Here is a 72,089-nt window from a genome sequence, read left to right as displayed (position 1 = left end):
AGAGTTAGCCAATAAGAGGCTGGAACTAATGGGCCAAGGAGTGTTTAAATGAATACAATTTGTGTGTTGTTGTTTTGGGTGTAAAGCTAGCCATGCGGGAGCCAGTGCCAGACGAAAAGCTGGCCTGATCGCCTTCTCACTACATAAATACTGCTTAAATTTGGTTTTATCATAGAATGTCTTACTTTCTCCATCTATTATGATTGAAAGTTTTGCCGTGTATAATAGTTTGGGCTGGCATCTGTGGTCTCTTAGAGTCAAGCACCTGTCCAGGCCCTTTTGGCTTTTAGAGTCTCCATAGAGAAGTCAGAAATTAGTCTTTTGTTTGTTTGCTTGATTTTGTTTTTTCAAGACAGGGTTCCTCTGTGTAGCATTGGAGCCTTTCCTGGAACTCACTCTGTAGACCAGGCTGGCCTCGAACTCACAGAGATCCACCTGCCTCTGCCTCCCAAGTGCTAGGATTAAAGGCATGTGCCACCACTGCCCATCTAGGAGTTATTCTAATAGGCCTAATTTTATGTGATACTTGGTCTTTTTCCTTTTCAGCTTTTGATATTAGTGTTTTGGTTATTATGTGCCAAGGGAACTTTCTTTTCTGACTCAGTCTATTTAGTGTTCTGTATGCTTCTTCTACCTTGATAGGCATCTGTTTCTTTAGGTTAGGAATTTTTTCTTCTATGATTTTTGTTGAAAATATTTTCTGTGCCTTTGACCTAGGTTTCTTCTTCTTCCTCTATTCCTATTATTGCTTATGTTTGGTCTTTTCACAGAGTCCTAGATTTCCTGCATGTTTTGTGCCAGAAGTTGTTTAGATTTAACATTTTCTTTGACCCAGGTATCCATGTCTTCTATTCATGTCTTCAATGCCTGAGTTTTCCCTTCCCTCTCTAGTGTTCTGTTGGTGAGGCTTGTCTCCGAGGTTTCTGCTAGAGTCCCTAAATGTTTCATTTCTACACTTCTCCACATATCCCTCACTTTGGGTTTTCTTTATTATTCCATTTCCACTTTCAGGACTTGAGCTGTTTTATTCCTTTCCTTGCACTGTTTGCTTGTATTTTCATAGATTTCTTTAAGTGATTTATTCATTTTCCTTTTTAGGACCTCTATCATAAAAGCTATTTTAAAGCCTTTGGCTTGTGCTTCATCCGTGTTTCTATTCTCAATGCTTGCTGTGGTAGAGTTGCTGGGCTCTAGAGGAGACATTGTCCTGGATGTTATTTATTATGTGTTTACACTGGCATCTAGGCATCTGGGACTGGGAAGGTTGCAATTCTAGGTGCTGATATCTGCTCTTGTCTTTGTGGGATGGATGTTTTGTTCCTTGATTTCTGTTGGCCTCTTAGGTTCTTTTGGAGGACAACAAGGAGAGTGGAGATCTAAATCTGGCCTACCTACTTAGCTTCCTACTTGCTTCTCTGGAAGGCTTGACTAGTAGGTTCCCAGGGAATGCCTGCTGGAGCTGGGAAATGGGATAAAGCAATGAGTGGAGAAGAAAGAAGTTTGGAAGGGAAGATCTGTGTGATCCACTGGAGATGGGGATGGGGAGGGCAGAGCAGGTAGGCTCTACAGAGCTGGGGATGAGACTGGGGGAATGGATTTGGAGGAGAGAAGGGAGAGGTGAAGATCAGCAGTTACCCCACCTGATGGAGGAGTGTCTATGTGTTACTTTCATTATTAATAAAGATACTGCCTTTGCCCTTTAAGAGACAGAAAATTAGGTAGGCGGAGCAGACAGAACAGAATTGTGGGAAAAAGGAAGTAGAGTTGGGGAGACGCTTCAGGCAGTCGCCATGCTTCTCCTATCCGTGATGGACACAGGTTAAGATCTCTCCTGGTAAGCCACACCTCGTGGTGCTACAAGGATTACTAAATATGGGTTAAAGGAAGATGTGAGAATTAACCAATAAGAGGCTACAGATAATGGGCCATGCAGTGTTTAAAAGAATACAGTTTCCGTGTAATTATTTTGGGTAAAGCTAGCCGGGTGGCGGGACACAACCCCGCCGCTCCTTCTACACCCACCTGCTTCCCTGGCTTGGGTGGCTACTGCATTCCCAGGGAGTGCCTGCTGGAGCTCCTTAGTGATTGATTGATTGATTGATTGATTGATTGATTCTTTGAAAATCCCATACATTTATATACTGAGTTGGGGACTATAATGAGTTTCATTGTGCCTCTCCCTCCTCTTCCCCTTGGTTTGTTAAGACCAAAATTCAAGCAGCCCAAGCTGGTCTTGAACTTACTGTGTAACTGAAGCTGGCTTCAAGCTTCTGATCCTCCTGCCTTTGGCTCCCAAGCACTGGGATTATAGGTGTGTATCACAATGCCCAACATCCTGTTTCTGATTTCACCTCTTCATGGAAAATGTAAACCTTTGCCTTATGGTTTGTATATCTGATCGCATTTAAGAAATGGATCTCCAAATTGCTTTTCTCATTAAAAATTTGCTTAAACAAAAGCAGCAACATCTTAATTGAAACTAGGCATCTGAATCTGTGATGGCTAATTCTTGTCAGTTAGACACAAATCTAACCTTTGCTGGAAAGAGGACCTCTCAGTTGAGGATTTCCTCTATCTGATCAGCCTGTGGAATATTTTCTGAGTTTCGAACTGATGTAAGAGGCCAGCATGCTTTGGTTGGTACCATCCCTCGACAGGAGAGCATAGGCTTTAAAAAAGGTACCTAAGCAACTTTGGGAAACATGCCAGTAAGCAACACTCCTCTGTTGGCTTCTGCTTCATGCTTCTGCCTGAGGTTCTTGTCCCAGCTTCCCTCAGTGATAACTGTCACTTACACGGTCTTTGTCATAGTAACAGAAAAGCAGACTAGGATAGGCTTACACATTTGTTTTTCATTTTTTTAGAACTTGTTTACATGAAAGCAAAATTTCTATTGAGATTAAGAACCCAAAATGGAGGTGAGGCTATCTGTAAGCATAAAAGTCTATTAGTGATCTGGGGCAAAAATGTAATAATGCAGCAGAAAAAAAAGGGACTGTGATGAATCACTATCACCAAAGCAACTTGGGGAGCAAAGGGTTTATTAGGCTTATGTTTGCATATTGCTGTTCATCACTGAAGGAAATCAAGACAGGGACTCAAACAAGGCAGGAACCTGGAGACAGAAACTGATGCAGAGGCCATGGAGAGGTGCTGCTTACTGTCTTGATCATCATGACTTGCTCAGGACCACCAGCCTAGGGGTGGCATCACCCACCATAAGCTGGACCTTCCTACATCAATCACTAATTAAGAAAATGTCCTACAGGCTTGCCCATAGCCCAATATTATGAAGCATTTTCTTGATTGAGGCTCCCTCCTCTCACATGACTTTAGTTTGTATCAAATTGACATAAAACCATTCAGCATGAGACCCAATATTTTATGCAAAAGATTGAAACCTTCACCTGTGCCTTCTGCCCAGTGCCCAGGGTGCACACTGAGGTTCCAGTGCCTGTCAGCCCTGGTGTCAATACATGTCTGAAGCTCCTCTTCTACCCTGGCTAGAAACAGGGTATTTTATATTTTTGCTTTTGTATTTTATTCTCGAGGTTTTAGTCATTTATTAAAGAACCCATCTAACCTCAACAAGAGTGTCTGTGAGAGAGGAGAGGCCCCTCTGAATTTCTCCCTTCTCGACTTCATATTTACACTTTCAAAGAAGATGTCTCAGGAAATCAATGACCAACCCAGAAAGAACGTGCGTTTGCCAGGCCTGGTGACACATGCGTTAATCACCGCACTTGAGAGTCAGAGGCAAGTGGAATTCTGTGAGTTCAAGGCTAACCTGGTCTACAGAGCTAGTTCCAGGCCAGCCAGGGCTGTTACACAGAGAAACCCTGTGTCAAAAAAACAAAAAGGAAAAAAATGTGCATTTCTATCACTGTATGGTTCCCGTCTTAAGGAATCCCTTGCTTATTAAATAAGTTCTTTTAGCTTGTCTGACACCCCAAACGTTCTTGATAGAGCTGCCTTGGGAAGCTTCCTTTATTGCCCTACATCAGCCTGGAAGAACAAATCAAAACATACTCAAATCCCTTCTAAAGGAAATGCGCCTTTCAAAGGTTTACAAGCCATGTAGAACGTTTGTAACAGAGCCAACGAATGGCTATAAACCACACCCACCCTCACACAGCACCCTTGAGGATTCCTTCAGCTTTTCTTTCCCTGGCTCCAGCAGAGGGTCAGGCAGGTAGACAGGTTCAACAATTTCCCACAGAGGGAAACTCTTGAATTCTACTCTTCTCCAAGACACCCCTATTCTCTCCTGTCTTAGTTGCAAACTATAGTTCCAGCTTAGGCTCCTGATCTGGGACCAATGCCTCTCCATCAGCATAGCAGCCTACATGGTCCTAAAGATAGGGGATATTTGAACATAGTACCATATAAGTTTGGTATGGCCAGAAGTGGTGGCACATGCCTGTAGTTATGGCATTCTGGAAGCCTAAGAAATGATGATTGCTGTGAGCTCAAAGCCAGCATGGGATAGCACAGCATAACCTTGTTGAGAAACAGATATGAAACAGAGAGAGAAAAAGAGGGAAGGAGGGATGAAGGGAAGGAGGAAGAAAGAAAGAAAGAAAGAAAGAAAGAAAGAAAGAAAGAAAGAAAGAAAGAAAGAAAGAAAGAAAAAGAAAGAAAGAAAGAAAGAAAGAAAGGAGGGTGGGAGGAAGGGAGGGAGGGAGGGAGGGAGAGAGACAGGGAGACAAAGAGAAAGAAGGGAGTGAGACTGGTTTGTTTGGGCTGGGGTTATAATTGAGTGATAGAGCATTTGTTTAAAATGTTTGAGACCCCGTGTTCTGTCTCCCCTCATCTACACACACACTCACATGCACATCCCCTCTCTTTCTCATTCTTCCTCTGCCCTTCAAGTCTGTGCATATATAAGATATGGCTGAAGACTGGAAAAGGAATGAAAATGACCTTCTATGATGTATAAGAAACATGGACTCTTAGGTGATAAAATATAGCATCAGCTTAAACCAGAGTTGTTTTCAGTGGGAGGGGTTTTTTGGGTTTTTTTTTTTTTTTTGATTGCATAAAAGAGAAACTGAAAGTAACAAGGAACAGAGAGCTGGGCATGAGAGCAAGTGTCTGTAATCCCAACACTTGAAAGACAGAAGCAAGAGGAGCTCAAATTCAAATAGGAAGACCTTGTCCAAAATAAATAAATACTATATTTAAAAGGTAGAAAGAATGGAGAACTCATAACTCCTGCAGTGATTTGCATTGTTTAATTAGTCCGTTCACTTCAGTCTTTATCCAGATAAGTCACTACAACAAATAAAGGCAAAATTCTAACCATACAGCACATTAATTGTTGAATGTGTATTAAGTACCAACAGCATGCCAGATGCTTAGAATACATGAGTGAAGAAAACAAAGACTACTTGTAATGCCTGGACATTTCCATACCACAAACACAGGACAGGAGCAAACAGCCAGCTACGTCAGGATGTGACCAGCATCCAGCTTTCTCAGGTTCCACCCGGCCCCCCCAAAGATGATGCCCACAAATAAGCAGGAAGCAGTCTTGAGAATCTGCCACCCCAATTCCTTTAACCTGTGGTGCCTAACCTCTTGCCTTTTTATTATAAAAAAGGAGATGGGAATGTAATGGTTTGTCCTGTCCCTTTAAGAGACAAGCCATGCCCACTCCCTCCCCCAAGCAAGCTGATCTTCAGCTTCCAGCCTGAGTCCCTACCCTTTCCATCTCTCTCAAAGAGGCAGCTTCTGTCTCTCCCTTCTCCCCATAGCCCCTCTCTGTCTCTGTCTCTCTCTCTCTGCCTTTCTCTGCTCTTCTCCTTTTCCTCTTCCCTTCCATAACCCACTAAGTAAACATCCAACTTCACTCTGCATGGTGTGCCTGTCCCTCTAGGTCTTTCACCGGCCACGTGGCTTCCTACCTGGACCCGGCTGCCTGCCTATGCTGGGGGACCTGTGGCGTAGTCTCATGGCCTGTTGCCCGCTGCAGCCACTTAGGGATCTGCAGTGTTTTATTTAAACCATAACACTACTGGCCTCTGAGGGTGAATTTTAGTGGAGGAGACAGCCTTACCCAAAGTGGAATAAGTAAGCCATCTAGTTATGCTGTGGGGAAAACAGACACAGCAGGGAGGACTCAGGAGGGGCTGTGGCAGTGGTATGTGTGCTTTCAAATAGGACTCACTGAGAAAGCAACATCTGAGCAGATACTTCAATGACAAGACCATTAGCTAAGCCTGTTTCTTGGGCAAAGACAGTCCAAGCAGAGATCAAAGGCCTGAGAACTGCCTATACCTGGTATTGTTGAGAAAGGATCATGAGGTTAGGTGGAAGGAGTGAGACCATGTAAGGATTCCGGTATTTCTATCTGAGCAAAGTGGGAAGCCATTGAGGAATGGAAGGTGAGGAGTGGCACGAGGTGACAAACGTTAGTAGGTGCCCTTTCAGGGGCAGCATTGAGAAAATACTGCTGGTGCACACAGTTCATCCCAACACTTGAGAAGCAGAGGCAGGTGAGTCTTTGGGGTGATTTGGGGGCTAGTCTGGTCTATACAGTGAGTTCTGGGAAGGCCAGAGCTACACGGTGAGCCTCTTTCTCATAACAACTTACCCACAAAAGGGAAGTACTGCCTGGAGCAAGTCTAGAAAGGAGTAAAAGAGGTTACTAAAGCCATTCTGTCCAAATACCGTTGGGGCTTTAACCAGGGTGGCACTACAGGGGTGGAAAGAAGAAGTCGGATTCCAGATGTGTTTGTGGGTAAGAAAAGAAGAACCAAGGGGGACTTTAAGATTCGGGGCTTTCACATAACTGAGGAGATCAGAGAAGCGGTTGCCCATGGTTACTGGAAAATCCTCACTCAAGAAGCAGCATGAATGCTGATACGGGCTCTCTGAGTGTGGTGGAGCTCTTCTTGGCTGTTGTGGGCTTAACTCTAGGAACCAGGGTGCCAGGCAAGCACAGTCACCAAAGTACCCTGAACCGGTGGCTTCCAAGTTCCTTGTCTCATGCCCAAGAAGAATAAAGAAAGGCAGACAAAGAATGAGCAAAATTGAGGAAGATGTTAGAAAGAAGCAAGAAAGAAGGCCAAGCTCCACGAGCAAGGCAGCGCCAACCACCCTGCTCAGCTGTCTTTTCCAGGTTTTATGGTGGGAGCAAAGTAGAGATTGGGGTAATCTATATTAGGATTGCTCAGTGTTCCAGGCCCAGCCCGTAAGGAGTCCATAAACCTCAGCATTCTCTCAGCACTACCAGAGAGTTACTCACCCATTCAAGGAAGAGGTCACAAGTGCAAAGTGGCTAGCATGTGATCCTCCTTGGGCCCTGCCCTTAACTGCTTAAGGGGAGCTAGCTCCTGTCTCAACTCCATAGAGAAGAGTTTATGAGATTGTATAAATGAACAGAAAATCCCTTTAAATCTCACTGCATGCCCTACGTGTGTATGTGTATACATCTGTTTTGGTTTGTTTTGTTTTTATCCTTTTGTTGTTGTTGCTTTTGAAACAGGGTCTCCCATAGGCCAGGTTGGCTTTTGAAAAGCTTACTACTTAGGAGCAGATGACATTTGAACTTCTGAATCTTCTGATTTCCTGACCTAAATGATGCTGAGATTATCTTTTTCTTGTTTTTTTTTTTGTTATTGTTGTTGTTTTGTTTTTTGTTTTTATTTTTGTTTGTGAGATAGGGTTTTGCTGTGTAACAGCCCTGGCTGTCCTGGAACTTGCTTTGTAGACCAGGCTGGCCTTGAACTCATAGAGATCCTCCCGCCTCTACCTCCCAAGTGCTGGGATTAAAGGTATGTGCCACCACCACCAACCGGTGAGATTACCTTTTTAAAGAAAGCTTTAGCTCACACCTGTAAACACAGAATTTGGGATGCTGAAGCAGGAGGAACACCAGGAATTTGATGTTAGCTTGGTTTACAAATCAGCTTGGGTTACAGAATAAGACCTTGTCAAAAATCTGAAAGTGTGTGTGAGGGGTGGGGACAAGATGAAATGCTCAGTGGGTGAAAGTGTTTGTCACCCTTTGTTCTACCTAACAACCCTTTCTTTCCATCTCCAGAACTCACAGAAAGGTGGAGGAAGTGAGCCAACTCCACAAAGTCATCCTCTAACTTCCTCATGGACACTCTGATGCCACACATCCATAAATACACAGCAGCAATAAATTTAAGAAGAAGATAAAGGAGGAAGGAAAACTTGCACAGTGATTTTCAAGAGTTAAGACATCCCTGCTGCCTCGAGGCAGGCCATTGCCCACCACTAACAGGAGTTCACTGTGAGGAAAGCAGCCATAAAACCAAGCCAAAAAGGGCGCAGGCTGTGACTGCCTGGATGCCTGGACCCACAGTGTTTTCTTTCCTATTTTCCCCTCTCAATGCTGGGGATGGAAATCGGGGTGTCTGGTCCTTCAGGAAGTGCTCAGTCCCAGCCCTAGGATCTGAAGCAGTTCTGCTCTTGTATTACTAAAGCGTTCACAGAAGAACACGCCTGTCCTTTTAAATGTCTGGCTCTCCCTGGCTGCGAATGCTCCAGTTTCCATCCCTACCCCCCACCCACAGCAAGCATGCTTTATCTTTTAAGAACTAGGTTCCATGCAAGATTGCATTTAAAAACAAAAAGAGTTTTAGGGGAAGGGGAAAAGAGACTCATCCAAAGAAAATCAAACAAAACGACTTCCATTTGGAGCCCAGATCCCCATTGACCTCAGGGCTGTTTATGTTGTAGTATTTTCAGGGGTTCACAATGGCTCTCCTCTTAGCCAGCTATGGGCACGTTCATAAACGTTGTCCCAGCCAGGGTGGTGACACATGTCCTTAATCCCAATGCTTGGGGGAGGCAGAGGCAGGCAGAGCTCTGTGAGTCTGAGGCCAATCTGTTCTACGGAGTGAGTTCCAGGACAGCCAAGGCTACACAAAGAAACCCTGTCTCAAAAATAAATAGAGAGATAGATAGATAGATAGATAGATAGATAGATAGATAGATAGATAGATAGATAGAAGATAGATAGATAGATAGATAGATAGATAGATAATAAACTTTCTCCCAGTCACCATTCATTACTGTAAAATCAACTTTTAGCAAATAGCCCAATAAAGTCAGTTTAGCCAGAACGCTTTGTCTTTGACAGAGTCTGATTACCATTAGCACCTGATTGGCTTTCTCACCTGCCATTGTCCCTTAGGCTATCTGATACCTTGCCTGTCTTCAGCAAGAATGCAGTTGGGTCGGTATTGCCTGAGTCCTCCCTTATCCCCGAGGTTTTCTTTTGGGAATCTTCCATCTTCTGCCCTCCACTGCCCTATGTATTGCCACTGGTTCAGGCTGAGCCCATCCTCTCTGCTGCAAAGTGTCACTGCAGGGGACCTTATCACCTCCTGTGACTGACAGCCCGAATAAAGTCTGCCTCACCATGCTGCAGTAAAATGCAGTACTTGGAGCTGGCCAAGTGGCTCTGCTGGTAAAGGCACTTGTCTCTGAGACTGACAACCAGAGTTCAAGCCTCCCTGGAATCCATACAGTGGAAGGAAAATTACTCCTACAAATTGACCTCCACATGTGCCTTGTAGCATGCATACCCCCTCCCCTAGGAGATGTGTGTGGGGGGGGGGGTGTTGGTTTTTTGAGACAGGGTACTCGTGCGTGCGTGCGTGCGTGCGTGTGTGTGTGTGTGTGTGTGTGTATGTGTACATATATGTGTGCTTGTGGAGGCTAGAGGCTTTAGATACCTCTGGAGTTACAGTCGCAGCCACTTGTGAGCTACCTGGTACGGATTCTGGGAATAGAATTTGGGTCCTCTGCAAGAGCAGCAAATGCTCTTAACCACTGAGCCATCTGAACAGACATTTTAATGAAGTATTTTCCCCAATGATTTGATGTCAGCCAAAACTTCTAGACGTCATTGTACCCTTGCTCTGAAGTCTCGGGCTTTCTTCACATCTGTTTGCCTCTTCGTCTACCCCTCCCCCAGGAGGGTGTGTGTGTGTGTGTGTGTGTGTGTGTGTGTGTGTGTGTGTGTGTGTGTGTCTGTCTGTCTGTCTGTCTGTCTAACTAATATTTAAACTTTGGGGCATTTAAGAAAGCTTCATGTATAGCATACAAACTTTGTGTCTTGGCCAGTCCATTTGGCAAGAACCAACTACAGAGGGTTTGTAAAAATTGCCATGAGGGAATTATGTAAAGGTGGCTAGGGTAACAGGCTCCCCTAAATTTAGCATCTTTAATGAACATCTCCACATTACACCCTTCCCACCCTTTGTGTAAAATCTCATTTCATATTTGAGATTATTTTTTCCTACGTTAGAACTTTCACATAGGTCCTCTCTCAGAGGAGAGACTGCCCACCCAACTTCCCCTGAGTCTTTAAACAAGTCCATTCATTTATCCACAACTACCTTAAGGCAGTGCTCAGCCAACTTGTATTGCAAAGGTCTAGGTAGCCATTTTGGTCTGTAGTTTTTTTTTGTTGCAGTGACCCAGCTATGACCTTGTACTATGTAGGTAGCCTTAGACAACATGCAAATACATAGACATGTTGATGATCATTAAAGCAGTGGTTCCCAACCTTCCTAATGCTGTGACTGACCCTTTAATATAGTTCCTCATGTTATGGTGATACCCATAAAATTATCTACTCTATGGTTGTAATTTCGATAGTGTTATGAATCATAACGGAAATATCTGACATGCAGAATATCTGCCAGGCAACCCCTGTGAGAGGGTCATTCAACCCCCCAGAGGAGTTGAAACCCAAAGGTTGAGAACCACTGTGTTGAAGTTTCTTCATTTGTAGGCCAAGGAGATGCTCCATGCATCCAGGCACTTGCTGCCAAGCCTAATTTCATGCTGGGGACTCAGGTCACAGAAGAGAGCTGACTCTTGCATTGACAAGTTGTTCCCTCACTTCTATACTTGTGCTGTGGCACATGCCTCCCCACCCCCACCCCAAAGCAAATTTTAAACAGATGTAAAAGCATTTGTAATTTAATTTGCAGGAAATGGGCTGGGTGTAACTATTAGGGCATCTGTGAGTACTTAGATATACAGCGGATTGATGAGAACTCCTGCTGGAGCAGGAGACCTGGACCGGTCAGGTACAGACTTGTGCACCAGCAGACCGGGAAGAAATGGAAGACCGATGCTGTCATCTGGGGCAGCTTCCTTAGGTCACATGGAAGCAAATAAGTGAGCAAAGAAACTGTCTGCGAGAGGGAAGCAAGCTCATAAAGAAGTGCCAAGACCAACCTGATAAGTAGAGAGAAGAGAGAAAGGCAAGTTCCTGCAACTCGGGCTGAGCTTCCCAGGGCTGGCGCTCACATAATCCCTGCCTATTTTTGTGTTAGATATCTCTTACGGAGCCAATTGGCTTGCTTTCTGTTTCTTGTCATCCGATAACTTGAGCAACCTTTTCTATGCAACTTTGCAAATGACTCCGCGGTCAGTAGCCTTGTGTCCACACCACTGGGACACAAGGTGATCACGCTAGGTGTGGCTCCTTTCTTGCTTCTGTTTCATAGCCCCCATCCCACCCCACTTTGCCCCCATTTGTTTCCAGTGGTTCTTTCTTTTTCTCTTTTTGATTCTTTAAGAAGCATATTTGGACATTTGCTTAAAAGATAATTTTGTATATGCTTAAGCAATGAAAGTTAGGAGAAAAAGAGATGTTGGAAGAAAGCAAGACAGGGCTCAAGAGATGGCTCAGAGATTAAGAGCACTGACTGCTCTCCCAGGGCACCTAAAGGTGGCTCACAGCTGTCTGTAACTCCAGTTCCAGAGTTCCAATGCCCATTTCTATTCTCTGTGGGCCCAGGTATTCACACAGTGTGCAGACATATACAAATGCAAAACACCCACTTGCATAAAATTAAAAAATAAAAAAATTAGTAAAGTAATACATATCCAAGCATCGGCATGGGCTCCTTAGAGGGCAGAGGCCTCCGGTGTCTGTCTCTGTCTCTGAATGTGCTTCATTTTACATTATTCCAGCTACTACAGATTTGCTTTCCTGTCCTCTTGTCTTTCTATTCAGAATTTTTTTTAAATGCAAGACTTGCTATGTTGTAGACCAGGCAGGTCTCAATATCTCTCTCTCTCTCTCTCTCTCTCTCTCTCTCTCTCTATCATTTTTGTTTTTGTTTTTCAAGATAGGGTTCTCTGTGTAACTGTCCTGGAACTCTCTGTACACCAGCTGGCTTTGAACTCATAGAAATCCACCCACCTCTGCCTCCTGGAGTACTAGGATTAAAGGCCTGCACCACCACCACCCTGGCTGGGCTGGTCTCAAACTCTTTTTCTTTTTTCAGATTATAGAAACTTTATTTTTCTTCCCTTTTCCCCCTTTGTTCAGGTGTCTGCAGCGGAGCTCAGGACCACTCAGTGGTGGTTCTAACCTACTCAGTGGCTGCGCTGTGGGAGCTGCTGGCTGGCTGGGCACTCCAGTCTTCTTAGAAAACTGCTGGATGGGTCCCAAGGGCATCTGCACACCCTCAGACCTGTTGGCCACCTCTGGCTGAGCAGCAGTGAATTCAGGAACTGACGCAGTTCATTTGCTCCAAAATTCCTACTTGGTCACAGCCTTCTCAGCAGCAGCCTGCTCCTGCTCCCCAGTCTCCCCTGGGTCTCTGTAGAACCTCCCATGGGTGCTCCATGCATGTAGAGTACTTCCCGGGTCAGCATCCGCCACATCAGACCCACTGAGTGGAGGGTCTACAGGATTGCACCAGTTTAGAGCTTTGTTTTTGATACTATTGCATGAGTTCATTTTTTCCCTATCATGTGTGCGTGTGTTATGTGTGTATATGTAGTGTGTGAGTGTTTGTATGTATGTAGTATATGTGGTACGTATGGTATATGTATGTAATGTGTGTATATGTGGCATGTGTGGGTATGTATGGTATATGTATATGTAATGTGTGGTATGTATGTGATATGTGTATATGTACTGTGTGTTTGTGGGTGTGTAGTGTGTGTGTGAGTGGTATGTGTATATGAAATGTGTGTGTGTGCGTGCATGCATGTGTGTGTGTGAGTGATGTGTCTGTGGTGTGATATGTGTACCCATGACAAAGGGACCAGATCAGGTTTCTTCTTCTATATGTTGTCTTAAAGCCTTGAGATAGGCCCCTCACTGGCCCTGAAGCTTGGTTGGTGGCCAGCATATCCCAGCCGTATTCCTGTCTCTACTGCACACAATGTTGGGACAACAGGTCTACACACAGCTTCCCACTCTCATCTCAGCCTGGCTTCTTTGGTTTTGTTTGTTTTTTGAGACAAGGTTTCTCTCTGTACTCCTGGCTGTCCTAGAACAGGCTGACCTTGAACTCAGAGATCTGCCTGTCTCTGCCTCCCTCTGGGGTTAAAGGCTATGTGCCATCACCCCTGGCTATCAGACTGGCTTCTTCATGTGGTTTCTGGAAATCGAACTCATGTGCTGCGGAATAACCTTCTGTACACTATGAATATGTATTACTCCCATTGGTTAATAAAAAGCTGATAGATTGGAAGCCAGGCAGAAAGTTAGGTGGGAAAGCTAAATGGAGAATGATGGGAAGAAGGAGGGTGGAGTCAGAGAGATGCCAGTCAACCACAGAGGGAGCAGGATGTGCTGGAGAATGGGTAAAGCCATGAGCCACGTGGCAGAATGTAGATTAATAGAAATGGGTTAATTTAAGTTGCAAGAGCTAGTTAGTTGTTGGGATCTGGGACCAACCAGGACCTAAATTATTTCATGTGCCAGAGTGGAGGCATGGGAATGAAAACAGAACTCACATGACTTTATCGGGAGGGAGTTTTCAGGGGTCCCTCATGAAGTCCTTAATTCCCATCCTGAAAATCAACACGCTTATTCTCCAAACAGCTTTTATATCAAAATGTAAACAGAGGGGGAAGCTCATTAGTTTTCTGTTTCCTAGGTAGCGGGAAGAATGACTTAGGCCAAGTCCACAATTATCTGTGCCCATTTTGTCACATCTTCCTATCTATGCCTGCTCTGTCGTGTAGACTGAAAAACACCTCTTCCCCAGGCAACCTCCTAAAGTACAATAGAAGGGGCAGAACAACATTAGCATATCCTGACCACTTGCTTTGGAAGGTTCAGATTGTCTCACTATCACTACCAAAGGCCAAGTGACCACCTCCTGTGTGGAAGGTGCAAATTGTACCTTGCCAATTTGCTCAGAATTTTGACTCCCATAATGATTCCGTGTAGGAATATCGCCTGTATAATCCCGCCTCTGCAGTTAGTAATAAGCCTGAGCTATTGACTAAGCATTTATAAGAAATATATGCTTCAGTATGGTAATTTGGAAGCAGCTGCTGGGACAGGAAAATTCCACCTGCATTCATGTCCTCAAACTTGCACGACAAGCACTTTAGAGACTGATCTTTCTCTGCAGCCCTCATTTCCCTGGGCTGCCATTACTCCTCAAATAATGGCCTGTAATTCCTGGAGTTGTTTGCTCTCTCCAGCTTAATATTTTTGTTGCAGTGTTTTAGTTCCTATTTCTCAACAGGTGGGTTGCTCCAAATTACTATTACTATTGGGGTTTAGAAAATTATATTTGATATAAGCAGTTGATTTCAAGATGCACACAGCAAAAAAACCTACAGTGGTGGCACATACCTTTAATCCCAGCACTTCTGAGACAGACGCAAATGGATCTCTGAGTTGGAGGCCAGTCTGGTCTACAGAGCAAGTTTCAGAAGAGCCAGCAATACACAGAGAAATTCTGTCTTGAAAAATCCATCAATCAATTAATCAATCAATAAGGTGGTAGTAGGAGTAGTATGTAGAAGTGGAAGCTGGGCATGGTGGTATATACTTGTAATCCTAGTACTTTGGAGGTGGAGGCAGAAGGATCAAGAGTTCAAACTCATCCTTGGCTACTAGAGAATTCAGCTATACAAGAGCATGACAAACAAAAAGACAGGAAATGAAAAAAAAAGTACACTAACTTTTTAAAGTGGCATACCAGTATTTCAGAATACTGTCCAGTCTTGACATCATATACTTTGAGGAGTCAATGCTTTTATAAAAGTATTATTACTTACTATCTCTGAACCATAAGTTTCTCTAAGAAATTAGACCACAATTATGAAAAAGTCACAGTTATGGTCCTTGTTACTAAAAGTCATAAAGTCTACATCTTTTATCAAAAAACTTTATAATCACTTATTCTTGATGACGATGACTTTTGTGGAATCCATGTAGTAATGTGTTGATAAACACACCTTAGACATAAATACCTATATTTTTGTTTCTCCTACTCTTCAGCCTAAATGTGAGGGTACATTTACTATTTCCTTAAAATATTGTGAGAGTGTGAATGACTGCACATGTACTGCATATACATCTGGTGCCCTTGGAGGTCAGAAGAGGACATCGGCTTTCTTAGAATTGGAGTTACAGATGGTTGTGAGCTAGCATGTGGGTGCTGGGAACTGAAACCAGGACCTCTTCAAGATCAGCGAGTGCTCTTAACCACTAAGCCATCTCTTTTCATTTTATTTTATTGTGTTTTCCTTTCTTTCTTCCTTCCTTCTTTCCTTTCTTCTTCCCCTCCCTCCCTCCCTTCCTCCCTCCCTCTCTCCCTCCCTCCCTCCCTTCCTTTCTCTTTCTTTTTGAGATAGGATCTTTCTGTGTAGCCTGGACCTCACTATGTAAACCAGGCTTGTCTTAAACTCATCGGATAGAGATTTGCCTGCCTCTGGTCCCAAGTACTGGGATTACAGATATGCACCAGCATGCTTGGTGACCCTATTAATTTTGAGACATGGTTCAACTCTGTAGTCTAGGCTAGCATGGAACTTGTTATGTAGACAAGCTGGCCTGGACCGTGGAGCCATCCTCCCAGCTCTGCCTGTCAGAGTGCTTGGATTGTAAGTGCTTGCCACCATGCTTGCCTATTCTTAGACAATATATTTTCTAATGTGTTTATTTTCCAGTAAAGCCTATTACTTCTTTGTTTTAGTTTTTCAAGACAGGGTTTCTCTATGTAGCTTTGGTGCCTGTCCTGGAACTAGCTTTTGTAGACCAGGCTGGCCTCAGACTCACAGAGAGCCACCTACCTCTGCCTCCCAAGTGCTGGGATTAAAGGCATTTGCTACCACTGCCCAGTTATGGATAAGCTTCTTTAAAGTTGTTGTGTAGCAATTTCCTCCAAGATAAAACATTTCATTTTGGAGGGAAACTCATTGAGACGAATGATGTTTTAAAGGAAATTGAAACATGCCATCCTGGGAGAGAGGATGAGAATGCAGAGGGGGACCAGGTTGAGGGTGGGATGGGCCTTGTTAAGGCAGGGAAGTAGACAACCAAAGGCTTTAGGAAGTCCATGAAACTGATCAGATGAACTAGGCTCCTCCCAGTCCAAGCATTTATAAGCAGTAAGGACTTCCAGGAGGCATTGTCAGACCAAACAAGGGGCTTAGAACTGGCTTACACCAGACTACTTGCTTGGAAGTAGCAGAGACCCACTGAACTGCCTAGAAGGGGCTATCTCCAACCCATTGAGCTGCCCGTAGGGTGTGCATGCTCCCCCCATTTCCAGCTCTCATGAGTTGTGAGCTTTCATATGGAATGGGCTTTGGGTGATGTTGTTCTTTGAGTCACTTCTGTTCCTGCAAGTAGCTTCCCCCACACCCACATTCCTGTAAGTAAACCCTATATAACATACTGGTTCAACGAGTTGCACTTTGATGGTCTGTATTTGTCCTCTATCTGGGTGAGTAGATATTTGTTCATGTCTCCCCAGGCATAGGGTCACAGAACAGAAGTATTGTAGACTACCCTCTGCCATGGTGACTTCTGGACCAGAGCGGCAGTTGAGGGCTGTGTCAGGGTTCATGGTCCTACTGCAGCTGGGGTCTGTGTTGATGTTCAAAGTCCTTCCATGGCTGGTGTTTATGCTGAAGTCTTGTATTGCCACCAAATGTCTCACAGAAACCCAGGGTTGGGACTGCAACCTGAGACCTTATTAGTGTCAGGGGCCATGCTGCCACCAAAACCATTCCAATCAGAGTGACCAATGCTTCCAGGATATCATCCAGGTCCAAGTTGCTGCCGAGGGCCATTTCTGGGTCTGTGGTCCAGCTGCAACTGGGGTCTGTATTAATGTCTGTGACCCATTCACCTCAGGGGGCCATAGGACCGTATGTAATGAAATCAGAGGGCCATCCTGAGCCGGCCCTGCCCTTCACTGGCCCAGGGAAAGCTGGCCCTGCCTCTTGTTGGACACTGCAGCAAAAGGGCTGACCCCTCACCACAGGCAAGGGGAATATGATGGCTGGGCATAAGGGAGCTAGCTTCATCCCTGTACCAACCAGTTCCCAAATCAAGACATAGAGACTTATTAGTTATGAATGCCAGCCCTATCTTAGCGCTTATTCTAATGTTTCTCTTTATTTATGTTTTACTTTGGGGGCTTTTTACCTTTCTTTATGTCTTACTCTATTTCTGGGCTGGTGTCTCCCTGGCTGCTCCAGGTGTCTCCCTCTTTTCCTCCCTCCTTCTTTCCTTTCTTTTTCCTCTCATTCTTCTTGAGCCTGGATTTCTCCTATTTATCCTCTCTGCCTGCCAACCCTGCCATCCCTCTTCTGCCTAGCTATTAACAGCTCAGCTTTTTATCAGACCAATTAGGTGCCTTAGGCAGGCAAGGTGAAACTACAACACATCTTTACATAATTAAACACATGGAGCAGAATCAAATGTAACACACCTTTGCACAGTTAAAAGTAATACTCCACCGCATGAACAAATGCAACACACATCTTTACATAGTTAAATATTCCACAACACATCCCCTCGTCCGAGGTGGGTGGCTCCAATGGCCCAGCCTTCCTAGCTCAGCTACCATGCAGGCCCACAGCCAGACCTTGGATGGCTCATCCTAACATCTACCCTGAGACCTGCTGGAGCTGTCCTGGTCCTATGTAACAATACCCACAGGATCTCCATGGCTCAGGGTGGCACTGAGGATAGTCCAGAGGAGTGCTGGTAAGGATCCAGTGATGATGGTGTACCAGAAACCAGAGGCCTTGTGACTCAGCATAGTAAAACTGATGGATAAAAGGGTGTTGTACTACATGATAACACCACTCCCAATGCCACCAGGATGAATGAAGAGGTGTTGGAGCTGCAGGAGAGAAGATGTTTTGTTTGTTTTGTTCTTGTTTATGTTTGCTTGCTTTATTTTGGGTTGATTTTTTTTAAATTTTCTTTTCTGGGGGCACTGCAGTGGTGTGGTGATGACATGGGGGACTGGGAGGTGAGCAGAATTAGGGTGCATAAAATGAAATTCCCAAAGAACCAATGAAAAATTATGTTTAAAAATGCACAGAAAAAAAAAAGAAGTATTCTGGAGAAAGAATAAAGCTCCACAAAAAGTCTTGAAGCCCAGGGCTCTTTATTCATAAACAGTTAAGAGTTTCAGGCTGCTTATTGTGGTAAACTCAAGGGGAACGCTGTTCCCTCTGGATCATCATTACCTTTAATCAGAGCTTTTCCTTGGTGGATGTTCAAAGTCCTCTAAATTAGCCTCTCCATACTCGAGGCTCCTCGGACTTTGAGCTGAATGTAACAGATTGTAACAGTCTTGAGCTTCATAGACTGGGGCTGTATAGATGCCAGCCTCCCAGGGTGGTACCGGTCACTGCCGAGGACCAGCAGAGAGGGTTTCATGGGTGATGACACAGAAGATTCATTACTTGACCTTGGACAAGGTATATACATTTTGGGGGTTTATTTATTTTATGGTAGACTGGTTCCTGAGGTGATTTGTCTCTGAACTATCTTCCAGCTTTCAAATTCTGTGATTCAGGAAGTGTTTAGCTATTTGAGTTTAAAATAGGCACAGCAATGAAAGAAAGAGAGAACTAAAATTCATTCTACATATCAAATACCATATTAGTTCATATCTGTCAGGAACAGATAACCACAATGGAGATACTGAAACTGTGGCTTTGTTTTGTTTTGTTTTTTGAGAGGGTTTCTTTATGGCTGTCCTGGACCTCACTCTGTAGACCAGGCTGGCCTCGAATTCACTGAGATCCACCTGCCCCTGCCTCCCAAGTGCTGGGATCAAAGGTGTGCGCCATCGCCTTCCCTTCCTTCTTCCCTGTGCTTTCTCTCTTCTACATCTTCTTGCAGGAACTTCTTTCAGTTTGTCCACATGAAGGGGCAACAGGATGGCTATGAGAGGAGATTAGCAGTGAATTTAGCTCCAGCTAAAGTACACCTTACATTTCCTTGGAGTTTCTTACTGTGAAAATACCTGGGGCTCTCCAGGGCATTGTAAGGGAAGAACAAGGAACTGGTGGAAGACTCTAATCGCGGGAATGGCGTTTCATCTGTGGAATGAAGGAATCAAAACCCTTGTTTTTGTTCTATATCAGGATGCCTATACTTCTGTTTCTCTGTCAATCCCACAGCCAGGTAGCCTGCTTCAGAGTGAGCTCACTTTATATGCAAAGCCTGAGACATACTGGCTGTTTAGACAACATCAGGAACCAAAGGAAGTTCTTTTGTGCATACACAAGCAGATGATGTCTGTTTCTGATACCTTTTCTCATTACTCACACATCTGTGTGAAATGAGTATCAGTAGTATAATTTTTAAAGAAGTGGATATAGAAATTGAAAGATTTAATTTCCAGGTTCACAAAAACAACAGTGAACTGAAGTCATAGTTTTGCTTCTTCTTCTTACGAAGGCATATATTTGATTTTTTTAAAAATCCTAGTTCTGTGTGTAGATGGCCTTAAACACTCGACTCTCCCACGTCCACCTTCCAGATTCGGGGATTACAGGTGTGAGGTAGGATACCGAGTTTTCTCTTTGAGGCAGAAGCTCCATGTGAAGCCCAGGCTGACCTCGAAATCACGACAATCCTCCTGCCTCATCCTACTCAGTATTAGGATATAAAAGTGCACCACCCGCCGTTTGATAGGCTACTTTTCTAGGCTTCAGTTTCCTTTTCTGTCAGTGGAATTCCTTCAAAGTATAGAGTTGGCAGATTCGCCAAAACCCCAAAACTACCACGAATGATATTCCAAAGGGAATGTCCTTAATATTAAAAATTTTTCTACCTTTGTCTGAAATGCAGATCTAACTGAGCTCTCCAGTTTTATCTAGCAGCACTGTACCCGTAAAGGCAATACATGTAAAATCCTCATTACTATCCAAAGCAATTAGTGAGGACTCTAAATGTTGTTTGCTTTTTGTTTATTTGCGACAGTCCCATAATGAATGTTACTTTAGTAAAAATTTTGATCTGATTACAAACTCCACGTGTCCCCCCTAAAACAAACAAAAAAACCCGCGCTACAAGTTTCCACTGCGTTTCAGTCAGAGGCGCTTAGCACTATCTCCAATACAGCTTTCTGATCTCTCCAACACTCTGAAAGCCTGACCAATAGTGACAAGTCTTAGGGGAATGGAACGAACCCAGGGCTGTGCCAGCCTTCGCAGCAGCCCTGCACACGCGTCGAGGGAGGACACCCTCGCTCGTCCCGCGCCAGCCCGACCACTCAGCAGCCGCGCCGCGCCTCTGACGCCCTCCCATAGGTCCTTCCGGGGACAGGCGAGGGCTTTTCATTTTCCCGCCGAGCCGCTACGGCCCCAGCGTCCCCACCGGGCCTTCCGAGCCCGCCCCGCCCTTCCGGACGCTACCTTCCCCCCCCCCCCACCCGCCTTGAGGGCAGCCCGGAGGGGGCGGCCGCCGCCCAGCTAGCAGGCGGGCGGGGAGCCTGGGCGGGCTGCGGGAGGCGGGACGGAAGGAGGGGCGGGGCTAAGCGCCTTGGCGCCGCGTTGCCATGGCAGCGGGGCGGGGAGGAGGGGAGGAAGCGGGGAGGGGGGGTGGGATGTGGTGCTGCGGCGGCCGCCACCGCAGCTGCCGCTGCCTGCTCGCGGCTGGGTGTCCCGGAGGCGGCTGCTGGGAGCCGCGGGAGCAGCTGCGGTGCTCTGCCATATTGTGTCTGGCCCGGCCCGACCCCCGCCTCCCTTTCCGCGGAGGCTTGAGCTGACGGTGAGTTCCCGGGGCCGAGCAGCGCGGGCGCGGAGGCAGCGCGTGCGGCCGGCAGCGCAGGGCGTGGGGCGCGGAGGCGGCTGTCCCGTGACGCGCCGGGACATTTTTTTTTTTTTTTGTCCCGTGAAGAATTGGCGCCCGGCTCGGGGGTGTTCCCGGCGCGCGGCTCGGGCGGAGCGTGGGTTCCCGGGGGTGTGGAACTGAGGCGAGCACGGCCCCGTGAGGAGTTAAGAGTTTCTCCCGAGGTAATGACCGTCCGGAGGGGGCGTCGCGCGGCCCAAGCCACAGTGGGCAAGCCCAGAGGACGGCTGGGGCGCGCTTGGCTGAAGCCTGCTACCGGGGAGTTGCTCCAAGCACCCGGGGAAGCCGCGCCACGTCGCAGATCGGAGCGGGACGCGCGCGGCGTGGAGTCCGGGTCCGGCCCGGGCGGGATGGCTGGGCCCGGCGGAGAAGTGCCCAGGAGGAGCGGCGCGCGACCCGCATAAACTTGGGGCGCGGGGGCCCGGATGTGGGGTGGCCGACCCCGGCTCTGCTCCTTGCGGCTCCTCGGGCAGGCGCCCCCGGGGGTAGCTGGCCGGGTGGGTTGGGACTTGGACTGTTGGAGCGTTGCAATATGGACACTTCCTGTTCGCCATCTCCTCTGGGGCCGGGGCTACTTCTGCCCTTGGGTTCTCGGTCCCGACGGGAGAGGTCCGCGGTGCTCGACGGCCTTGAGCTTGGGAGCTGGCCGGTGAGCTGCGGCCGGTGGCCTGGAGCCCGGCATCCGGAGGGAGTAGGGGGGAGGTAGTCCATGTGCGAGGTGCTCGCTCTTCACTCCAAACTCCGCCCCCGGCTACCCTCTTGCATAAAAAAAAAAAAAAGCCTCTTCCCACCGCACCTCAGGCGAATTGGGGTGCTGTTTCGTAGGGAAACCGCACTCTTGCACTTCGTTTCTGCTTGAAAACCTTCCTTTTCATCTTATAGGTGGTACAGGGTGGGGTGGGGAGTCCTAAGTACAGATAAATGACAAGACATTTTTTTTTCCTACTCGCAGCAACTCCAATGTGAGCGGTTAATTATTTCCAGGTTAGTTGGTGCTCTTTCTCCTGTCTTCTGCTTGTGACAGCCACGTGGCTGGCTGAGTGCTGTAGAGTGCTCTAGCGGCCAGAGGGCTTGAGGCTTCTCCGGTAGCAGGGGCTTTGTAATGGTTTAGTCTTGGGTTCTCCGCTTCAGACTTCCCTTGGTGCGCTCTGATACCAAAGCCAAACCGACCGAGTCTAGGTGTTGCACCTGAATCGTCCAGTGGTTTGACTTTGCGTTTCTGGTAAAGTGTCTATGTGCAGTTCTGCCGTTCTCTGCAGCTTTGATGATTCATAAATTTCAGCAGTGTTAGTTATCATCTCGGTGATAGGAGTAGAACGGCGTCTTTACTTGACTCTCGAGTTTGAATTTCAAAATAATCAGTGAGAGATTCTAGTGAATGTAAAATGATAACATTCTGGTGGTGTTTTGAGTTTATAAAAATAGTTTATTTTCTTTTTAAATAGATTAGCAATGAAAATACCTTTTTAGGGATAAATACCAGTCTTTGCAGTCAAATTTGGGATGTTATTTAATATGAAAAGAATTCATCTTAAGTGGAAAATTACTTTTTAGAATATATAAAGGTGAAAGGGAAAATGAAGTTATAAAAATAAACTTTTGGAGAGTAACTTTTTAGAATGTACATTCCTAGATACCAATACATCATATTTTGATTGCTTTGACAATTTTTTTGTTTCTGTAACATGTTTCTATTATACTTAGTTTTACTTGATTGCTGAGCCATAGGAAGGAAACACCTTAGATTTGTAAAGAATTGTGGAGAGAAATCATTCCAACTTCGTATACTGGAATTTTGATTATTCTGTAATGATTGTGCAGTGTGAAGTTAATGAAGGTAGGGCTTGCTACTGTAGAGAAGAAAATGGAATTGAAAATGAGTGTGTGCTGACCCCTGACAGCAGTGCTTGTTGAGAAAGCAGAGTAAATGAACTGAAGAGGTAAAGCCGAAGACCAAAACCGTGTGTTACAAGTTAGAACTTAGGTCATTTGTGATGAGATCTAATACTCAAACTGGAAGTCCTCCCACTTCCCTCCCTCCCCCCCTTCTCTCTCAGTGTGTGTGTGTGTGTTTTGAAAAGGCTCCCCATGTGGTCCTGACTGATTTTGAAATTAGAGGGAGGGACCCTCCTGCCTCACCGTCTTTTGTTGTTTTGAACCAAGGTCTCAGTATGTAGCTCTGGCTGGCCTGGAACTTGCTGTGTAGATCAGGCTGGCCTTCCTCTGCCGGGAGATCCACCTGCTTCTGAATCTTGAATGCTGGGATTAATAGTATGCACCACTATGGATGGCCACATGTGGTTTTGTCGTGATTGCGTGATTGTTTGAGACAGGGTGTGTAGATAAGGACAGCTTTAAACACCTGATCTGCCTGCCTGCCTCCTAGGATCTGATGTTACGGGTGTACACCAACACTTAGCTTGTGTGCGTTTTGTTGTGGTGTATTTCAGCAATTCAAAAGAATGATTATTTTTAAAATAATATTTTTATTCTTTAAGAATTTCATACAGTGAAACTCCCTAGAACCAATCCCACCTCTATACCCATGCAAATTCATATACTCTTTTTTTTTAAAACCCAAGAATGGTTTGGGGGTTTGTTTGTTTTGGTTTTTTGGGTCAGGGCTTCTCACTGACTCATAGAGATTCTTCTGCCTCTGCTTCCAGTGTGCTGGAATTAAAGACTTGCATTACCACGGCTGCAAGAATGGTATTTTTTTAAATGTCCATTTTGTTATTGTTGCTTTTAGATTGTGTAATTTAACAATTGGGTTTTATGTAAATGCAAAGGTCTTCGAAAAACAGCTTTGAGAGTTCAGGGCTTTACTGATTTAGAAAAGAAAAAGATACCTAGATCTGATCTTTTTCTTGGGTTGCGAGGAAAGCTCACAGCTGAGACAGTCTGGAGCTAACTCTAAGAGGGTAGGGGCTGCGAGGCCATGGAGGGAGACTGTCTTGCTGCCTCCATAACCCTCCCACAGATGATGTCACCCAAATGGCCACACCCTCTTATTAAAACTCAACCATGAATATGAGTTTTTTCTTAACTTTCACACTTTGATTCCAGTCTTTTTCCACCCTAATGTTCCACTGTCGTGTAGAAACTTAGTTACTTACACCTCAGCGTGGTCCTACAGCTTACTTTATATCTATGTTGACAATACCTGATTATTGGTTGGCAATATACCTGGACATTCAAACTTTAGGCCTGACTAAAATGCTGATTGCGCTGTGAGCCTTGGAATCATAGACTTCTAGACCCATCTTTACTTTCCACTGTAATTTCTTTTCCTTCTGTAAGAGCATATAGCTACAGCATTCTCTACTGCCTCTTGACTTAACAAAATAAAAACATAGATATTGAGTAACCATGTGTCAGCATATCTTATAGGAGGAGTGAATAATATTGGACAAGAGGAATTCCTTCATGTATTAATTACTATCTCTTAGCTTTTGTCACCCTGATTAGATTATAGGCTTTGACCACTCATTAGAGCCTCATTTTAGATCTATACTTTCTACCTAGGCTGAATAAAGAAAAGTAGGATTTGTGTACGAGGTGTGAAGATTAAGAGATCTGTCTTTAAAGGTGTGAAAGGAACCACTTCTGAATTTACATATTGTCTCATTTCCTCTAGAAAAGGGGGGGGGGATGATGGAATCCTCTTTTGAGGAAGATTGATTTGACTGCAGTGTGTGCAGAGCTCAGAGGAAGTGGGAGGAACTGGGAAGAGCATTACTGAAGGAAAAAGTAACTGAAGTTAAAGAGGATGGTTACTGACAGAAAGCTGAATGTAGGGCCGTGGGAGAAGTCAGGGTGGACATGGCCCGTAAGAGCGGCCCAGCAGGTGCGGGTGCGGGCTGAGTCCGTGGCGGCAGCTGGTGGTGTGAATTTTTATAAGAGTAGTGGCTGAAGTGCTGAGGACTAAGAGTCCTGCTTGGGAAGCTAGAGCCATGGCTTTGCTTTGGTCACATGGGGCCTGTAATGAACACAGTGTCAGTGCCTACGGCTCCACTACAGCAGAATTACTGTCACTTCCTTGTCACCAAACAGACAGAAGAACATTTATCCTCATTTAATTTTTATTTAAACACACTGTAAGAATTTAAGTTTTGCATGTACAGGAAACACGCAAAAAACCTCACCCAGTTTGTCCAGTTGTTGGCGTCTTTCTTACTCTGGTACAGTGTCACAATTAAGGAAACAGGTTTCCTCTACATTACTATTAAATATGTCATTCAGAGTTCTCTAATTTTTCTCTAGGGTCCCTTTTTATGCCATAACTACAGTTTTTTCAGACTTTGATGACATGACAGCTTTAAGACCTAATCAGAAATTTATAGGCATCCCTCAGTTGAGATTTACCTGATGTCCTTCTCATGATGAGACCTGGCTTATAGGTTTAGGGAGGAAGGTAAAAGGTGAAGTGTCTTAGAGTATATTAAGAGTACCGTAGAACAGATAACCTTCATCACTGATTATGATCTATGTTTGTCAGATTTTAGTGTGTGTGTGTGTGTGTGTGTGTGTATACAATCTTATCCACTTCTCCATACCATAGCAGATCTACTTTGGAAAAGCAAAGTATTAAGTATAGTTCATGCTCACAGGCCTTGACCCAATTTTGATTGATTTTTCAAAAATTTCCTTCAACCTAATTTTCTTTTACATTAAAATAAAATTAAACCTGGACCAGTGCTTTTGAGCCTCTACTGAATTTAGGTGGTAAGCCTGGGGTTTCAAGCAAGAAAGACATTGTTTTACCCCAGGAGTATGTCTGATTCAATCATAAAGTAGGATTTACTGTCTTACTCTGTGTTCTTATTTCATTAAGATTTATAAATACAAAGTTACCGAAGCCATAAAAGTCTAAATAACGCTCTGTAAATGGCTGTTTGTAAGCTACTGTCATACAGGTTTAGTATGTGTGCCATAAAAATAGCTGTCCTGTTGCTGTCAGCAGTTTCATTCTTCTGAGTTACACTGAGAAGTTAGCAGAATAGTTTTAACTGTTGTTAGCTATCTTTAAAGTTTTGTTCTGGGGTGTGTGTGTGTGTGTGTGTGTGTGTGTGTGTGTGTGTGTTGAAAAGGCTCTCACTATGTGATCCTGGTTGACTTTGAAATTGGAGTGACCCTCTTGCCTCTGCCCTTTGGAGACATAGTCTCGTATGTAGCTGTAGCTGGCCTGGAACTTGCTATGTAGATCAGGCTAGCCTGCAACTCCTAGAGATCCTATTGTGTACTGAGGCTGCCCTTGAGCTCCTGATCCTCCTGCCTTCACATGCTGCTGAGTGTTGCGATTACAGGTGTGTGCTACCATGCCAAATTAGAGTTTTCAGGTGTTAAAGAAGGTAAGAATTTTCTTGCCTTTTAAAATTTTTTTTATTTTGTGTGTGTGCACACGTTCCTGAGGCGGCCAGAAGAGGGTGTCAGATCACCTGGACCTGGAGTTACAAGAGTAACTCTCTGCAAGAGTAGCAGACACTTTTAACCACTGAACCATCTCTCCAGCATGTCTTGCTTTCCTGATAGTTTGTTTCTGATCCTGTGCATTTGGTTCTTTTGGCCCCCAGAAGCCTGTTTGGTTTGTTTAAGAAATGATTCTAAATTGATGTGTGAAAATACGTGTCTGGGAAGACACATCGGGAAAAGAACGGGCACATGCACAGAGGCCAGAGAACAGTTTGGGGGAATTGGTTTTCATTGGTTTTCAAACTCAAGTCCTTGGGACATGGCAGGTGCTTACACTCAATGAACCATCTTGCTGGCCCTCTTTTTCATAAGGCAAGATTAGTTGTCGATCCAGACTGGCCCAAATTCACTGCTTAGCCCTGTTGAGTCTCCTGCTTCAGTCTTCTGAATGTTCAGACCACATACCCAGCTTTGAAATTCTTCCTAAATTGTATAAATACTCTTTAATTTGTGGATTCGCTGTGTAGAATGTAATACTAGGTTTTTACAGTGATACGGTGCTGCTAATAGAGGTTCCCCCACACACACATACACCCTGAGATAGGGTTTCTCTGTGTAGCTCCAACTGGCCTGGAACTCAGAGATCCATTTGCCTCTGGGATTAAAGGTGTATGTTACCATGGGTGGCTAATATAGTTATTTTGAACTTTGTATATGACCTTAGAAGTAAGGAACTTAGGAAACTAATAAAAACATATCATTGTGGTTTATCTACAAAGAAAGAGTGCAAATAAAAGTGGGAAGACATTTCTTTTAAATTAAGATTTTACTTCACTGTGGCTTTGTTTCATCCTTAAATGTTCACTTGAATGAACTCCCAACCCGGACCTGCACGCACATAAATTAGCGTGTGGGATCTGGATTTACAGGTGGCTATGAGCCGCCTGACATGGGAACTGAACGCATGTTGCCTGGAAGAGCAATATGAGCTTTTAACTGCTGAGCCATCTCTCTCCAATCTAAATGCTCCTTTCTTTTATGCTTACTGAACATGTATTAATAATTATAGCAATAATTTCTACCCCTTATTAATTGTCTACTGGTCTTGGCAATAGTATTTTGCTGCTAGACACATACATGAGTATATAATTCCCAGCAGCAGCTCTGCAGAGTTGTATTTTTGCATATATAAGAAACAAATAATGAGAAATTATATAAATGTAGTGCTGGGTATTTGAACACAGATCTATCATAATAAAAATCCATGTTTTCTTTGTATTACAGTCTGAAGTCTTTTTAAGAAAATGGCTTATTTGTCAGAATGAAATGTTTGCATATTGATCTGTTCCAAGCAGGAGCCGTAAGGAATGCTTGATAGAGAGACTTATTTGCATGCCTCTGCTGGCAGGAATACCGCTGCTTTCTTGTTCCTGTGAGCTAAATAGTGGGTGCTGCTCCCTGGGACTCGGGAGGTTCAGCTCTCTGTCAGGCTGTATAGGTGAGTTGGTGGCTGGTGGGCTTGCTTGACTCCACATCTCTCTGTTCGGTTACCTAGCATGACATTCTGTTATAATTATTTTTTTAAATATTTGCTCACTAAATGTTACAGTTTTGCTAGAGCATAAAATGAATACATTGTATCCTGCCTACACTGATTTATAGCCTAATGTCTGTCTTCCTTCTTCCCTTCCCAATTCTGTATTTTTTGAGGCAGGGTGCCATGTAGCTCAGGCTGGCCTTGACTAACTGCAGGGAAAGGCTGACCTTAAAACTTACGTTTTTTCAGTGTACACCTTTAATCTCAGCACTTGGGAGGCAGAGACAGGTGGATCTCTGTGAGTTTGAGGCCAGCCTGGTCTGCAGAGCTAGTTACCAGGACAGCCAAGACTGTTACCCTGTCTCAAAACAAAAAATGTACAACACCAACAAAAACTTGTTTTTCGGGTATTAGTATTATAGGTATTCATGGTTTCCCCTATAAGTACATGCTAGAATCAATGTAAAGAATTGTATCCAGCATTTTGCAATAGTGTTACTTTCAGTGTAGTAACTGAGGAAAACTAGTTGCCTTTATTTTAGACAGTCAGGTCTCATCGTCCTGTATGTCTTATACAGCAGTCCATCTGTACTCATTTATTGCCTACTTGGCCATGGGAGTCTCTTCAGTTACCTTCCTAACACTGTTCTTTGTGAAGTGCTTTGAAAGTGGACTTTGGGTCTTTCAAAGATGGTTTCTGCCGGTACTGAGGAGGATGGATTGGAGGAATGTGAGCAGAGCCTGGTCAGAATGCTAGTGCCATAGAGAAGGTGAGCTGCCATTCTTCTGAGGCTGTAGTGCTTTTCCTTTCTCAGGGCACTAATTAAAATGTTCTGTTCTGGTGATCTCTGTGTCCCTTCAACTAAATTGAAGTACCTTGTCATGATACTCACTTGGTAATGCTTGCTGAATTATGTTGGCTTTTGAGTCTCTCCTGATTATGTCTCAAAAATAAATGTTCTTGGCTGTCTTAATCAAAAAGATATGTTTTACATATCATAAAAAGTTCACTTTGGCCTACAAATAAAGGTCAGGTACTTCTAAAATGAGTTATATTTGAGGAGCAACAAGTAGCTACTGTCCATCACATTGCCAAACATGATTAAATATTATGGGACAGTCAGTCTCTTAGTTTGCCTTCTCATTTTATTAAACTATTTTAGAGATTATTCCAAAAAATGTTATCTGTATTGTAGAGTGAAATGTAGATACAGAAACCTTTTGAAGCAAATATATAACTTATGAGTTACTGTGAATCCAGCCCCTACATAACCTTCTCAGTAGGGACTTGAATTTGCCAGCAAGAAGCCCCTCAAAACTTTTAATCACAGTGTCCTTACTTTCTCAGGTGGCTGGGGGTAGCTTGCCTAGTATGCACAAGGAGACCCTAGATCCCATCTCTAGCACACACTGACTTTGGGGTTTTGCTTGAGACAGAATCTGGCTAAGTTACATAGTTTCAAGTTAGACTTAGACTCCTGCTTTGGCCTCTCTGGTTGCTGGGATTACATGTCTGTCTTTAAAAGAAAAAAAAAATCAGGTTTGTGTTTATCTGTGCAGTATGTATCCCTAGCCAGCACTTAGCCGTGTCTTCTGAGACTCCCCTTTCATCTTCCTCATTTCCCACCCCATCTTGTTCATTAACTCTTTCGTCTTGTGTGTCTCCTAAGGTTGCATGTAACATATTCATTTCTTGTAATTTCTTAACATGAGCTTTCATTTTTGGATCTTTTCACCTCTTCCCTTTTATTTAGTATTCTTGAACTCTTGTCCCTTCATTTTTAAGCTCTTTCATTTCTACTTATGCTGTTTTTCTTTTATGGCTTGTATGGTTTTTTTGTTTTTAAACTCATTTTGAAATCTTTGGTTTGTTTTATGAGTATTGCCTGAAAAAGCCAGGAGAGAACATTGGATCCCCTGGGACTAGAGTTACAGGTGGTTGTGAACCAGTTGTGGGTACTGGAACTTGAACCCTGTCTTCTGCAAGAGCAGCTCTTGCCAGTAAACACTGAGCCCCCTCTCCAAGCCTTTGTGTTTTGAGACAGGGTTTCACTCTTGCCCTCCCTGGCCCAGAACTTGAGCCGACCTTCTACTGCCTTCCTAGTGCTGGACTTAAAGAGGTGCTGTAGCAAGCAAGCCAGCTTTCTGAGTATTTTATTTTCAAATATGCTTTATTATCTAAAAGGTTGTAATTTTACTTGTTCTCGATTATAACTTTATTTAGGATTATATCAGTATTTTAGCCATACGAACTTTCTCTAAATTTCAAGGAGATGACTGATAGGTTGGACTTCATGGAGTTTTTCCTGCTTATTTATTTATCTATCACTAAAGTTTATGTGGATAGGCTTCTAAAAGTTCCAAGCACTCTACAAAATTTATTTGGAGGCAGGGTCTCACTGTATAGCCCTGGTTGTCCTGAAACTCCCTATGTAGACAGGCTGAACTCAAATTCACGGAGATTTGCCTGCCTCTGCCTCCCATGTGCTGGAAATCCAGCCTTCTCCCTCTTCCCTTTTTTAAATATACAGTGTCAGTTTTCCTGCCTCAGGCTTAGTGCTGATATTGCAGGTGTGCCACCATGTGTAGCTTATTCCTTTCATTACTCTCTGGACTATTTCTTTGCTTGACCTCTTCTCTCCAGTTTTATTTCCATTCCATATATATACTAAGTGTGGGCTCTGTCCTGGAAGAGAGCGCCAAGACTCCATTTTAAGAGTTTAGACAGACTAGAGCAACCATGGGCATGTGTCACTTGACCTCTTCTTACTGGAGCCTGCTTAGCACTGACAAATTGTTCCCCTGGGACTTCCCAGGGAATGCCTATTGGTTGGTGTGTTTCTGTTTGCAGCTCCACCAGTCACTGGGTTTTTTCTCTTGCCCTCTCTTATTTAGACACGTTTAAATAAAGGCTATGCCCATTCTTTCAGTCCTTTGTTTTTCGGATTTTGTTGTGTTCGGTGAGTTAATGAGTTTGGGGATCTGCGGTCTAGTTGCTTGTTTTGGTGGTGGTGCTTGGGTTGAAACTAGGGCCTTGCTCATGGTGGGCAAACATTCTAATCCGGGGCTGCACTCCGGGCCTTAGCTGCTGGCTTTGTGTGATGATTGTGAAGAATCAGAAATTGACTGCACTGGAGCTGCTGCCCTGCGTAATTCTCTCTAGCATTATTTTAACTTTAAATGAGCACACCTTTTTGTCCTAAAGCCTAGTGACTTCTTTTTCCCTAAAATTATTATCATTTAATCTTTTTACAGTAATTTATATAAAAAAGCTCCACATTAATTTTTTTTCCTGTTTCTTCTTAATTAAGATAGCATTTGAGAATCTAGTAAAGGTTCTTTGGAGAGGTGACCCTAGGATTATTTCTTGTTTCAGATATTTTCTTGACTGCCCTAGTTTGGTTTTGGTTGTTTGTTTTTGTTTTTCTTTCTTCCTCCCTCCCTCCCTCCTTCTTTTCCCCCCTCTCTCCCTCCCTCCCTCCCTCCCTCCCTCCCTCCCTCCCTCCCTCCCTCCCTCCCTCCCCCGAAACCAGGTTTATCTATGTAGTCCTGGCCACCCTGTAGATACAACTACACCTCTGTCTCTCGAGTCCTGGATCAAAGCCACCACTGCTTGGCTGACCTAGTTCTTAACACTATTTAGTAGCTAACCCTCATGGTATAGAGCTAGGCACATTCTAAAGGTATAGAGATAATTGGATATAAATAGCTCAATATTGATGGGTTAGTGTTTGGGGGAACTTGTTGGATTTTATGTATTCAGAGATTATTTGACTCAGATGTGCTTGCACATAGTCCTAGATATCTGAGATACTGAGGCAGGAAGATCACTGAATTCCAACAGTTGAAGGCTAGCCAGAGCAGCATATTGAGACCATATCTTAAAATAGCTAGGGGCTGAGAGATGACTCAGTGATTAATAGCACCTACTGCTCTTGCAAAGGACCAATGTTTGATTCCCAGCGCCCACCTCAGGTGGCCCACAACTCCCTGTAATTCTAGCATCCAGGGTTCTGATGCTTCTGGCCTCCATGGACACCAGCACATGCACAAAACTCATACACAGACACATAATTTTTATTTGTTATTTTTTTTTTTGTTTTTCGAGACAGGGTTTCTCTCTGTGTTGCTTTGGAGCTTGTCCTGGAACTAGCTCTTGTAGACCAGGCCCGTCTCGAACTCACAGAGATCCGCCTGCCTCTGCCTCACAAATGCTGGGATTAAAGGCGTGCGCCACTACCACCCGGCCATAGACACATAATTTAAAATGAGATAAATCTTTAAGAATAGATAGGAGATAGTTTGAAAATATGAATTGAGTGATAAGAAAGTTAATGGAGATTCTTTTGCTCATTTATTTCAAGACAGGGTTTCCCTGTGTAGCCCAGGCCATCCTGGAACTTGCTTTGTAGACCAGGCTGGCTTTGACTCATCTGCCTCAGCCTCCCTCATATTGGGATTAAAGGTTATGAGTTGCCACTGCCTGACATGAGAATTCTAATTTTTTTTAAAAAATCAATTTGCCAGGCAGTGGTAGCCCACATCTTTAATCCCAGAATTCTGAACTCAGGCAGAAGCAGATGGTGAGAGTTTGAGAACAGCCTGATATACAAAAAGAGTTCCAGGACAGCCAGAGCTGTTACACAGAGAAAACTTGTCTTGAAAAACCAGCAACAGCAAAAAAAAACAAAAAAAAACTTTTATTTGTATGGTTGTGAGTGTGCACATGTTTGTACCTACAGAGGCCAGAAGAGGGGGTGCAGATCTCCTGGGGCTGGAGTCAGGTATTTGTGAGCTACTTGACATGGGTACTGGGAACCAGTTCTAAAAGCAACATGTACTCTTAACCTCTGAGTTGTCTTTCTAGCCCAATGGAGAGTTCTTTTTATGTTCAGAAGAACAAAGAAGCTAAATTGTATAAAGATTGGCTGACATGTCAGATACTTGCTGTCTGTTAGGAATCAGCTGTATCTAAACAGTTGTAGCACAGAACATCCTCAGTGCCACAATTGAAAAGAAGAGCATAGATTCTTTTAGACATAGGTTCTACTTAGATTCATGGTTGCAGAGGGAATGTGAGGAGTAGGAATTGACTTTTCTTGAGAGGTAAAGGGTAGCTCAAGTGATCTGGCTTGGAGGAAAAGTGCCTTTCTACCCCCTGAGCCATCTTGGGAAAGTCCAGTTCTATTTAAAATTTATATTCAAGTGTTCTGCCTGTATCTCTCCCGCCCAACCTCCTTCCCTCCCTTTAGATAGAGTTTTCCAAGTGTTACTTAGTGCGGCAGTACAGTTCTGTGATAGCGCTCTTGCCTCCACAAGAAACCCTGACCAGAATACCTCTTAAAGGAGAAGAGAAATTTGGCAAGTGCTATCACAAAGCAGAATGGGAGACAGTGCCAAGCAGACTCTTCTGTACTTGGACGGCAAATTGCTCAGCCTTGACTCTTGTTTCACAGTTTGATGAATATATCTTTGTTTAGCTGAAATAAAACATAAGATGACAGAGTTTGGGTGTGCTTTTCCCTTTGTGCTTCTCATCTAGTCTGACAGCAGGTTATACCTGAGGAATTCTGTTTAGTGATGTTGAGTCTATTGTCTTCAGTTTCCTTTCTCTGGTTAGCAATTTGTCTGACTTTATCTGAATTAAGTACCTTAAAGGGTATAGAACTTCAGTGTTTATAAAACAACCCAGTGTCTGTTGTTTCTTTTGCATTACTTACACTAATAACCAGTAGAGGAATAGAGTAAGAGAGATGGAGAGTCTCTAGTAGAGGTTTAGGTAAGAATTAAAGGAGGAGTTGCTATTGTTAGGCTTTTCTATGCTGTATGTGCACATGTGTGTACTGGTCTCTACATCCAGAGGCCAAAAGTGGGTGTTGGGTATCTCATTCTTTCATTTTCTGCAAATTTTAAATCATCTTGGGACTAGGCTGGTAGTGATAGAATCCTATTGATTCTCCTGCCCCACACAGTTCTAAGGTCTTACAGGCATGTGTGGCCATACCTGTCTTTTTTTACATGAAAGCTAGGGATTTGAACTCAGGTCATCATCTTGTACAGTAATCATTCTTACCCATTGAGCCATCTCCCCAGCACTGCTCTCATGTTGCTCAAACTGGCCTTGAACCACTAATCCTCTTGCCTCTTCTTAAGTGCTGGATTACAGGTGTCTTTGAAAGATGATAGTTAAGTAGACAATCCAGGAGTTAAAGGTTGTAGTAGCAAGCTTACAGAGAAGTGACCAGTAAGCACTTGATCAGGATTAATATAGTTTGGATTTACTTCAGGAGCATTATTCATCCTAAGGATGTAGATACTGAGTTGGCTGTATTGATGACAGCCTCTTGCACTGACAGGGTAGTGAAGGCAGGGTGGCACCTAGGGCAGAAGCGAGCATAGGCTCCAGCGGCACTTACACTGAGCTGCATACCACTTAGTCACCCTGTATCTGTTCCCACATATAAAATAGAACCCAATAATAGTCACCATCTGGTAGGGGTGTTGCAAAACAAAGTTCATGAGTTTTAATAAAGATTTTGAAATGATACCTACTAATGAGCATCAACAAGTGTTCTTTTATTCTTATAATACATACACACATGTACATTTATCTACAGGAAAGTCAGTTAATATTTGAATTGTGTATGTGTGTATTTAAAGACAATATCTTGGTTTGTTGTATAGGCCTACCCTAAACTCTGCTGCTTTGGTCCTAAGTGCTGTGTGTTCAAAGGTAGCACACACCACCTGAATTTCAGTTTTGATTATTACTTAGAATATTCTAGAAAAATCGGATCATACCATTTCTCAGATACCAAAGTAACATAATAGCAGAACTGTTGGAAAGATGTATATTAAACCATTTTGGGTATGGCGGTTTGTTTATTTGATTGTGGGAGAGAAGAAGGGTCTCTCCCAAGTCTGGGTGTGAGACCGTTCTTACGGTTTTAGGCTGAAATGTGGAGGATACACAGCGGATGCTGTAGTTAGGTGTGCTGCTATGTAAAGCACAGACATGCAAGGCAGCTTACTTTAGGGACATAGTATCACAGTTCCTGTATGTTGGGATTTCCATTGAAATATACTACATTTTTAGTGGTCTAGGTAATAAAGCATGTAGAGTAGATTAGTTCCATGATTTAGATAATAGTAAACATTTTCAAATTGTTTTGTTTTTAATTAAAAAAAATAGAAGCATCCACTTTCCTTGTTGGTCTGGGGGACACTTTTCATTCAGTTGAGATTTTTTTATGGTATACTAAATTTTTATTTTGTTCAATTTTGAAGTATGTGTATATGGGAGGGAAGGGGGTTTGCACAAACCAGGGAAGGATATAGAAGCTCCCTGAAGCTGCAGTTAAGGCTGTTCTAAGCTGCCCAGTATGGGCGCTCGGAATCAAACTCAGTCATCTAGAGGATCAATGTACTGCTGAGCATTCTCTCTGGCCCTGTGATACTGTTGGTTTTTTGAAACAGGGTCTCACTGTGTAGCCTGACTGGCCTAAAACTCACAGAGATCCACCCACCTCTCCTTCCTGAGCCCTGAGTTTAAAAGGATTAAAGTCTGTACCACCATATTGGGCCCCTGTGGTATTGGTTTTTGAAATCATTATTTATGGGTTATCAGGGATTTCTTGTCTTAAACGTTGTGAGTTTTCCCCTCTAATTTAATAGACCTTAATAATACTTGAGGCTCTTAATGTTTATATTTTAAGAATATTTTTAATAAAAATTTTGTTTTATGTTTATGTGTATTTTGCCTACATGTATATCTGTGTACCACATATGTACCTGGTACCTGCTGGAGTCGAAGAGGGCATCCGATGCCTGTAACTGGAGTTACAGATGGTTGAGCTGTGGTCATGTGGGTCCTCTTAAAGGCAGAGCCATCTCTCTAGCCCCTCTACCATGCTGATTCACTGATAGAATTTGCCCTTGACTTTAAAGAGGGAGTCAGCCCATAGACAAATAGATATGTGGTTTGTTTAGAAGTCTAGAATTTTAAACTAGGAGCTGTATGTAGTGTGAAAAGCTGAATTCTTCTACAGAACTTAATCTTCTCCAGAATCTCAAATAATCATCTTTTTACCTTTCTCAAGAAACTCATGGCTTTGGAGATATCCTGAAACTATGTATAGGAATACCATACTGTGTGCAGATTATTTACATAGATGTGGAATATAAACTCAGGGTTGCAAAATGTACCTGACTGAATTAGGAAGAGAAGAGTAAATTTAGAAAGAAGCTGCCAAGCAGCTTTTTCCTTTTTCTGTTTTTAACATTATTGAAAGGTGTGTTGTTGTTGTTTTCCACTGTTTTATTTCTTTTACCCTCATTTCAGAAGCAGTTTCTCCTTGAGAACTCTGTCCCCCTTCTCTTAACTTGAAAATGCAGCGGCACACATTCTCTTGTTGTTCAGAGACAATGGATCACATGCTGTATCACTAAATCTGACCTGGAGGCAGTTTTATCCCTCGGTTGTCCTGGATACATGACATTATGTAGCATTATGATCAAACATACATCTTTGTGCTCTACATTTGGGATTTTAAAATCTATTTTATCTATTCTATGTGTGTATATGTATACCTGAGGGTATCTATTATACCACATTGCATTCAGGAACCTGAGAGATCTAAGAGCACATCGGATCCCCTGAGCTGGAGTTACAGGTGCTTGTGGGTGGTGATTCAAACCTGGGCTTCTACACTGTACATTCTAACAACTGAGCTGTCTCTCTAGGACTACATTTAGGATTTTAAATCTATCTTCTAATCTCAGAATTAGGTGTTTTGGAATGGGCATGATTTGTAATGGAAAACCTTAAAGAATGTAATGCAAATCTGTAGGAAAAATTGGGACATCTTGTGATCCCTGTCTTAGTTGCTGTTCTATTTTTTTTTGTTGTTGTTGTTTTTGTTTTTTTCGAGACAGGGTTTCCCTGTAGTTTCGAAAGCCTGTCCTGGAACTAGCTCTTGTAGACCAGGCTGGCCTCGAACTCAGAGATCCGCCTGCCTCTGCCTGTGCTGGGATTAAAGGCGTGTGCGCCACCACTGCCCGGCCTTAGTTGCTGTTCTATTGCTGTGAAGAGACACCTTGACCAAGGCAGGTCTGATAAGAGAAATCATTTAAGTGGAGGCATGCTTACAGTTTCAGAGGTCTTTATAACCGTGGTGGGAGCATGGCTGCATGCATGTGGGTGCTGGAGAAGTAGTTGAGAGCTACACCATGATCGCAGAGAGGGATCAGGAGAGCGAGCCAGTGGGAACTCCTAGAGGTCCTGCCTCTGTCTCCCAAATGCTGGGATTAAAGGTGTGTGCCACCATACCAACCATAAGCATCTTGATAATAGATGATTTTTTTTCACTTGATACAAATTGCGAAAGAGGACAGAAGATTCCGATTTGAATATGAATGAATATTATTCTGTACATTTTTATATAGCTGTTTTCATTATACCATATATCGTATTAGTTCCTATCTTCTTTTGTTTCTGAGAATGTTGTTAATAAGTAAAAACTTAAATATGTTTCTAAATTTTTTAAGGTTGTTGTTTTTTAAGGACTTAATTTTATATGTATAAATGTTTGCCTTCATTGTGTGTGTGTGATGTGTACCTGCAACTGGAACTACAGGTGGCTGTGAACCTCCATGTGGGTTCTAGGAACTGACCTGACCTTAGGCAAAAGCAGCAAGTGCTCTTAACTACTGAGCTGTCTATCCAGTCTCTTTTAAAAATTCACTTATGTCTAAGAATGTTGGCCTAGGGCAGAACTGTTGATATTAACAATATACTGAAAGTTCTGAGATTTAAATTATTTTACCACTTAAATCTGAGAGGTCAGAAGAAAGGTTCTGTTAAAGTGATGGGGTTGGCAGAGTCCAGTCATAAGTGCAGTGAGTGAAACAAACAGAATCCGGAAGTTAGTGTTGCATTAGGAGGAAGTCGGGAAACGATTGCGGCACCTTCTGAGAAGTCCCATGGTCAGCTGCTGTGCCTGGTGGGTCTCATTGATATGAAGGAGAGACATATGTAGTAAATCTTTTTCAAAGTTTCAAAATTTAAAAAGTCACTCATTAATTGATAAACTAATCTGTGTTATAGAAAGCTTTGTGATAGAATGGGCTAGCAAGAGGTGGCTTCTGATTTGGTCTTGAGTTTTCTGATAAGTCCATGAATTGACTGGGGGGGGGGGTTAACTACTAAAAATAATCTAGCATAACATTTTCCTCAAGAACTTTGAGCTTAAGTTTAAACTATAAAAATAAATATATTTAAAAAAATTTGGAAGGACTAATAAAGTCCTTTACCAAATCTGTAATATAAGCAGCTTTTCAAATAAGCTCCCCTCCAGTTTTTACAAGTCCTCTAGTTTCGGTTACTGTTTCAGATAGTGGACCCAGTGGTGACGGAGTAGTAGACTGAAGAGGTAACTGCAGTGTTTCTGTTGCAGGAAATGCAAGTTAGCTCTAATGTTTAATGATGCTTCAGATATTTATTTGTGGGGAGGTTGGGACTTAGTTGTACATGATACAATTTTACATATTTTTAGACAGAAATAAATGTTGATTTTGTTTGTTTGTTTGTTGATGGAGAGAGGGTCCCTTTGTTTGTCCCAGCCACCCAGCTAGCTTACACCCGAAATAATCACACAGAAACTGTATTAATTAAAACACTGCTTGGCCATTAGCTCTAGCCTCCTATTGGGTAACTCTCACATCTTGATTTAGCCCATTTCTATTAATTTGTGTTCACCATGAGGTTGTAGCTTACCAGGAAAGATTTAGCATGTCTCCATGGCGGCTCTCTGTCTCTGCTTTCTTCCTCCCAGAATTCAGTTCTGTCTCCTCTGCCTACCTAAGTTCTGCCCTATCAGGCCAAGCAGTTTCTTTATTGATTAACCAATGAAAGCAATACATAAACAGAAGGACCTCCTACACCAGTTTTATTTTTTTTAATTACTAATATCTATGTTTCTACTTGCCATAGACTGTGCCACATTTAACATTAGATTTACTGGATTGCTGATGAAGTTGGATATTTTTTCATATTTTTGCTGTTGACACTTGCATCTGCTATAGCAGACTTAGTCTTAGGTAGAGTAGTCATGAGTACTCTAAAATTGTTTCTCCTTGTGTATCTCCTTGAAACACAAAGGCTGCGAGTCTTGCTAAGAAGATGCTTGTCTACAGTGTCCCGGCATTTTCAGCTTTGCTTGCTATGTATTTCCTGTAATGCTGAGGCATATTTGCTGCCATTTATACTCCTTTCCAAGATAATGGCTGTTACAGTTCATATCAGCTTGGTAATGTGCCAGCATTGTAGCAAGTTTGGAGGACACACGTCACCATATAGTGCAAACACAAGACATCACAAAAATTTATGAACCAAAAGATTATAGACCTAGTAAAGGAATTTTTATAAAAACCATATTTGCCCCCATCTAAATTAGTTTCTGAGAGATTTTGCTTTTCAAGTGCCTGTTACATTAATGCGCTGTGTTACCTGTGCAGAGAGGCACAGCCCGGCCCTGCTAGCAGCTGCCCAGGGAGTTCTTTTCTGTGTGATGGCCTCTACTCAGGTGAAGGTTCACCGTTGGGTGCACTGTGGGAAGGTTTTCAGGAGAGTTTATTATCAGACACGGGGAGTCACAGCTTGTACCCCTGAGTTTGATAACAAGTTCATTAAATATTAAGACAGGGAGATGTGGGGTAAGGAGGAGGCAGTAAACAATCCCAAAACAGGCTTCTCAAGATAGTCACTTTTAGATGTCTTACAATGCCTGTTCATGTGGTCTGGTGGCTTAAATGATGTCATTTACAGAGTTTAAACATTAATCAGAGCTTAGACCTGAAGTTTAAATATTAAGTAGAAATGTATGAGCTGGTTTACTATTTTTCTTTCAGATTTTTTTAGATTTTATTTTATTGATATTTATTGAGCTCTACATTTTTCTCTGCTCTCCCCTCCCTCCTTCAACCCTTTTCCAAGGTCCCCATGCTCCCAATTTACTCAGGAGATCTTTAAGTTTTCTGGGATTGTGGTTTGTAGGCTGGCTTTCTTTGCTTTGTATTTAAAAACCACCTATGAGTGAGTACATGTGATAATTGTCTTTCTGTGTCTGGGTTACCTCACTCAAAATAATGTTTTCTAGCTCCATCCATTTTCCTGCAAAATTCAAGCTGTCATTTTTTTCTGCTGTGTAGTACTCCATTGTGTAAATGGACCACATTTTTCTTATCCTTGTCCAAAAAACAGTTCTCAGTTATCTCCACTTTAAATGATGGCTGGCTGACATATAGCATGCAAAGTGTTTAGTATATGCTATCTGGTCCTGAAAATATTTTGTTGAAATTGTAGAAGAAGAAAGTGGTGGTTACCAGATACTCTAGCAGAGAAGGCACAGGAATTTAGAGTTGTGCAGGAGTAAATTCTCGTTCTCTGTCCTACAGCACTGTGACTAGTTAGTGAAAACGTGTCTCAAGACTGCTGAAACAACATGTTAAATATGTTCTTACCATGGAGGTGATTTATGTTATTTATGTTGGCGTGTGTGTTCTGCAGCACAGTTTCATTACATTGTCCTGGCCGTCTTAGTTAGGGTTTCTATTGCTGTGAAGAGACACAGTGACCACAGCAGCTCTTCTAAAGGAAAGCATTTCACTGTGGTGACTCGCTTACAGTTCAGAGGTTTGGTCCATTATTGTCATGGTGGGACATGGCGGCATGCAGGCAGACATGGTGCTGGAGAGGGAACTGAGAGTTCCACATCTTGTTCAGGCAGCAGGAAATGGCCTGAGATACTGGGTGTGACTTTAGCATATATGAGACCTCAAAGCCTGCCTCCACAGTGACCCACCTCCTCCAACAAAGTTACACCTCCCGATAGTGCCTCTCTCTAAGACATTATGGGAGCCGATTCAAGCTACCACACTGCTGACCTAGAATTTGTTATGTAGACCAAGCTGTCATTGAACCTGGAGTCATTGTCCTGCCCCTGCCTCCCGAATGGTGAGATTTTAGGAATGCTCCATCTTGTCAACTAATTAGCATGTTTTAATCATTCCACAATATATACATGTGCAAGTTTATATAATTAATTTGTGTCAATTAAAAATAATTTGAAAAGAAAATTTTTTTCTTTAGTAGGATATATGAAGACAAAATTGGGTTATTTTTTAAATTTTATTGTATGTGTGTCAAATGTTTTGCTTGCATGTGTGTGTATCATGTACCTAGTACTCTTGGAAGTTAGAAGAAGGCAGTGGATCCTCTAACTGGAGTTATGGATGATTGTGAACTGCCCTCTAGTCCTAGAAATGATTTTTTATGGTAATTTTTTTAAAATTTGGAGATTTACTTGAAATTATTGTTTGAACATTGTTTCAAATTTGAGTATTTTAAAGATTGAGCAGTATGTATGACTATTACAGTAAAATAATATAGATACTTAGGATAAATTAGAAGTCATGATATAGTCTGTTCATTAAGTTTATTTATGTATGGGAACAGCTACAGCTACATAATACTTGCCACTAGCATGCCTGTGGAGGTTCAAAGACAACTTACAGGCATTGATTCTCAGAGTTGAACTCAGGTTGTCGCACTTGGAGTAAGCACTCTTTATCCACCATACCATCTCACCTGCCCCATTTTTTAATAATAACTAAAACTAATTATTGTGGACTTTAAACTTTACTGTTTACTCTATATTGCTCAATTTGTCTTATTATCATTCATACATGTGATGCTGTCAAGTTATGTTTTATTGTTTATTATTCATTGTTTCAAATAATATAAAACAACTACTTCTTTGCATGCATTATAACTATCAAAACTACATTTTATTTAAATATTATATGGGAAGCTGGGTGTGGTGGTGCACATGTTTATTATTCCCAGTACAGAGGAGGCAAAGGCATGAGGATCTCTGAGTTTGAGGAGAGCCTCATCTACATAGTGAGTTCCAGGACAGCCAGAACTACAAATAGAGACCCTGTCTGAAAAATAATAAAGAAAACCGCAGCTATTTATATTTATTTATTGTTTGTGTGACATACTCAACTACAAATTTTTCTTGATTTGGATGTGTGTATACAAATGTTTATTTGCTTTTCCCAGAGTTTAAGGTTTATATTAATTTATAACTTTTTTTTAATTGCAGAACTATACGAGTAAATGGGTCCAGTAATTGGAATGACTCCAGATAAGAGAGCTGAGACCCCAGGAGCCGAGAAGTTTGCAGGACTAAGTCAGATTTATAAAATGGGAAGTTTGCCTGAAGTTGGGGATGCTGCAAGGCCAAAGGCCACTCTAGTGGGCACTGACTCAGCAGATGACGAACTAACAAACTTGAACTGGCTTCATGAAAATAGTAATCTTCTAACAAACTTCAGGCTTGGAAGTGAAGGTTTTCCAATGGTTAGTCCGTTGTATGACATAGAGGGAGATGATGTGCCGGCCTTTGGACCATCCTGCTACCAGAACCCAGAGAAAAAGTCAGCAACTTCAAAGCCCCCGTACTCCTTTAGTCTTCTCATTTATATGGCTATTGAACACTCTCCAAATAAATGTTTGCCTGTCAAAGAAATTTATAGCTGGATTCTGGACCGTTTCCCATACTTTGCCACCGCACCCACAGGCTGGAAGAATTCTGTTCGGCATAATCTATCCCTGAATAAATGTTTTCAGAAAGTGGAAAGGAGCCATGGCAAGGTCAGTATTGATAAACATCACTCTGTGCAGTGGGGGAATTGATACAGGTCCATGAGATATGGGGAAACCAAGGGACGCAAAGCCCAGCTAGGTTAGGTTGAGATCAATTATCTTCATCATTTGCTTTAATTTATGATGCTTTAAAATGTCTTAGCTTTGAGAGAAACTTATTCTTTTGAATGAGCCTTCCTCATCCCATTATCCACCCCTCACCCCACCAGGAGTTGAAACTATGCTATGTTAGGTAAGCACTCCACTGCATGGTATCCCCAGACCGTCTGAGTTGTTTGTTCCTTTCTTTTTTGAGGGTGTATATGTCTCATTTAAAAAAGATTTTATTTTTAATGCTACGTGTTTCTGGGTTTGTGCATGAGTATAGTGTCTTCAGAAGTCACAACAAGATATTGAATTCCCTAGAGCTAGAGTTACAGGCATTTGCGAAATGCTTAATGTGAGTGCTAGGAACTGGACTTGAGTTCTTTGGAAGGAGCAATACATGCTTTTAACCACTGATTCATCTCTCGAGTCCCATGGAGTAGATCCCCCTTAATTTCTACAACTATATCAGTATATATGTCCTTTTTATTCCGCTTAACAATCTATCTCATAAAGTATAGCTCATTTATATTAAACAGTATCACAGGTATTATTTTTAATTTGCTTTTTCTCTGTTGTATTTTTAAAAATTTACTTTTTAAATTTTCTTTTAAAAATATGTCTCCTGTAGATATAGAAGGTATATAAAAGCACTGGTATATTCTGTATGTGTCTCCTGTAGATATAGAAGGTATATAAAAGCACTGGTATATTCTGTATGTGTCTCCTGTAGATATAGAAGGTATATAAAAGCACTGGTATATTCTGTATGTGTCTCCTGTAGATATAGAAGGTATATAAAAGCACTGGTATATTCTGTATGTGTCTCCTGTAGATATAGAAGGTATATAAAAGCACTGGTATATTCTGTATGTGTCTCCTGTAGATATAGAAGGTATATAAAAGCACTGGTATATTCTGTATGTGTCTCCTGTAGATATAGAAGGTATATAAAAGCACTGGTATATTCTGTATGTGTCTCCTGTAGATATAGAAGGTATATAAAAGCACTGGTATATTCTGTATGTGTCTCCTGTAGATATAGAAGGTATATAAAAGCACTGGTATATTCTGTATGTGTCTCCTGTAGATATAGAAGGTATATAAAAGCACTGGTATATTCTGTATGTGTCTCCTGTAGATATAGAAGGTATATAAAAGCACTGGTATATTCTGTATGAGTGAGAAAGGGAGACAGAGTGGAAAGAAACACTGAACATGAAGGTTAGTGAATGTCATAGTAAGTTACTTGCCCTTCAGTTCTGAGGTCAGGACAAGGCTATGATAAGGTTTTCCTTTATTTCATTTGTGATATTACATTGTTGTCCTGAACCTGTCTCTATTCCCTATCAAAGGAGGGTCGCACTTAGTACTGCATTTGGATATAGTTTCTTTCTTTTTTGGGGGCGGGATTTATTTATCATGTACGTATACAGTGTTCTGTCTGCTTGTGTGCCTGCAGACCAGAAGAGGGCTCCAGGTCTTGTTACTGATGGTTGCGGGCTGCCATGTGCTTGCTGAAAATGGAACTCAGAACCTCTGGAAGAGCAGTCAGTGCTCTTAACCTCTAAGCCATCTCTCCAGCCATAAAGTTTCAATAAAGATGCAGTTTTGAGCAGTCTTAACACTGCCTCAACACTTGTCTGAGTCTGCTGATTTGGTTTGACATTGTGTTGTAAGGTAAAACTAGCTTTAGGAATTCATTTTCCTTGATTTATAGAATTCATACTTGCTTGGATTGGTTTGCTTTACCCTTAACTTTTTAAACATTTTTTAAAATTCTTTTCACTGTCTTTTTAGTTTAGTGTTTTTTGGGTAATTTCATCATTCCCAGGGCTTCACTTAGCATCTGGATGCTAATGACTCTTAAGTTTGTCTCCTAAAGGCCAGACCTAATTTGCAACTAATTGTTTAATTTAGAGTCATGTCTGATGGAATTTATATACATTGGACTTTATGTCTTCCTTCTCTAGGATTCAAGATGATAAATTTGATGTTTGTTCTTTATGGTGCTTAGTTACTTGGATATAAAACTTGAAAGGAGTTTATATATTATCCTGAGGAACTCTCTTGTTTCATAACGAGCACATTGAGACCAGCTAGGTGTTCATTTGACCATGACCTGCAAAAACCAAGGTTAGAATATAGGAAATAAAATACCTATAAAATCTCAAGGGTCCTAGTTTATTTCTCATCAGTTAAAATGTACATATGTGTATATATGCATGTGTATATTTATACTTTACATATATATGTGTGTATTTATATAAATGGTAAAGATAGTCTTAGAAATTTATTTTTGTTAATTTGCATAATATATAATATCATGTTCATACTTGCCTGAATTCTTTTTCTTTACCATTAGCTGTTTTGTTTTTGATTTTTGAGAGGAGAGGGGGGTATTTCAAGACAGAGTTTCTGTGTGGAGCTGGTTGTCCTAGAACTTACTCTGTAGACCAGGCTGTTCTTGAACTGAAAGATCCACCTGCCTCTGCTACCTAAGTGCTGTTTTGTTGTTGTTGTTGTTGTTGTTGTTGTTTTGATTTTTGTTTTACTTTTTCATTGTTGTCATATTATTTTGTGTTTTGGGGTAATCTCATTTATCTATATATGTATATATACATATATATAATTCGCAGAGAGAAGGCGGGGAGTCAGCATGAATAATTTGAATCGTATGTTCAAGAGCCAGGTATGTAACTTCATGAAAGCCTCACAATAGCCTCATGTCACCATGAATCATACACTATAAAACACAGTAGCTTATGGGACATTAATAACATTATAACTAACAGGGATGGAGAGATTACTGAGCCATTAAGAACATTTGTGCTCTTCTAGATGACCAGAGTTTGGTTCCCAGCCCTCATATCAAGCAGCTCACAACCACCACTAACTCAAGCTCCAGAAGATCTGACGCCCTCTTCTAGCCTATGTAAGCACACATGTGGCATGGCCACACGTACACAAATACATAAATAGTAAATCTTCAAACAAAAAAATTCTTAGAATAGTTTTCAGAGTTCTCTCAATTTGATCTCTTTTTGATGCTTTTTAAAAAGATTACTCCATGAACTGCCCCATACACACACACACATTTTACACCAGCTATTCCAGTGTACTGTGATCTTTATCTTACCCCATCTACATGTATTTCCCTGTTCTCTGGAGAAACCACTTCCTCACAGTCCAGCTCACTAGCTCTCCCTCAGGCACTTGCCGCTTTGGTATATCTATTCTGGGCTCCTATCCTTTTGTTTGTTTCTGTAGTACATATTGAAGGGACTGGTACATATTGAAGTACATATTGAAGCGCCCAAGACCCGCTTCTCAGCTCAAAGGAGATTTCTTTGCCTCAGAGTGACAAAGGGCAGGGGATAAAAGACAAAGACAGGAAATAGAGCATGAGGGAGAAAGGGAAGGAGCAAGGTAGAGGGGGAAGGGATATTTGTCCTGGAGGGATAAAGGACTGCGTTTGGATAGAGAGGGGAAAGATGGGACACATGGGCAAATGATTGGCAGCTTATAAAGGTAAAAGGGGAAATCCCATGTTAGGACAAGGTGTTTAATTTTGATTGGACAGGTCAATTAGGGTAGCCAAAGGCTTTTGATTGTTGGTCCTCAATACTTTGATAGGTGGATTTAGTAACCAGCCTGAGGAGGAGGAAGTGGACAGGTAAGGGAGTAGACCTTGGTGGCTAGTTTTAGGAAGGCAATCTAGAGGTTTTAGCAGGGCAGAGGGAATCAGAGGGAAGGACAAGGCCTGCCAGAGCCATGTTTGCCATACTTGGGCTGTCCAGAGTCCCTTCACATATTATATCATAGCTGTGCACAAGTTTTTGTATCCTACCAGAGTGGATATAAACTCTCTATGATCAAGAAACTTAGTGCAGTAATCACTTACAGATTTATCTACCTACTTTTCCCTTGTCTGACACAGTGGTTGGGAACAGGGGCCCTGAGTCAACCGATTTTCAACCATATTAAAATCCAGTCTCTCAGCAGCCATTGCTCCTCATTGCTCTCAGCAGTCAAAAAATTTAAAGACAACACAACATACAGTATCCAGACTCTCTGTATTTTTAATCTTTACATGGCTTTTTGAAATTACTCCCTTTTAAAGAACTTTATTTAATTTTAAAACTATATTTTAATCTAATGCAGTACATATTCTTTCTCTTCTTTCTCCCAAGCCTTTGTACATTTAAAAATACACTGTAACCCATTTAGAGGTTTTTTTCTATCTGAATCAGTCTTTACTGTGTATCTGTGTTCTGTCTGCATGAGCAAAACTCCAGACCTGTTGTGCAGTGTATTGGCAGAGTTTCCACTGGCTGCTTAAGCTTGCAGACAGCGACTGGGAAATGTGCAGCAGCCAGTGTGAGACTGCAGGAACTGGCTACACTGCTCATGGCGGTTGGCGGCCACCTCCAACTCACAAGCAGCTGCTGGAAGATGGCATAGGCAGATGCATCTGCACTGCAGCTGGCCTGAGACTGTAAGACTAGGAAGCTGCATTTGTCTCTTTCTGTGCATTTAGAACCTTTTTCAAAACTTTCTCAGGCTCTTTGTGGATGTTCATCTCCTGTCCCTCTGGCTGGCTGACATCTCCAGACTCCACCCTTCTTACCAGCATTCTCCTCATCTGGCTCTCCTGCCTAACCTTATTCTGTTCAGCTTTTAGCCAAGCAGCTTGTTTATTAAACTAACCACAGTGACATTTATTCATACAGTGTAAAGGAACATTCCATAGCACTTAAGGTAAACATTTTTTGCTTTCTTGTTTGATTTTTATATAATGAGCTTGCTTATCCTCCCTCCCTCTTTTCCTCCCTTCTTCCCTCTCTCCGGATAGGGTTTCATGTAGCCCAGCTGGGCTCAAACTCACTGTGTAGCTGAGGATGGCTGTCCTAGTTACTTTTAAATTGCTATGATAAGATACCATGACCAAGAAAACTTATAGGAGAAATGTTTCCCCATATGGTAGGGAATGACTGCAAACAGGCAGGTGTGGTGCTGAAGTAGTCGTATTAAGGGACACAAATGATAAAAACCAAGACACAGAATTGGAGTTCAGGTTGAAGATCAGAAAAGCAAAGCAGCCAGCCACTAGAGAGACCTTACCTCTACCAGATCTTCAGACTGAAGGGGCAAGATTCTGTCTCCACGAATGTTCAGACCCCACACTCCAGTGAGATCCTGTCTCTTCCCCTTTATATTCCTGTCTCTGCCCAGCCATATCGCTCCTGTCTCCACCTCCCTAGTGCTAGGATTAAAGGTGTGAGCCACTGCCACCTGGATCTGTTTCTGGATTGATTTTGTGTAGCCCAAGATAGCCGTGAACTCACAGATACCAGTTCTCAAGTCCTGGGATTAAAAGGCCACTCCCGCCGGGCGGTGGTGGCGCATGCCTTTAATCCCAGTACTCGGGAGGCAGAGGCAGGCGGATCTCTGTGAGTTCGAGACCAGCCTGGTCTACAAGAGTTAGTTCCAGGACAGGCTCCAAAGCTACAGAGAAACCCTGTCTCGAAAAACCAAAAATAAATAAATAAACAAACAAATAAATAAATAAATGGCCACTCCCTGGCCTCTAGTGGTTTAGCTTTGCATTCTGATCTTCAGGCAAGCTTTATTTTTTTAAAAATACAAATAAAATATCACTGTACACAGTATGAGACAGAAAGCTGAGAATGGCATGGACTTTTGAAACCTAAAAACCCATCCTAGTGACACATTTCCTTCAACAAGGCTACATCTCCTGATCCTTCCCAAACAGTTTCACTACTGGGGACCATGTATTTAAAAATACGAGCTTAGGGAGACTTTTCTCGTTCAAATCACCACAATGGCATGGAAGTCATTAAAGATTTCCTTTTATTTTTTTAAATTTTAAAACTTTTTTTAATTTAAATCATGGCTGACCTCGAACTCACTATTTAAGGTCCAAGAAAATGCTGAAAGACCGACCCAGGACTCAAATAGTGTGCAAGAGCAAAGAGTGTTTATTTACCAGCATATGTGGAGTCAGTTACCTGTACAAAATGGAGACAACCCTGAGAGGAGTGTGCAGGCTCCTTTTAAGCATAGCTAGGGGAATTTTAGGAATAGTTAGGTCATCTCAAGCATAATTGGTTAGGCAGGCAGCAGTTACATTAGTATATTTTTAATTGACTGAGTTTTTTTTTGGAGGGGGGCGTTTCGAGACAGGGTTTCTCTGTGGCTTTAAAGCCTGTCCTGGAACTAGCTCTTGTAGACCAGGCTGGTCTCGAACTCACAGAGATCCTCCTGCCTCTGCCTCCCGAGTGCTGGGATTAAAGGCGTGCGCCACCACCGCCTGGCAATTGACTGAGATTTTAACTATGGATCTACTTGGGTACATTTCAAGGGGATTGCAGGAATTGTCCTTGAGACATTGTGGGACTGACTCAGGCCTTGTTTGTGCTTTCCCTGGTCCCTGAATGTAAAGGTATTTGTTTAATAGTCCTTTATTCTCACTTGACTCTGCTTTCTTTCTCCCAGCATTCAGTTTAGTTTTCCCCACCTAGCTCCGTTCTGCCCTGCTCTGCTGTAGGCTCAAAGCAGTTTCTTTATTAACCAATAGTATTCACAGCATGCAGAGGGGAATCCTACATCATGTATGTGTGCACTATATGCATATAGGAGCCTACTTAGACCAAAAGGCACTAAATGCCTGGAACTGGAGTTAAAGTGGTTATAAGCCACCATGCAGATGCTGGGAAGTGAACCTAGGTCCTCTGCAAGAGCAGCTAGTGCTCTTAACCTCTCTGCCAACTGTCAGTCCCAGACTTGAACTCCTGATCTTGATCTGCCTGCCTGTTTCCTCAAGTATTTCAGGCCTGTGCTGCCACACCTGCTAATCTGAGCAATTGCAAAGTTCAGAGAAAGAAGTAAGGAGTTAAGAGCTAGAGAATAGGAAAGGATATTATCTCACGTTTAGGTAGAATTTGAGAAAGAGAAATATTTGTCAGTGAAAAACAAGACAAAAATTTGTAATACTAGAGCAAAATTGACACGTTATCACAAGTAAGAGAGAGAAGAAGCAATGAGTGCAGATACCATCAAAGTCCAACTTGGTGGCCACTGATTTTTATGTGAGTGTGTGAGAAGTTGCTTATGGGAACAGAGATAGTCAAAGACATCTGCATCACCAAAGCCCAATCCAGCACAGGTGACAGCTTACAAAACTGGGAACCTGGAACATATTGCCCAACCTGCAGACAACTCAACAGCTTGAGGAATGTCCTTTCTAGGTGGCTCAGTTGATCTACACACCTTCAGGGCAGCTCATTTGGTCTACACCTCTTCAAGGAACAAGCTCAGTTGGTCTCTGCTGCTTTCATTTCGTTCTTAACTTTCAAGGTCTCTGCTTCTTCTAGCTGTGGGGCTTGTCTCAAGGTCTTTGTCACTGCCTAAGAAGAGTGACTCTTGGAATTCTTTGTTTACTCTGGGAGGGAACGACCTAGTAACTCTGTTTTGGGAACTTCCTGAAGGTGTTTTGAGTTGCTTACCTTCTGCTTGAGCTTCCTTGCAGGATAGAATGTTTCAACCCCAGAGGAAATTGCTTGATGTTGAGTAATACTAGTAGAACACTGCTTAATAGTTTGAGATTTAAGAGAGTTGTTGTGTTCAGGGGCAGAGGAAAAGCACCAGTGGACTTACTCATTGACCCAGGCAGATCTTAATGTAGCTCAGGCTGGCCTCTACAGGAACCTGATATGCAACTACGCATTTGAACTCATGATGTTCCTGCCCCCACCTCTCAAGTGTTAGAGTTAAAGTTTTTCATCACCACACCTCAGTGGTGTAGTGGGAGGCTGCTTGTTGGTTCCCAGCTAGTTTAAACCCGAAATAATCACACAGAAACTGTATTAATTAAAACGTTGCTTGGTCCATTAGCTCTAGCTTCTATTTGACTAACTCTTACATATTAATTTAACCCATTTCTATTAATCTGTGTATCGCCATGTGACAGTGGCTTACTGGCAAAGTTTTTGTATGTCTGACTCTGGCCATAGCTCCATGGTGTCTTTCTGACTCTGTCCTTTTCCACTCAACATTCAGCTTAGCTTTCCCTGCCCACCTAAGTTCTGCCTTGCTATAGATCCAAAGCAGTGTCTTTATTCATTAATGCTAATTGCAGCACACAGAGGGGACTCCCACATCACAGTGGTATTTGTTTTGTTTAAATTTATGAACCCTTTTGAGTCGGTGCATCAGAATGTATTTTCCCATACATCTGTGGAAGACAAGTCCACTGTTCTTTCATAAAGTTGAAGTTGGATTTGGTCCCTGAATGAATGTTATCTAGAGGTGGCAGTTCTCCCCACAGAAGGCAAGGTCTACTTTCTGTTCCTTTGTATTATATTCTCCATACCACTTCAGAAAAATCAGATCTAAGGAAAGGGTCGAGTCTGTTCTCCCGGTCTGGGGATCAAACTCACAGCCCTTGCATATGCTTGGCAATTTTTTGCCACTGAGCTACATTCCCAGTCAACATCCAAATCTTACGTTTTTCTGAATTTTTATTAAATGTAAGCGAACATTATGACTGAAATTTTAGTCTGTAAACAGAATTAAATTTTGCCTAGTTTAGTTACAGTTTTAATGTTTTGTAATTTGGCGATTCTATAGCTATATGAAAAGACCTGACAAGACAGAACTTTTAATATATAAGGCAAGAACGTAACATTTCAGAAATAGTAATATTATCTTCTCAGAATTTATTATTTGAAACTTTTATTAAGATGAATCTTTGCAGTTTAACCGTTAATGTATTCCTTTCTACAAAACCTTCAGTGGTTTTTCAATCAGTCTTAAAGTTTAAAAATTAGCCGGGCGGTGGTGGCGCACGCCTTTAATCCCAGCACTCGGGAGGCAGAGGCAGGCGGATCTCTGAGTTCGAGGCCAGCCTGGTCTACAACAGCTAGTTCCAGGACAGGCTCTAGAAACTACAGGGAAACCCTGTCTCGAAAAAACCAAAAAAAAAAAAAAAAAAAAAAAAAAAGTTTAAAAATTAATGATGGTAAATGAGAAAATGCATATTTTCTGTTTTCAGCATCCAGGCACTTTGTTTCTTACAGACAAATTTCATTTTAGAACAAGATTTCTAAAACTTTTATCATTTGCGCCTCATTATTTAAGTAAATTTTAAGTGAGATTTAGTCAGAAATTCTTTTTTGCAGATTCTAAAATATAGATGAGCAAATTCATAGTTCGTCTCTTGTTACTGATGGCTCGTGAACAGACCAGTGGAAGGAAGTGCTGCCATGGCAACATAAGCAGACTGTTATTTGAAACTACTGAAACTGCAAATTCTCAGTTTTACAATTTGGTGCTTCAAGGAAATAGCTTTTTCTACTGTGATCAAAAACAATTTTGAGACTTTCTACTATAGAATTTGAAAACAAGACTTTAAACAGTTTGCAGGAATATCAAGGTAGAACATGGGTAGTTATTGATGGAATTGTCTTAGTCAATGTAAGAAAAATTATTTGTGTATATGAAACCTAATTGGAACAAAGGATGTGTGTTGACAGTTTTATTTCCCAATTGTCAAAAAACATATCTATCATTTGTCTAAATGACTGAACAAAACTCTAAGTTAGTTTTTAATCACTTAGTCTAAAAATACATTTGCATGCAAATCTTAACATTTCTTGGAAAAACTTGTCAGTTGCTTGGTTTTTCTTGTTATTTTTGTTTGTTAGTTTTTAGGCACCGTGTGTGTGTAAATAAATTATATAGTGCTGTCTGGGACAGAACTCATTATATAGACCAGGCTGGCCTCGAACTTGAGACAGTCCTCCTGCCTTTGCCTCTCAGGTACTTGAATCACACCACCTGACCTCAATTCTTTGCCTTTTCTGTGGTGCCTTGACACTGAGTGCCACAGAGATGACTCTCCTGATCATTCCTCCCTGTGTGACTATTGTAAGACACGCCAGTTCTCCTTCTGCATGTCTCGGTTGCTCAGTTGTCAGGGTGTTTAAAACTGTCCTGTCTGAGTGCATGGGCTTCTCTGGAGATGAGGAGCTTTTCCCCGTAAGTTAGTTTTGGCCCTTACTACTTATTACCTAAACCTTTTTGAAATTTACTTTTGTTCTTATTAGGGTTTTGTTGTTGTTGCTACTGCTGCTGTTGTTTGAGACAGTGTCTTTCAGTATAGCGCTGGCTGTCCTGGAACTCACTCTGTAGACCAGGCTTGCCTTGAATTCACAGAGATCCACTTGCCTCTGCCTTCCAAGTGCTAGGATTAAAGGTGTGTGCCACCAGTGCCCAGCTCTATTGTTTGGTATCATTAATCCCCTTCACCTAGCATTCAATAAATACCCTATGGCAATTTCAGAATATCCAATTAATGTTCATTTATTTTGATCTGTGTTACTTGGCTATGTTACTTTATTGAATCCCATTACAAGTCACTTGGATCTTTGTTTTATTTTGTGGGTAAAATGTGAAATGCCTGACTCTCACATTGTTTTATCTCATTTCACATAATCATAATAAGTAGCAATAAATATCTTGGGCTTTTAAGTTTTTTTAATTTCATATTGTATGTGTACATGTGTGTGAGAGTACCAGCAGAGGTCGACGAGGACACAGATCCCCCAGAACTGCAGTTATGTGTAGTTGTGAGCTCTATAGTATGGGTGCTGGGAACCAAGCTTGGGATTATTGCACGTACAGTGCAGTATATTATTTACTGCTGAACTATCTCCAGCTGCAAGCCTTATATTTTAAACTTGTGGAACAATATTTTTTGATCATGCCACTTTATAAAAATGACACAGTACTCAAAGATAAAAGGGTCTCAATCGTAGACTAACTGCTGCGAGAAAGAGTTTAGGGATGGAAGCAATGTGGAGATAATCACATTAAACCTTACATTATATAAGATTTTATACAAGGAAGGGGTAGGGGAAAGGAAATGAGTAAGTTTGTTTCCAAAGAGTTATTAATGTAGTTAGTTGTAAAGTACAACTTAAATTTTAAGATTTTTTGCAATATGAAAAGCATAGGCTCAGTGAGATGGCTTAGAAGGTAAAGGCACTACTTACTGCTGAGCCTCAGGGGCCTGGATTTTGATTCACTCAGGAAAAGGAGAGGACTAATTCCTTCAAATTCTCCTCCTATCCGCACTCATGGCTTATCTTTCTCCCCATAAATGAATAAGTTTAAGCTTTATAGACGCTTGGGTATAAATAAGTTTTAACGTCTCTCATCTTTTGGTTAGAGTAAACTGTATTTCATTGTGAGTGCAATCAGTCATGTATAACAGACTCACATCTACTTGAGGGGTATGGGGAAGTATGTGTGAGTATTGCAGCGGATCAGCATCTAGCAGCAGGCACAGTGGTAACTGCTGCGTCTCCAGCCTTCACTTCAGCCTTGGTGTGTACTCAGCAGGTGGGAGGGTCCCCCATATTCTTACTCAGCAGAGTCTGATAAACCGTGATACATAAAAGTTCAGGCTTTAATTCTTCCACACTTTTTTCTAGGTTAATGGAAAAGGTTCCTTATGGTGTGTTGATCCAGAATATAAGCCCAATCTTATGCAGGCCTTGAAGAAGCAACCTTTTTCCTCTCCACAGAGGTAAGCACTTTCTGTGTGATTTAGATTTATTGTGTGAAATGGAGAAAACAAAGTCATACAGACTTGTTTTATTTGTGCATTTATTAATTGTATAGAGAAGTATTTACAGATAACATTAACCTAAGGTATTTTCCTCTTGGTTAATTTCTTTTTTTCTAGGAAATGAAATGTTGTGACTTATTTGATTGCACTGTGTAAAGAGGCCACCGTGGTTGGTTAAATTAAAAAAAAGAACAGCCAATAGCTAGGAAGGAGGTATAGGCAAGATTTTCAGACAGAGTGCTCTGGAAAGAAAGGGAGTCACCAGCTGGATGTCATAGGAAGCAGAACATGGAGAAGGAGAGGTAAAAGCCATGAGCCACGTGGCAGCATGTAGATAAATAGAAGCAAGTTAAGCTATCGGCTGAGGTTTCATAATTAATAAGTCTCAGTGTTGTTATTTGGGAGCTGGCTGGTGAGATGGAAAGGCACCCAATGTGGGGCACCAGATATAATGAATATCTAAATTGTTTCAGTATAATAAAAACTCAGGAGTCAGAAATTAGATAAAGACCTCATAAATCTAAAGACAGATGAGAGTCAGTTGACTGACCCTCTCTCCTTCGGAAATTCCTTGAAAATCCTTTCCTCTCTCTTCCTATCCTCTCTAGCAGACCAAGTCCTCCAAGAAATCTGTGGCTAATCCCAGTCAGTCAAATGCTGACTTTGTTCTTTGATTCAAGATGACCTTATTGGCACAGTGGAATGCCTGTATGCACAATTCTCCCCCAACAATAAAATGCTAGATGGTTGAATATAAATTCTCAGTAATAAAGTCAGTGCAATATAAGTAAGCTAAATAAATTATATGACTTCATTTGCAAAAAAGACTCCTTTTAATTGTTGCATGTTGATAATGACTTACTCAATAAATTAAATGCATATTTAAATTTTTAAAATAAGATGATTCACAGTTTATAATCATAGCATTTTTGATACATCATTTAAAGTTTTTTTTTAAATGTTTATTTATTTATTATGTATACAAAATTCTGTCTGTGTGTATGCCTGCAGGCCAGAAGAGGGCACCAGACCCCATTACAGATGGTTGTGAGCCACCATGTGGTTGCTGGGAATTGAACTCAGGACCTTTGGAAGAGCAGGCAGTGCTCTTAACCTCTGAGCCATCTCTCCAGCCCCATTTAAAGTTTCTTTTTCCTATTTATTTTGTTTTGCTTCATTTCATCTTGGTGAGATGTGTCTCATGTTGTCTGAGTGATCCATTGCTGTGAAGAGACACTTCTTACAAAAGAAAACATTTAATTGGGGGCTTCTAGTTTCTGAGGATTAGTCCGTTATCATGGCAGGAAGCATGGCACTGGAGCAGTAGCTGAGATCTTTACATCCTTATCCACAGGCAGCAGGCAGAGAGAGAAAGACTGGGCTTGGAATGTACTTTTGAAATTTAAACAAGTATACATCTATTCCAAGAAGGACAGACCTCCTAATCCTTTCCAAATAGTTCCAGTTAGTTCTGCACTGGGGACAAAATGTGCAAGTATATGAGCAAATGGGGACCAAAACCCACCAGGCAGCTCATTGGAGTGCTGTGGGACCAATGCTTGCCAGCCTGTCTGTTTGAAGTTGATGATTCTCCTCCAGAATATTTCATATTTAAAAACTGAAGTTTAAAATTTTAAAAGTTTGTCAAGTAAAATAATGTTTTGCAGGTTTTTATGTTGTTGTTTTCAGGAAAATGATGTTTGAATGTATTTTCTTACATCTTCCCCTGTCTTTAGTTTTTCTCATTTTGTTAAATCTGGACATTATATTACCTCTCCAAATCTGATTTTAAATCTTTTTTCTAAGGAAACCTTAAGGAATCTTATAATTCTATGATGTATATTTATTTGTAATGCAGTTTGCCTTATTAAGATAAACCTTAGGGGGTAGTCTTTGATGCTTAATTTATTTTTCAAAAGTCTGAAAGTTTATTAATTTTCAAATACATACTTAGAGAGAAAATTAAAATCTTACTGCAACAAATTCAGAATTTCGCATTGTAATTCATTTAAATTCTTAGGTAATACTGGTGCTTATGAGATATTCTATTTAAGTAATAATTTAGAGCTGAAGGAACTGTCTGTAATGTTGGCGAATGTGACTGATATGTAAAAGCTGAATAGGAAATAAACTTTTAATATCATTTAAAATATTTTTCTCTACTATCACAAATAGAGCCCCCCCCCAAAAAAAAAAAAGTTTTACTTTTTGCACTAAAAAACATCCTGGAAACTTAACTTTGTGTGATTATTATATAGAATTTTTCTTAAGTACTTGTTTTGATAAATTCTTAGTGTTAAACTATATAACTATTAGTATTATATCAAATTTTAAAATATAGTACTGAATTCTTATATTTATTGTTCAGGGCATTAAAAATACATTACTATGTAACTGGTACAGAAATACTATATGAGAAATGTAATTGTTTCTGTTTTACAAATGAAGAAATTAAGAGAAATTGTTTTAACAATAGCAGAATAACTGTTTTAGTCTTGACCCCGTGCACTTCAGCAGCCCTTTCTGAACTGAGTGCTGTGAGCAAAGAGAACAAGGAAAACTTAATTGTTGTGGTTTTGTGGTGTATTCTAGTTGTGCCTGTGACTTGGTTCTGTAGAAGCAAGTAAGCACATCTGTCTTCCTCCCTGTTTTTTAGTGGTTCTTTATCACCTCACTACTTGAGCTCTGTTCTCAAGCAAAGTCAAGTGCAAACTCTTAAAGGTATGTATGAAAACCTCCAAAGTCACATTTACCAACATTTGGTTAATGTATATGTACTTGTTTTTTAGTAACTCGTGATGAATAGGCATTTTATCTTCCTCTTCATTGATTTTTATGTTACGTCTTTATGTATATTTTTTCTTGAAAGTAGAATTTAATTTCTTAGTAATATCATTGGAGTTACTTCTGTGTATTCTTATGTGGCCCATTGTAACTTTACATTTATGAAATAGTTGAAAAGAAACTATCAGTAATATTTTGAGGCAGAGTGTCTGTCACGTAGTAGTAGTTAGCTGCAGCAGAGACCTGCATGTTACTCCTTTGGTTTTTGCCTCCTGGTTTGTAAATTATAAAATACTTGTGACCGTTGTTAAAGAATTTCGCCATCCCTTAGATTAGGATGAAGTTCCAAATATTTTTATAGGTTATATCTGAAAAACTTAAAGACTTCTTTTTTTTTTTTTTTTTTTTTTTTTGGGTTTTTCGAGACAAGGTTTCTCTGCAGCTTTTTTAGAGCCTGTCCTGGAACTAGCTCTTGTAGACCAGGCTGGCCTTGAACTCACAGAGATCCGCCTGCCTCTGCCTCCCTGTGCTGGGATTAAAGGCGTGCGCCACCACCGCCCGGCTTTAAGACTTCTTTTAAAGGAAGTTACACACACACACACACTTAGTTTTTATGGCATTTTTTTGTACTTTAGTGGTTTGGGGTTAATCTTCCCTCACCAACATTCTATCTGCCTTGGTCCCCACTCCCACCTCAATTCTTCCATCCCCAGTGTTCCCCTTTCCTTCCTTCCCTCCCTCCCTCCCTCCTTCTTCCTTCCTTCTTTCCTTCTTCGCTCTGGCTTTCTCTGGCTGGCCTGGAACTCTATACAGACCAGGCTAGCCTCAAACTCATTGAGACCCAACAGCTTCTGCCTCCCAAGTTTTGGGATTTTGCCACCATGCCCTTCTCATCCACTTTTTATGTCAGTATCACCTGTGTTTATTACCCCCTTTCCATGGGTCCCGTACCAGTGTCCAGCATCTGCACTGTCTCGTTCTCACAGAGACACATATGTGAAAATTAGAAGCTAAGCTCTGTGTATGGAAGTGAACGTGCTCTGTCTCATCTTTCTCAGCCTGGGTTCCTATAGTATTTCCACTTCCATCCATTTCCTCAAGTTGTGTAATTGTATTTTCCTTCTCTGCTGGGTTGTATATATGTACCACATTTTCATTAGTTATTCATGCTGGTAGACATCTAGCTGATCATATCTCTTTGCTGTTGTGAATACAGCAGCCGTGAACATAGATGTACACGTTTCTCAGTAGTTTCTCCAGTAAAGCATGGAGGTCTATGGGTATATACCCAGGAGTGTAATAGCTGGGTCATAGCAGTTTCTGTCTTTAGTCTTTTGGAAATTTCCACACTGATTTTCAGAGTAGCTGCAGGAGTTGATACTCTTAACCAACAGTAAATAATGCTTATGCTTTCTCCACGCCCACCAGCATTTGTTGTCTGTAGTGATGAGGCGAGCAGGCCTACTTTTGTCCTGCCCGGCTCCCACACAGCTAGCTTTACAACCGAAATAACAACACACAAATTGTATTCATTTAAACACTGCCTGGCCCATTAGTTCCAGCCTCTTATTGGCTAATTATCACATCTTGATTAACCCATTTCTAATAATGTGTATAGCACCACAAGGTGGTGGCTTACTGGGAAGATTCTAACCTTCCATCTTGGAGAGGAGAGCTATGGCGTCTGCCTTGGAGAGGAGAGTCATGCGTCTGCCTGACTCTGCTTTCTTTCTCCCACAATTCTGTTTGGTCTACTCCACCTACCTGAGTTTGCCCTATCAACTAGGCCAAGGCAGTTTCTTTATTAACCAATGAAAGTCACACATAGACAGATGACCCTCCTCCATCAGTTGTCGCTTGTTTTCACAGCCGCTCTGACGTTGGCAAGTTGAAATCTCCCAGTTTCTTTGTTTGTGTTAAATAGGGTTTCATATAGCCCAGCTGGCTTTTTAACTTGCTATGTAGTTAAGGATGACTTTGAACTTCTGATCTTTCTCCTTCCACCTCCAAAGTACTGGAGTGAGAGGCATGCGCCATGCCAAGTTTATATTGCGCTGAGGATCAAATCAGGACTTCATTTGTGCTAGGCAACTACTGTACCAGCTATGAACTAGATTCCCAGCCGTCTGTGGCTCAGTTTTTGATTTGGTTGTTCGTTACTTTTTTTGTTTTGTTTTAGTTTTTTGAATTCTCTGTCATATGTAACTGGGAAAACAACTCTTACACCCTGCAGGCTGTCTTCTTCACTCAGAGTCAATTGCCTTATCTGCTATGCAGAGAGACGCTGTTTAATTTCGAGAGCTCCCATTTGTTGATGGTTGGTCTTCCTTCCTTTGTGACTGGAGTCTATTCAGAAAGACCTTACCTATGCTTGCATCTCCAAGTATTTGCCCTAATCTTTCCTCTAGCAGCTTCAGAATTAAGGGAATTCTTTTTCTATGTTGTAAAAGCAAAACCAAACGTATATTGTTTCTTGTCTGCAAGTGCTGAGGGTTAGAGCCTCAGCTGGCAAGCTCCACACTCAGGAACGTCTTTCAGTGGTGTTCTTCCCTGCTCACAATTAGTAGATAGATTAGCACACTTGGGTTTTTGTAGTGTTGTTATTTCAATTCTTAAAACACTTCCATGTCCTTCAGAAATGAAAAATCTCACAGTAGAGCCTTTCGGCTGTCAGATATTTGGCTCTTTGAAGCTTGTAAAGCTGAACTTTGGAGGCATTGTGCGTCCTGTAAAAATAAGGGAGGGAGAAGCTTCAGAGAAACCTTTGCAAAGAAATTTAGTGGATAGGAATCTATTTCTGATGACCCTCTGCTCCAGTAAAGATGGTGTCTGTTTCCTGTTACCTGCATGGGTAGGTAGAAGGGGTCTCTACCTGCAGGCATTGCTGAGACACTTTTTGTTTTGTTTTGTTTTGTTTTGTTTTGTTTTGTTTTTCAAGACAGGGTTTCCCTGTAGTTTCTAGAGCCTGTCCTGGAACTAGCTCTTGTAGACCAGGCTGGCCTCTAACTCAGAGATCTGCCTGCCTCTGCCTCCCGAGTGCTGGGATTAAAGGCGTGTGCCACCACCGCCCTGCTTGCTGAGACACTTTTATCTTTATATCCGGGTGACTTCTGGGTCTTACCCTCAAGCTCACTTCATCCAGGTTCTGAGACATACTGGGTTTTGTGAATTCTGGGCTTTCTTAGAATCTCTTCTTGCTTTTGTTTCATTCCTTCCAAATTTGGTTTCTTCCTATGGAATTATTTCTCTTCGTTCCATCTTGTGTTTCTGTCCCTTCCTGTGACATCTCACCTCCATGGCTACAGCAACTTCTTTTAACCCTTGCTTAAGAGTATGAGCCTTATTCCCCCAGCCATGAGCTAGGTGGGGAGGGTTGATACTCTAGATTAAAACAGTTCTAGGCCTGTTCTGGACTTGAACACAAAGTTCTGAATTTTAAGAGGCAAAACATAATGTTTAAAAGTTTATGAAAGTTCATATTTCAATTCAGCTGGTTAGGGCATATTTATAATGAGAAAATTTGTCCCTCCTTCTCTTAAATTGTTTCTGGAGATGTTTGAAAAATAACCAAGTAGATCAAACATTTGTCACAAGTAATTGAGTTCCTACACTGTGCCCTAAGAGCCTTGAGATTTGCAGAGGTGACATTCTGGCCAACCTGCTTCCAGAAACATTTTTCCAGAGGTATTGCTTAGTAGTAGCATATTTGCTTCACACGGAAAGAGTCCTGGGTTTGATCCCCAGCAACACACCCCTGAAAAAGAGGAAGAGAAAAGAGAGAAGTAGATTAACTGAAAGTTGGCTTTCAAGCAGAAAGGCTTTTCTAAGGAAGGAAGAAAGAAAGCTGGGCTATGGTGGTGCATGCTTTTATAAAATCCCAGGACTTGGGAGACAGAGGCTGATGGATCTCTTGAGTTAAAGACCAACCTGGCCTAAACAGCTAGTGGAACAGAATGGCCAGGACGGCACAGAGAAACCCTGTCTCGAAAAACAAACAAAACAACAAAGACTAAGAAGGCATAGTTCAAAAGGTAGAAGGTAACCGTGTGACCGGGCAAAGTGGCACATACCTGTAATCTCCTCAGTTGGAAGCTGAGGCAGGATTACTGAAAAATTGAAGTTAGCTTGAGCTGTAGAGTAAGACTGAGTAAGACTGTTTTAAAAAAACAAAACATTTTTTAAAAAGGGGGGTAGAGGAAGGAAGTGAACTGTTCTGATGGATCTCTGTTTGACCCAGTTACAACATCAGTAGTGTGTCTTGACTGCAAGTGATTTGAATGTCAAATTGCGGTTTACAAATGAGCTAGACATGCTACTGTATGATGTAACTAAAGGTGTTGCAGCTTTTCAGAAATAGTGTAAGCACTCTGAAGGAAAAAAATAACATTATTATAAAGGATTTTCGATTGTGATCATTAGCAAATATAGGCATCCATTCTGTTTAAATTTAACACCAAAGCTGATTAGTTGTACCACCAATAAAAATTGTAGTTGCTACCAAGAGGATTTTTGTTGGTTAAAAGAAGTTCAAGATTCTACTTTGGACAAATCCCTGTTAATTATATTCTTGAATCCTATAATGGTTTGGATTTTTAATGTTGAAATTAAATTGGTTCAGAGTTAATTGCCAAGTATGGCAGGAAGCCTTTTTCTTTAAAGAGTGCTTGCTGCTTTTGCGAGGACCTATTTCTATCACCCAAGTCAAATGGCTCATAGTTGTCTGGAACTACAGCTCTAAGGATCCAACAACCTCTTTTGGCCTCAGCAGGCACTGTTTGCACATATGTGCATACATAAATAAAAATCTTTTTAACAAAGAATACAAATACACACTAACTTTAAATGAGAAGAGTTTTAGGCGTCTGAATCATGGATGATAAAATCCCTGTGATTTTCTTTGTTAGAGTCTCTCGCTCCCCTCCCCCCCCACACACACTTTTTTTTTTTTTTTTAAACAAAATTGGGAACAAGATTAGATCCTAACTCATGGAGGGAAAATTTATTTATGGACTAGTAGCCCTGCTACATTGTGACTTGTGCCAGGACACGTGGCTGGGCACGAGGGGTTTAAAATCCAGCCCACCCTCCACTCATTTAGCTATGCTCCACGAGCCGGGAACACTTACTTGAAAAACTGCTTGCCTTTTTCCCAGTTCACAGTATGACAGTATGTTGTAGCTGTATATTTTTTTCAAAAGCATGATGAACTCTATCAGATTGTCTCATGTGGATGGACGCTTAAAAGAAATCCCACACTAGCTAGCTCAGAATTAGGGGTTGACTCACAAATCAGAATCCTCTGTTTGAATGGAGATCAGAAAACGAATCTCACAACCTTAACAGAGAGGCTGGAAAAGAGGCCAGACACATGCTCTACATTGGCATATATAGTATAAGAGGCCACGCCCCAGCGGTTGGGTAACCACTAGCTGTAAGACTTCCTACAGCAGTCTCAAGTCCCAAGAGGCAAGAATTGGAGAGCTCTGTTTTGCCCAGCCTCTCTGTTGTGACCAGTGGCCTATCCAGTTCACGTTCTGTGCATTCCCTTCGGGCGTTCCCCAACCTCCCTGAACTCTTGGTCAACCATTACTTCTTTACTTTTTCTCCCTCAGACTCACCACTGCTGTCATGTTTTCGTTGTCTGTATATTTTGAGAGGGACAGTTTATTTCTTTTTTCTGCTATATTTTCAGTGTGGAATAATGTTAGGCTCACAGTAGGGCATTCAATTTATTGAAAAGAATAGCAGAATGGAGACTACACTGTGTTCTGATTATTTTCTACAGTTTCCACAGTAATCCTGGGTGCTTACTAAATATTAAGGAGGCACACACTTGCATTCCAGAGGGCCATGGCTGGAGTACAAACTCCACCGGACTTTTAGGGAACCCCTTAAAAGTTTATTTTTTTGAGATAAGGTCTTTTGTGTGGCCAGGCTGACCTAGAACTCACCTTTTCTGCCTTTGGATTGCTATCTGCCTTTGGATTGCTAAAATCACAGGCAGGTATTATAGTACCTGACATGGGAGATATATATGAACTTATTAAAACCTGAGGTGGTAATATAGGCCAGGTCTGGTCATCCCTTTATCCCCAGAAAGTTGAGGCTAGAAGAACACTAGTTTAGAGCCAGCCTGTTTCTCAAAGCACGTCACACCAAAATCGCAAAAGCATTGCCTACCCTAAGAGTTTGTAGTCATGATGGGGAATAAACAAGTCAGTTATCTAAGTTAAAGTAAGGAAATTATAAGTCTCTAATGTAAACATTTCTAATTGTAAGATAGAATTGATGGAAACTTCATCTCTAGATCTTGTGTTAAGTCTGTCTTTTAAGCTGAGGTTTTACTGCTCGCACCATTTTGTTTGTTTTTCAAGTAGCTATTTGGTCTGGTATCACCAAGAGGTAGAGAGCCTCACATCTGCAGATGTGCTCGCCTGGGCTTATCTGAAGTAGAACCTTCTGGCTACCACATTAGTTTGTGGTGTATTCGTGGGAATGGTCAGAGGACAGCTTGCAGGAGTTGCTTCTGGCCTTATCTCGTGGGACCCTGGGATGCGACTCAGATGTTAGACTTGGCACAAGCACCTGTCCCTTCTGAGTTGTCCCGGGCCCAGTCACATAGTTTTGAGACAAGATTTCACATTGTACCCAGGCTAGTCTGGAATTCATGATTCTTGTGTCCCTGTTAGAATACCCAGCTTGAGGTCATTCTGTAAACCCTGTGTAGAGACATAGACCTTAAAATCCAGAGACAGAGGAGAGGATTTTTAGGCTAGTCTATGTGATATAGTGAGGTCCTGTTTCCAAACACAGGGACAAAATGTGTAGTGCTGGGGCTGGAAGAGAAGAGAGAACCCAGTCCAGAGCCCCAGAACCCATGTGAAAAAGTCAGGCGTTTGTAGTTCAGGTTCTAGGGAGGCAGGATTACTGGGGCTGCCTTACCAATCAGGCTAACCTACTTGGAAAATTACAGACCAATGAGATACTCTGTCTCAAAAAGTACCACCCCCCCCCACACACAAGATAAAAAAACAGGAGATCTGATGGCCTTGAACAGCCTCTGCAGGCATCAGACAAACAATGTTGCACAGATATACATATAGGGAAAACACTAATACACATAAAATACTTGTTCAGAAATTATCAATAAGAATTGTTTTGGTTTTAGCTGTGAGCCTAGCTTTTAACAGCTGAGCCATTTCCCCAGCCCCAGGTTGGTTTGGAACTCAAAACAATCTTCCTCTGCTTCCTAAATGCTGGGTTTGAAGGTGTATGTCATGGACTCCAGGCCACCTAAGTCCTAATGCTGACATTTTTGACATTAATGCGACCACTCTTTTCTATTTTCAGAATCTGATATTGATGCTGCCACTGCAATGATACTTTTAAATACTTCAATAGAACAAGAGATTTTAGAATGTAAGCAATCATTCTTTTCTTTTACTAAAATAAATTTTATAAATGCCTTTTTAAACTAATGGTTTAAAATTCAAGATGGCTAATGTCATAGCAGAATTTACTTTTTCCACTAAATTGTGTATTAATCTGAATGACTCAGTCTCTGTTGTATTTCTATTTATATAATTATTTGAAAAAATTAAGTTAATGCTGTGGGAGATTTTGTGTTGATGAAGAAATGGAGGAGTCAGAAATGCTTTCCAGAAGGTAAGCTTGAGGGCTAAAGGTAAAGACAAAGCTGTGAGCACACCGCGGTAAGGGATATTTATCATCTGGGTTGGTGGGTGCTCTGTGGGGAATGTGCCTGCCATCAAGCCTTATCCTTTGTTCAGTTCCTGGGACCTGTGTGGTAGAAGGGAGAATTGATTCTCGGGCTGTCCTCTGATGTCCATACACAGGCCCGGGTGCACATACATATACACAAAATAATTGCTTCTATTGGTTTCAGCTAAGCTATACATTTTTCTCCATTCCCCTCTCCCCTTCTACACTCTCCTGTGACCTCCACGCTCCACAAAATAATTTTTAAAAGGATATTTAGAATTTGGAATAGGAAAAGTGTTAAGGTAGAATTGCAAAGCCCATGAGGAAAAGATGAAAAATTTAATTAAATTGGTGCTGTACTTCTGTAATCTCAGCACCTGGGATGTGAGGCAAGAAGACCAGGAACCAGGAATTCAGGATCCCCCTTGGCTAGATAGCAACTTCTAGACCAGCCTGGGATGAGTAAGACCTGTGTCCAAACTGAGAAATGAGAGACTGGCTGGGAGGCTGGGGACTTGAGCATGTGTTAGAAGGCTTGCCGAACAAGTGCAAGGCCTGGGCAAGTTGACCCTAAGCACCACAAAAGGTAAGAGAAGCAATGCAGAATACTGGGAGAATTTTTAAACTATGTATAATAGATAAAAGATTAATATCATGTCTGTAAAGGTTCTAACAAGTAAGGAATAAGCAGACAGGTCCCACAGCTGCCACACTAGTCAGGGACTTAGTCTCGGGATCTGTGGGAAGAGGAAGCAGAGAGGTTGAGCCAGAGGTATTGGAAAGGCAGTGTCTTTAGGACAACAGTACTGATAGGGACATGAACTTAAAGAGACTGGGCAGAGGCTGGCAACATGCTCAAGACTGCACAAAGTGCAGCACTAAGGGGAGTGGGCACAGAGCCCCCAACCAAGAAGCTGCTTACAGTTGACACTTGCTGGAAGGGAAGCTGTTTTTCCCAGTTATAGGTCTCATGTCCACGAGCAGTATTTTGCTTTTATTTTTTTATTTTAATTTAATTGTATTTGTTTCTTACTGGATTTGTTTGGTTTAGTAAGAACAGGAGAGCAGAAAAGTCAGCAAAATATGTGAAAGTGGCTCTCAGAAGAAATATGGGGAGATGTAAAGTAAGTTTAAGATACTGCCTTTAATTTAGGAAATAAAAAAATGTAAATGATTGCTAACGTAGTATGCAAGTAGGTGTTTTTCATACACTGTTAGTTTATTGTTATGGCCACCCAGGAGTAATTTGAGCATACTTGAATTTAAAATGCCTTTTCACTCAGCACTTAACAATTCTTACGCCTCCTAGAAAGTGGGGGGGGGGGGGGGCAGTACATTTCCTTGCAGCGTTACTTGTACTAGTACAAACTTGGAACAGTGTAAATACCCACAGGGAAATTGTCAAGCAGTGGTATAGTCATACTGAAATTCTTTGCAAATAGTACAGAGTAACTCTTATGTTCCACCGAAAGGACAGGCCATCTTTCAAATGGTTTTTAAATGTTTTAGATCTAGAGATAGAATTAGGGGGGAAATGCTACAAAACTACAGATTCCAAGCTCTTATTACTCAAAAGTGAGAGTTTTGGGGGTCTGCTTTTGCAGTCAGATACCTCTGACTTGTTGATAAAGTCCTGTTTCCCACAGGTGAGAAGCCGTCATTGCAGAAGAAGAGGGGTTACAGCAGTGCATTCAGTGCCCCCGGCGCCGCGCGGCTGCAGGAGAGCCATCCTCCAGCCGCCAGCATCGACCCGAAAGCAGACCACAATTACAGTGCCAGTAGCATGGCAGCTCAGCGCTGCGCATCCAGGGCTAGCGTGTCTTCCCTGTCTTCTGTGGATGAGGTGTATGAATTCATCCCGAAGAGTAGCCATGTGGGAAGTGATGGCAGCGAGGGCTTCCACAGTGACGAGGACACGGATGCTGATGATGAGGACGATCGTCTGGGAGACAGCGGCTATGCACCACAAGCTCATGAAGACAGTGCTCCCGAAGGACAGCCAGGAAAAAAGAAGCGGAAACAGTCATGTCAAGAAATTGACGAGGAACTCAAAGAAGCAGCGGGGTCGCTGCTCCACCTTGCTGGAATCCGAACCTGCCTTGGTTCCCTCATAAGTACTGCGAAGGCACAGAGTCAGAAACACCGGAAGAAGTAGGAATACTTACTAAAGCATGGCGATACTCTTCTACTTAACTCTTCACAAGGGAAATCAGAGCCATAGCGGACTTCTTAGCTTGAGGGTAGAGGAGGAGTGCCACTTGTTTCTTTCTAAATATTTTTTGGTTGCTTTTCATTTTTTGTTTTATTCAATTAAACAGTTGCTCTTAGGATCATGACTAATTGTAAATCTGATATAAGGGCCCCCAAAGCAATTTCCTGTGAATAAGTGTCTCCCAGATTTGGAAAATTTTGTATAAAAAAATTCTCCGCCTCTGTCTTAAACTTGTAGGGGAAAAAAATCAATCTCTTTTGTTAATTGGTCAAATATAAGAATTGGTAGCTCAGTATTTTCACTTTTGTTCCCATTCTGTAGTTAACTGTAGTTACTCATGTAGCTAAGCTAAGGCTGGCATCTTTCTCACGTGCTCCTCTCCTGATTAATCCAGAGGTGAAATGCACATCTTTTGTCTTATTCTTGTTTTAAGTTATTCTTTGTTGCAGCATGAGCATGACCAAACATAAATGGAAAAGATCCTAGATGCCTAGAAGGTTCTCTGGTTTGTAGGGGTGTGGCTCATCTCCAGATGGGAATTCCTATTGCAATAGTATCTTTGAAATGTTCTTACCTCACAGTTAATGCACAGCATCACTGGAGCCTTTACCCTTTCCCAGAGTACTTTGCAAGTGTTGTTTGAGTTTTAGCTACTAGCTGTCTTTGTCCAGTGAGAGGACACAGTCTGAGTGTGTCATGGGATAACATACACCTTTACACACTTTAAAAGAGAATCTTGCATTTGTTTTCTAAACATAGTGTGATGAAATATTGGGAAGACATATTGTAACATCTTAAGTAAAAGTAGGTCATTGAAGACAAAACTTTCCAAGCTTTGTATAAATTAAAGTTATATGTGTAATGAATACACTTAAAACATTTGATAGGAAACTGTAGAGATAAACATCTTCAGGGATTTCAAAATAGGTATAAAAATTAGATCTAATACAGAACTTTTTAGGAGGCAATGTAATACCTCTATGTGCCATTAATCCATGCTAAAAATATTTTATATTACTATTCCAAATGGGCATTGGCTAAGATATTTTATGTATTTGAACAGAACTGCTTATATAAGACAGTTTTCATATTACAGTTTGATTATAGTATTCAGAACAGGGATACTAGTACTGTAACTCACAAATATATTTTTTTACAGTGGTGGGAGAAACTTTGAGAAAATTTAGTCTTATTTCATGATGCACCCTGTATCCCAGGCAGTGACCTTCTTTGCATTTTTCTAATTTATATGCATAGATACACTTGCTATATGCACACATATACAGGCTCAGGTTAGTTTCCTGCTTTGAAATGTTTTTATGACTACAAAGCATTTCTTGGATTTTTTTTAAAGATAAATATTTCATTTTTACTTCTAAATTTTATTTGGGCAAAACTGTCAAATAAGAAGAAAAACTAAAGCATGTTTCTTAACTGACCATACTTTCAGCTTTAACACTCTTGTTTCCATGTTAGTTATAATTAAATCTGGATAGCTGTATTAATGGAATGGGTGCTACTAAAATATTGACATTTTTCTTTTATTGATAATGCAGGATGAGGAATTTTAAATATTCCTAATTCATAAATGTTATTTCTCCAAAAACCAGCTAAGTGAAGATAGTCTTTTACAGCAGACAGTGAATACAGTACCAACTGAAAGTATGCTTTGCCATGGTGTCATAAAGAGGCTACAAAGCTCAGTTGAGTAGCACAGTATTTTGAAGTGAATCACCATGGCCTTCTGGACTGGGCTCACACAGTCTCCAGGATCTGTTCTGAAAGTAGAGGAATCTGTCTGTTAGCTGTTCTGTAAGTAGAGGAAATGACCTGAAGTAGGAGACAATTGTTCTTCGCTCGAAGAGACCTCTTCAAAATGCCTGTTAGGCAGTAGCTGAAATTCTTTTCTTTGCCTCTTTGGCGGACTCTTATTTAAAGCTATAGCCACTAGCAGAGATGACGACTGCCTGTGCACCAACAGCAGCGTTCCCTCTGCCTGTGCACCACAGCAGCATGCCCGAACAGTTTGCACTCAGTTCTGTGTGGAATTCAGTGTCTCGTTCTCCATGTGCTGTTGTGTCCGGGCATCTGTCTCAAGGGGAGAGCCTTCTTCATTCTGGCCCCTTGTGATGTTCTCGGGGATCGCGCTCCTGCTTGGAGATGTAGCTGGAAGCTTCCATTTAAGGAAGTCATTCCAAACCTCATGGACTGGAAATTCCCACAGTTAACACACTTCATGTAATAAACATAACCTAGAAACCAGGGACAACATCCACGTTACGTTAAACTTGTTATAGCTAAGGTATACTTTGTCTTATATCAGAATAAGAATTTTGTTGCAACCGTTTCAGTTTTAATGGATCCCTAGTAAAAGCTGTGTCTTGGCACTGTTAGCTTTATTTTCCACATTGCCAAGAGAATCAGTGTTTCTTGAATACATCTTTGAAATTTGTTTGTGCAATATATTACTAAATTAGTTGATCTTTTGCTTTTTAATTCAGAATGAAAATGTTGCCTAGATCAGTAGTAAAGCAAGGGGTACGGCACCCCTTCCCACCTGGTACCCTTGCCTGTTCTTGGAGCAAGCATGACTTATTAGATTCCTTTGTATATTGTAAAGTTGAGCATATTGTATTTTTTCCACTGTTTGAGGCATTTGTAAAGGGTTCCTACTAGATGGTCAGTTAATACACACACGTTAGCCAGTTCAAAGCCAGAGCAAGTGTTAAGGCAATGTCTGTATGTTTTGTAGACTGAGAGGCCTTTTATAGCAACTCGGGCTGCAGGTGGGAGTGCTCCCCAAAGCCTCCAAACTATTACCCAAAATAGAAGACTACTTAACACCCTTCAAAAACCATAGCATTTTCTAAAGCAACTTCTGAAGCTTTCTAGTATACATATGTGTCATAGGGTTTTGTTTTCTTTCTTACTTTGAAATGTGTAAGTTTTGATTAAAGTTTACTCCAGTGTGTTAATGATGTAGTCAAATATTTATTGAAAGGCAAAATAGAGTATTTTAATGTTATACCTGCCATTTTTCAAGAATATTCTTTGCATCTAACTGCCAGTGCCATTGTCAAACTTGTTTTCAAAATTGTACTTTTTTATTAAACAAAGTGCTTAATTTTAAAGTATTATGTTGCCATCATATAGTGTATAAAATGTATAATTGCCAATTCATTGTAACTTATTTATTTTTAAACAAAAGTATAAGAATACTTTTTGAGTAAAGAAATTTGTTATTAAATTGTTTCCTTGTTTCTGATGTAGCATAAAAACTTCTGAGTTTAACTGCCGATAGATGACCAGCCACAAGTGAACCTCTTCTCAGTTGCCAGTCTTTGCTCATAGTAAAACAACTTACAAATGTTTAGTTTTTGTATCTAATCTCTGACTCTTAAAATGTTTATAAAGTTTATTTTTACCAAAGAGATGCAATTCATTATGAGAAAGTTGCAGAGTAAATGTCATTTTGTAACATTTTTGTGCTTTGTTTTTTTATTTATGTGATGGGGTGTTGATGCTTTCCATTTCAAGTGTTTTAAAATATTTTTACATGAGTGTGCGTGCGCGTGCGTGCGTGAGTGCATGCGCATATGCCTGCGTGCATATGTAGAAGACAGGACAACTTTGGAGAGTTGGTTTTTGCGTTCCACTTTGGGTTTTGGGGCTTGAACCTCAGGTTCCGTTTTTTGCAATTTCACCAACTTTTGGGTTATTTGATTGTTTTGGCAGGGTCTCAGGTAGCCCTGCAGCAGCTGTGTGACTGTGGGATCATAGGGGTGTTGTCACTACTCCTGCCTGAGGTGTGTGTGTGTGTGTGTGTGAGAGAGAGAGAGAGAGAGAGAGAGAGAGAGAGAGAGAGAGAGAGAGAGAGAGAGAGAGAGAGAGGAGAGAGAGAGAATTGACGCTTATATGAGGATGTGGGAAAACTTGAGAAATTCAAAATGGTTTATAGCCACTTTGAAATGCAATATGGACATTACTCAGGAAATTTAAAATAAGGTTATTGTATGATCAGGTTTGTACTTATAAGTAAAAACTAAAAGAATTGGAAGGAATACCTCAAGATACGTGTACAGCCATGATGGACATGAAAGGTGCCCATCATTAGCCTGACCAGTTCCATTTTCCTCTTCTCTGGTTCTTTATTTATTGCCCTCTCCCTAGTTGCTCTTAGTTCTGCTTGACAAACATCTTCATGGCCAGGTACTCTGACCAAACCTGACAAGCCAGATCACCCCCAAATGGGAGCCATAGCCCTACAAGCTGCCCTCAGAGCAGGAGGGATCATGGGAATTGCTCCCCTTGGTGATACCAGCCTTGCCAGATCCCTTTGCAGGACCAGACCCCTGTCCTGAGCGAGGCCATTGTTTTACCAGGGGTGCCTGCTCCATTCCCCTTTCTCACCATTTCCTATAAAATCTTTCAGTTCCTGTTAGCCTCTTGAAGACAGACTGGGATGTCACCAAACTCCTTTCCCTGTTTTTCCTAACCTGACACATTGTGCCCTTCACTGCTACTTGTCCTTGGTGGGTACTGGGACAGGTGGCTAGGATTCACCTGTAGAGATTCGAAGACCCAGGACTTCTGCCCTAAAATACTGGTAACATCGGCAGCAACATTATTTTCCAGAGCCAAAGCTGGATAGTAACACATTGTCCTTCCGCAGAGGAATAAACAGGTCATGTGGGACACCCTGCTCTTTATGTGTTGCTTTTATTGGTTGATGAATTAAGCTGTTTTGGCCAGTAGATTAGCTGTACTCCTAGCTAGCTCTTATGTCTTAAATTAGCCCAGAAGAAGCCATGTAACGACCCAGGAAGCAAAAGGTAAACCACGAGCCTCATGGTAAAATATAAAATAATA

At 41.7% G+C, this 72,089-nt stretch overlaps 1 protein-coding gene across 8 annotated transcripts; it reads left to right on the top strand.

The window, feature by feature from the left end:
* The first annotated feature begins 20,841 nt into the window (after nt 1-20,841).
* Foxn2 (forkhead box N2) lies at nt 20,842-70,700 on the top strand. 8 transcript variants are annotated; one of them, XM_038318519.2, is made up of 7 exons: nt 21,183-21,249; nt 22,038-22,069; nt 42,200-42,750; nt 54,366-54,460; nt 57,159-57,223; nt 64,637-64,705; nt 66,655-70,700. In XM_038318519.2, the coding sequence occupies exons 3-7, from the start codon at nt 42,214-42,216 to the stop codon at nt 67,161-67,163; spliced, it is 1,275 nt and encodes a 424-aa protein (XP_038174447.1). In that variant the 5' UTR covers nt 21,183-21,249; nt 22,038-22,069; nt 42,200-42,213; the 3' UTR covers nt 67,164-70,700. The 8 variants fall into 8 exon arrangements, with proteins under 8 accessions (XP_038174446.1, XP_038174445.1, XP_038174447.1 ...); XM_038318516.2 differs by lacking the exon at nt 21,183-21,249 and adding an exon at nt 21,268-21,734; XM_038318518.2 differs by lacking the exons at nt 21,183-21,249; nt 22,038-22,069 and adding an exon at nt 20,842-21,004.
* Nucleotides 70,701-72,089: the final 1,389 nt, after the last annotated feature.

This window comes from Arvicola amphibius, chromosome 2, assembly GCF_903992535.2.
Source record: "Arvicola amphibius chromosome 2, mArvAmp1.2, whole genome shotgun sequence".
NCBI lineage: Eukaryota > Metazoa > Chordata > Mammalia > Rodentia > Cricetidae > Arvicola > Arvicola amphibius.
Note: the sequence above shows the minus strand (reverse complement) of the source record. Positions and strands in the feature narration are given on the sequence as shown.

Coding starts and splice junctions, on each gene's coding strand:
- Foxn2 (XM_038318518.2), top strand. CDS start 42,214: ATGGGTCCAGTAATTGGAATGACTCCAGATAAGAGAGCTGAGACCCCA. Junction 54,461..57,158: donor CCTTTTTCCTCTCCACAGAG/GTAAGCACTTTC, acceptor CCTGTTTTTTAG/TGGTTCTTTATCACCTCACT. Junction 57,224..64,636: donor TCAAGTGCAAACTCTTAAAG/GTATGTATGAAA, acceptor TTCTATTTTCAG/AATCTGATATTGATGCTGCC.